This window comes from Papaver somniferum, unplaced genomic scaffold (assembly GCF_003573695.1).
Source record: "Papaver somniferum cultivar HN1 unplaced genomic scaffold, ASM357369v1 unplaced-scaffold_21, whole genome shotgun sequence".
Taxonomy (NCBI): Eukaryota; Viridiplantae; Streptophyta; class Magnoliopsida; order Ranunculales; family Papaveraceae; genus Papaver; species Papaver somniferum.
The window spans coordinates 5,274,176-5,329,449 of record NW_020631041.1 but is presented as its reverse complement, the minus strand read 5'-3'; the positions used below and the strand labels follow the sequence as shown (position 1 = coordinate 5,329,449).

At 38.0% G+C, this 55,274-nt stretch overlaps 2 protein-coding genes and 1 pseudogene across 2 annotated transcripts; all 3 read left to right on the top strand.

The window, feature by feature from the left end:
- Positions 1-17,364: 17,364 nt before the first annotated feature.
- On the top strand, positions 17,365-18,249 carry LOC113339479. The gene has a single exon (XM_026584742.1). The coding sequence runs from the start codon at positions 17,365-17,367 to the stop codon at positions 18,247-18,249; it is 885 nt and encodes a 294-aa protein (XP_026440527.1).
- Positions 18,250-21,813: 3,564 nt separating this feature from the next.
- On the top strand, positions 21,814-22,206 carry LOC113339478. Its single transcript, XM_026584741.1, has 2 exons — positions 21,814-22,009; positions 22,073-22,206. The coding sequence occupies exons 1-2, from the start codon at positions 21,814-21,816 to the stop codon at positions 22,204-22,206; spliced, it is 330 nt and encodes a 109-aa protein (XP_026440526.1).
- Positions 22,207-45,145: 22,939 nt separating this feature from the next.
- LOC113340052 lies at positions 45,146-55,044 on the top strand (annotated as a pseudogene).
- Positions 55,045-55,274: the final 230 nt, after the last annotated feature.

The following is a 55,274-nucleotide window of genomic DNA, read 5'->3' as shown; positions in this document are numbered from 1 at the left end:
ATCTTGTAATATCCACTGGATACTTCCTTGATGATTACATATGGTCCTTCCCATTTCGGAGAGAACTTGGGAGCAAACATATCTTGTTGAATGTGTTTTGTGTCTTTAATACCAAATCTCCTACTTGGAATGTTGGAGGTCTTACCATTTTGTTGTAAGCTTTGGAGATCCTTTGTTTGTATGCTTCCACGTATTTTTCTACCTTAGCCCTCCTTAACTCAAGCATGACCAGTTCGGCGATTCTTGATTTGGACACTTCTGCCTCATCCCATCGTACTCCACTGGATGTGGCGATCCTTGTTGAAGGAATCTTGATTTCTGCTGGGAGTATGGTGTCAGCTCCATAGACGAGAGAGTATGGTGAAGTTCCGATCGAACTCCTTGGTGGAGTCCGTTAGGCCCATAAAGCCATAGGAAAATGTTCGTGCCATGTTTTAGGGTTATCATGAAATGTTCGACTGAGAATTCGGATCAAAGTTTTGTTGGTACTCTCTGCATGTCCGTTTCCTTGGGGATAGTATGGTGTGGAGAAAATTTGTTTGATGCCGTATTCCTCGAGAAATTCTCTCACGTGTTTGTTAGCAAAATGAGTTCCATTATCAGAGATAATGTGTTTAGGAATGCCGAATTTGCATATTATGTGTTCTTTGATGAAGGCCGTAATCGTGACTCCAGTGGTACTTCGAATAGGAATAGGTTCAACCCATTTGGTAAAATATTCGGTTGCAGTGATGATGTATTCATGCTGCTTCGAAGATGCTGGATTGATTTTCCCGATGATATCCATTCCCCAACTATAGAAAGGTCATGGACTATTCACAGAATTCAATGGGAGACAAGGGGTGTGGATGAGATTACCATGGACTTGGCATTGATGAAACCTCTGAACGTGCGCAGCTACATCGTCTTCCATGGTCGGCCAATAATATTTCTCATGAATCTGGAGAAATAATTTAATTTTTCCTTGATGTTCTCTATCGTGCATTTCTTTTAAAATTGTTGGGATTTCATGCTCAACTAAGCATCTCAGTAAATTCCTACCAAAGCTTTTGCGGTATAAGATTCCATCAAGAAAAACAAATCTTTTGTCTCTCTGAATGAGTTTGATTGTCTCTTTTTTTCTCCAACGGCAGTTCATTGTCCCGAAGGTATTTGATGTAAGGTTCCCTCCAGTCCCCAGTGTCATGGATTGTCAAAGCTTCTAAATGATGAGGAGGCGTTTGAAAATTGGGGTAATATCTTTGCAGAGCTCTCGATTGAGATTCCATGGAAGGCCAATAGTATCACATCCTTTGAAGCTTTATGTAAAGTGTTACTACCAACATCTGTCCGCAAATTTCTTCATGTATGCGTTTGAGTTGCTCATCCGCTTCATCATTTCCGAGACATCGTGATAAAGACCCATCAGGATTTCGATAGTATAACGCCCCATGAAGTAAGAAATAATTCTTTAATTCTTTGAGACTGATTTTCCCTTCTGAAAGAGAACTGCTCAATTCGTGAATAATAGGCGTACGCCAATCGTTTGCTCGAATATCCTCAACTTGAGCAATCCAGGTAGATGACACAGCGCGCCTCTGTATCGTAATTGTTTTCTCTGCTCCTTCGAATTGCATCTTGGAAGCGAGAGTCGCTAGGCAGTCGGCATGCCTGTTGTTAGTTCGTCCAGTATGAACGATTGTTGTATCAACAAAATAAGTTAATATCCGTTGTGCTTCAGTTCTGAATGGGGCGAGTGTTATTTCTTTGAGGGAGTATGCTCCATTCATTTGATTGACCAGTAGTTTTGAATCTCCTTTTATCTCAAGGTGCATTGCTCCTGCCTGCTTGGTCAAAGACAATACCAGCAGGAAAGCTTCGTATTCTACTGAATTGTTGGTGCAGTGGAAATCCAACTTGAATGAGTGTGAGAAGACTTCGCCAGATGGAGACACTAGCACCAAGCCCGCTCCTCCAGTGTCGTTACTAGGGGTGGCGGATCCATAAAAGTATAAGAGCCATGTCTCTTCTCTGACAACTGAAATCCCTGGAAATTCACCGGGTACATCTTCATGTAACATTGTTGCATCTTCTCCTGTAAAAGCGGCGAGAAAGTCTTCAACTGCTTGGCTCTTGATTGCTTTAGGAGGTACGTAATCTATGTCAAATTCTGACATCTGAAGTAGACACTTTGCTGGTCTCCCTATCAAGGATGGTTTTGATAGCAAAAACTTTATAGGGTCAGCTTTGAAACGAGTACAACCCTGTTGGATAGCAATTAATGTCTGAATTTCTGGATTGCATGCACCAATGCTAGACATGTATTTTCAGCTTTTTGGTATCGGAGCTGAGCGTCTCTCATTGTGCGGCTGAAATAATAGATCGGACGTTCAATCCCTTCTTCGTCTTCTTGAGCAAGAAGTGCTCCGATTGCGACGCCGCTAGAGGTTGTGTAAAGTATCAGCGGTCGTCCTTGTACTGGAGACTTCATGACAGCAGGTGATAACAATATCTGTTGTATTTTCTGGAATGCTTCCTGTTGGACGGTTGTCCATGTAAAACTCGCTCATTTCTTTAGCAGAGGGGTGAACGAAGAAACGAGTTGAGCCAATCCAGGAATGAAATGTCGAATATAATTTACCTTTCCCATGAAACTCTGTAGTTCCTTCACAGTGCGTGGAGGAGGCATGGAATTAATGGATTGTGTCTTGTCTAGATCGACTTTAATTCCTTCTGCGGTGACCAGGAATCCTAGAAACTTTCCGTAAGAAACACCAAAAGCACATTTCAAAGGATTCATCTTTAATTTGTATTCTCTGCATCTTTTAAAAACTTGCCTCAGAACTTCAAGGTGGGATGCCCGAGTCTTCGATTTCACCACCACATCATCAACGTAGTGTTCCACTTGCTTGTGCATCATGTTGTAGAATATGGCAGTCATGGCTCGTTAATAGGTAGCACCGGCATTCTTTAATCCAAAAGGCATCACAGTGTAGTAAAAATTCCCAATAGGAGTACAAAATGCGGTCTTATTGGCATCATGCTCGTACATCTTGATCTGGTTGTATCTACTGTAACCATTCATGAATGAGAACATACCGTTACCACTGGTTACATCAACGAGCATATCAATGTTGGGTAAGGTAAAATCGTCCTTCGGACAACATTTATTCAGATTTCTGAAATCAACACAACATCTGATTTGGCCATTTTTCTTCTTGACAAGGAACAACATTTGCTAGCCATGTTGGGTGTTGGATAGGTTTGACGAATTCTGTTGCTAATAGCTTCTGAATCTCGGGTTTGATTTGTTCCTCGACTTCGTGTCTGAACTGCCTAGGCAGTTGTTTGACAACTTTGGAGCCAGGAGTGATGTGTAGATGATGAGTAACTAATTTGTCGTCTAGACCGGGAATTTTTTCGTACGTCCAAGCGAAGACATCTTGATACTCTTTCAGTAGATTTATCAGTTCCGCCATTTCCTCTGGTGATAGCATGGAACTAACTAAAATTTTCCTTGGATCATACCCCGTCCCGATGTTGATTGTTTCGAGACCATTAGTGGTCGCCGTCTTTCAATTGTCGTGGAGCATCTTGAACCTCTTCGTCATCGAGTGATGGTTCGCTCTGACATGATTCTTCGGGGCGGGGAGACTTTTCGTCGTTCTCCCATATTAATTTCTAATCTTTACGTCGGCGGTAAATGATCCTCCCCTCCGCATCATGACTGGCTATGAAATTAGATCCCGGAGTTGAGACCCGATCCTTACGACGTTTAATCGGTGTAGCAGATGACTTGATCGTCTTAGATCCCGAGGATGAGGGTTTGTTGGCAACTTCTTCAATGGACTTCCAACTTGGGAGCGGAGTACTGTAAATCTAGCTTGGAGGTTTAGGGATATCCTTTTGAGACTCAAGGAATTCAGCATCATAGACTGGAGCATAAGGAGATGATGAAGTCGCAATACGAACAATTTTTTTGTTCAGTAGAGCCTTCATGCATTGATGGTATGTCAATGGAACCACCTTGTTGTCATGGAGCCATGGTCATCCGGTTATCGTGTGATAATCAGGCTCTTGTTCGATCACATGAAATTTGGCCTTTGATTGAACATGCCCTACCTTCAAGTCTATGTATGCATATCCATATGTATGGATCTGTCTTCCTTAAAAACCTATCATCAAGATGGCATGGGGAACAATTTTACTCTGTGGGAATTTGGCCGCTTTAAGAGTCTTCATAGTAATAATATTTGTAGAAGCACCTGTATCGACAAGAGCTCTTTTGAATTCAAAGTCTTTGATAAAACCAGTCACATATAAGGATCGATTATGCGCTTCATATGCCATGCGGTCTTCTTCTCCGAATGTGATGTTGTTGATCGAATACTCAGATATCATGGATGTTTCTTCAACTGCTAGGCATGACGGAGTTAGTTGCACGTCTGATGATATTTGGTTAAGTGCAGCGAACGTGTTCGTACGTTGATCCCTTGAGAAGTGCAGGAGTTCACATAGATTTTCAATCAAGTGTGTGACTTCCTGATCCACCGGCTTCTCGTAAGTATTGAAACTGTTGGTTTGAGGAGCGTCAGTAGAGTTTGGACGTTCCACCATTTCTGCTCCCAAAAGCCTTGTCAATTCCACCATACATGTGAAGAGGTTATCGATCGCTTCTTTCAACCGATTGATGTTTCCGACCAATACTGCTTGCCTCCGCGCTAATTCTGCCAAGGACGGGATATCTCCATCGAATGCATTAATAGAGAGGAAAGGAGTAGTGAAGTAAGAATGATGAACATTACCAAAGTCATTCGAACGAGCATGAGGAGTGTTGCCATTTGAAAGGCTTTGGTGAGAATCTAGATATTCTGAAGTAGACCTAAGACCGACCATATTTGTGAGAACTGATATTGCAACCGAGAGAATGATCTCCCACTGTGGTCACCAATCTGTAGATGGGGAAAAACGATTTTCTTTTTATTACGGAATTGAGAAGATGACCGTGCGGAGGAGACTCCTTGAACCGCGCAAATGCTCAACCTCACACATATGCACTGAAAAAAGGGAGTGCTTTAAGTTCGAGAGATCAATTTGTAGGACTCCGGCCTAAACCAAGACAAGGATCGTTCCAGAGTCAATTCGGTCACAAGAGAGGATGGGTCGATCTGTAGGAGGAAAGCTGAGAAATGTGTGAGATCAATGGTGATCAAAGATTGTAGATGTGTTGTGTATTCTGCGTGAAGAAAATTAGATAAGTTATTATTGATTGAATGTTGAGTTCTTAATCTCTTGTTTTTCTGCTTGACGAGAGATTGTCATGTCTTTCAATCATGATTCAGAGACTTATTTATATTGCTAGAATTGTAAACACCTTGATCCCATGAAGTGTGACAGTTACTGGAGTCAAAGAGTGGGTAAGTGGAAATCGTGTTAAAACCAGTTGCTCATTGTGCGGAGACTTGGTTGATTTTCCATCCACTACTTTGCTAACTCCTCAAACTGATTGCACGAGTTGCTCACATTCTCATCGTGTGTATGAACACACATGCCGTAGACCTCCAGACCAAAACCCTAGTTAATATCCCTCATGTGACACGATTGATGTCTCGTGATTTCAGTTAGTTAGTTACTGACTTGATGAGACGATGAGTCTTTGTATTGCTGAGTCGAACGATGATTTGCAAATTTTCTGAGACTCATGAATTGAACATGTATGTTTAGACGAAGGTATCATTGTCGAATAAATGTTAATAACTTAAGGTGAGCAAATGCTGCTGAATTGTTGAATATTGACAGTTGGATCAATATTCCTTAGTCTGAGCAAATATTGCTCGTCTGAGCAAATTTTGCTCGTTTGATGAATTGATCAAATGAAAATTTTAATTTAAGATGCCGGCATCTGAGCCGAGCATAATAATTAAAGTGTTGATCACGGGATCAACGTAAAATTATTAATGTTTGAACCTGCTCAGAATTATGTTTTTGCAGAGCTCTGGATTCGAAACCGTAATTTTTGATCAATTGATGACTTATTGAAAATCAATCACGGAGTGAAGGAGAGACCGCCTACATGGGATGATGGGCCGTCCATGTAGTTCTTGTATGATCGAGTGAGCAAACACCAAAGTCTCTTGAAGACCAGGTAAAAGATGATTAAATGCAGGTTTAATCATTTATTAAAATAGTGCTCGTCTTAGCTTTAGGTGATGAAACCTAATTATGAAGAGATGAGGGACCGGCCAAGAGGGCATGAGACCGGCCCTTGGTGGTCGTGGGACCAGCTGATGGTCGTTTGAGCAAACTCCAAGTTGTTTGAGAAAGTTTGGACCCAATATGAGCAATTGAGCAAATTAGGTCAAAATTGTTAAAACATGTGGGTACGACTCTTTGCAAGATCTAGGGACGGCCTTGGTCGGTCAATGAGACATGCCAGTGTCATCATTATGTCCGTGTCTCAGTCCTAAGAGTTTCGGTATTTTCTGATGCTAGTTTGAGCAACATTTTGAGAAAATATGAAGGATTTAAGGTTTTGCTGAAACTGAGGAATCTTCATGAGATGATGAAAATAATTAATAAAATAGGGGATTGCAAGGTATGGGACCGGACATGGCTAGATCATGGCCGGCCATCTAGCAAGCTCGGTCTCGCAACGCTTTTCCCAATTTTATGTATTTTCCCTAATGTGAAGGAAATACCATGAAACTGAGTAATTTCCATGAGATTATGGAAATAACAAAATAGGGATTCATGAAGTGTGGGATCGGATATGTCCAAGGCATGGCCGTCCGGTCAATGATCACGGTCCCATGGCACTTTCCATAATTTTATATTATTTTCATGGTTTTAGGGAAATATCATGAAATCAAGGAGTTTGTTGAAACTAAGGAGTTTCCTTGAAGTGAAGGAGTTTCCATGAGATGAGGGAAACAAATAATATTAAAATATTAAGACAAGGGCGTGTGGGACCGGCCAGGGCTTGGCCGGCCGACCAATGAGCCCGGTCCCGTGAGCTTTTCCCTAATTTTATGTAATTTTCATGGGTTTTGGGAAATATCATGAAATCAGGGAATTTTCATGGGATGAGGGAAATAATAATAAAATAATGAGGAGTCCTAAGGTGTGGGACCGGCCACGGCTAGGGCATGGCCGGCCGGCTAGTAGGCCCGGTCCCGCAACACCTTTCCTAAAAAAAAATTTCTTTGGTGCGAGGAAACACCATGAAACTGGGGAGTTTCCTTGAGACGAAGGAGATTTGTCCAAATGAAGGGATTTTCATGAGATCAGGAAAAAATAATAAAATATAGAATTTGGCATGGGACTGGCCACGACGTGACTGGATGGTCGGTGAGCCCTGTCCCTAGCGCCTTTGCTAATATTTTTTTTTATTATTATTTTTCTTCCTATTTTGCATAGGTTCATCGTTCCTTCGTGTTTTGGAATGCTCGTTCGTCTACAGCTATTAATCAAGCTCGGTCTGGCACTCGCAAAAAGCTACAAATTGCAGCTATTAATCAAGCCCTTGTCAGATGGAACGATCCACAGGGCTGTCACCATTTAGTTCAATGTTTGCTTGACATTCCCAGACCATCAACAAGACGGCAAGGTACTACCAAGCAGCGGGAATACGACGCAAACATAGAGGCTTGCAGGCGTAAAATAAGCCAGGGTCATTTCTCTGCAGCAAATCGTATTCTGCGATCCAATGGAGTTGCGCCTGATACCCCTGCCACATTACAGGATCTGCAGCTCAAACACCCATCTGCAAAACCCCTTGTGATCCCTACAGAAAGCATCTCTGCAGAAGCGCTAGCGGTGGATAACATAGCTGTTAAGTCAGCCATCAGAAGCTTCCCCAAGGGTACCTCTTGTGGAAGAGATGGCCTCAGGGGGCAACACCTTCTCGACGCTTTGAGTGGTCCTGCGGCAGCCATTGCTGATGACCTGCTACATTCTATCGCTAATTTCATTAACCTGTGGATGGATGGCAAGTGTCCGGCACCTCTTGGAGCGTATGTTGCGAGTGATCCTCTAACTCCACTGATTAAACCAGGGGGTGGCTTACGGCCTATAGCCGTAGGAACAATCTGGCGTAAGCTTTGTTCAAAACTCGCAGCTGCTTCCGTTTGCAAGGATATGACCGCATATTTAGGCACTTTTCAGTTTGGTGTTGGCATTCCAAGCGGCAGCGAAGGAATACTTCATACAGCAAACAAATTACTGGAGTTGAAAGGACATGATACTAGCATGACGATGATGTTAATAGACTTCTCAAACTCCTTTAACTTGGTCGACAGATCTACATTGATTAGGGAAGTACGAGCTCACTGCCCCAGTATTTCGAAATGGGTCAAATTTTGTTACTCATCACCGGCAAAACTATACTACAATGAAAATGTCCTTTCGTCGGCGCAGGGTGTTCAACAGGGTGATCCCCTTGGCCCCTTATTGTTTGCTCTAGCCCTACAGCCTATAACTGAGTTGATTGCTTCCGAATGTACTCTAGCTTTTCAGGCCTGGTATTTAGATGACGGAACTATTGCATGGGACACCCTGGAGGTTGGTAAAGCCCTGAAAATACTGCAGGAAGAGGTACCACGAAGAGGTTTACACTTGAATTTGTCCAAAACGGAATTGTACTGGCCAACGTATGACCCTCGGAGGGATGACGTTGAGGTCTTCCCAGAAGAGATCAGCAAGCAAACGTTAGGGGTAAAACTGCTAGGGGGCCTGTCAGCCTTGACCTCCAGTTTTGTCGAAACATGGTCCAAGGAAGAGTTGATAAAACAGTGGATTTAATGAACAAAATCCAGCGATTGCAGGATCCGCAATCGGAGTTGCTACTTCTACGCAATTGTTGTGGTGTTTCGAAACTATACTTCACCTTACGCACCACATGTACTCCGTCCATTCATCCGGCAGCCTCCAACTTTGACATGCATCACTTACGCAGGTTGATTGTCGGCGACGGTTCAGGTTTTGGAGTTGTGCAGCAGCGTATTGCAACCCTACCCATCAAACTTGGTGTCCTGGGCATTCTAACGATGACTGATGCTGGTGCTTATTGTTACCTCTCGTCAAGCCTCCAAACCCGGCATCTTCAGAACACCATATTGTCATGCCCTGATGCCCTGGAACCGTGCACCAACTATCAGATTGCTTTGCAAGACTACGTAGAAGCTTGTAGGTTACCTTCTTATGAATGCAACATCGATGATGCTGCCCCTAAGTTCATGAAAAAACTGGCAGCAAAATACTTCGGAGTTGTGTCGGAAAACCTACCTACAGAATTTTCATTATCCGAGCGTGACATGTTCTTATGGCACAGTAACCGGCTTCCTTATGCCATGGACTTCCTCAAAGCTATTCCTATTAGTGGGCTTGGCCAAGCCGTTGGGCCTCAGCAATTTCGATTTGTCCTCCAATATCGCCTCGGGATACCGTTCTTCAATGACGATAGTCTCTGTTCCAGCTGCAACAAACCCATGGATGCTTTCGGCGATCACGCTCTATACTGTGCCAAGGATATAGGGATTAAATATCGACATGATATTGCGAGAGATGTTGTGTTTGATATATGCCACAAAGCCAATGTACCTGCCAGAAAAGAAGCCTCCTTAGGACTTCGATCTGACTCCGGCAAAGACTTAAAGCGGATATCCTTGTGCTCAATTGGGAAGAATGTTTGCTTCGATGTCACAGTAGTTTCTCCCTTTACCAATACTGGAACTCGACGCTTCACTCCTTGACACGCTATTTCCATGGCCATCAACCGAAAATGCAACAAATACCTCGAGAAGTGCTCCACACATGGTTACGGCTTCGGTGTGCTCGCATTTACTACTCTATGAGAATTAGGTGAAGATACAATTGCCTTTCTGAAAAGATTAGGGAAGTGCCTCACCAGTCACAATGCGAATTACAAAATTGGCGGTGCCCTTTTCCATAGATTAGGAATTATAATTCTAAAGGGGGTTGGCGCTCAGCTTGTATCCAGGCTTCCTTCCACCGACTTGTAACTGTTTGTTATATGATATGATAAAAATTAATACTAATATTATATTATATTACATTAATATTATATTATACTAATATTATACTAGAACACCGCTGCCACGGTGGGGAGGGCCGACCAAAGAAAAAACAAAACACTCTTGATTGCATAGCGCGTTATATATCCTTTTCTTGTCGGAATGTTATTTTTGAGGCATAAGTGAAAATATCATTTTTCTTGAAATAGAGTGAGTACGTCGTTTTATTAGTTGCAACGGAAAATTTGTTGATGCATAAACCAAAATAAGGCTAAATAATATATTACGTATCCTTTGTGGTGGTTTGTATAATGGATATACATTTAATTTTCAAAATTGTACCTAAAATGATAAACACCTACGAATTTTTCGTAAAAACTCTAAATTTGATATTGTTGTTTGTACTCATTTTTTTGTCTGAAGGAAACAGATAATTTATTGATATTAATCCTTATTAAAAATGAGGTGTTACATAATACAATAAGGAGGTTCATCATGAACCCACCATCTGTTTGTTACATTTGAAATTGCACTTTGAGCCAAGTCATGTGCAATAGAGTTGGTGTCTCTAGGAACTGCTGTAAATCTAATTTCACTAAATTCTTTAATGCGATTTTGAATTTATAAAATAATGGAATTAATATTCCATGAGATTTCATTCACATTCCCTGTAATTACTTTTGGAATGTCCGTAGCATCTCCTTCTACAATAATTTTGGAGACCCTTAATCTGTTAGCCAGTTGGATGCCAAATCCATAAGCCTTAGCTTCAGCTACAGCGGATTATAGTGTGTCAAAGCAAATTGAACCGCTCCCCAAATGATTGCCAGTAGAGTCTCTTGCCACAGCTGCTACCGTCGCTTTCCCATTGTTGAATGCAGCGTCTACATTGATCTTGACAAAGAAAGGAGGAGGAAATTCCCAGACTGCTCTATTATTTTGATTAATAGGCACATTAGAACAATAATTCAAGGCATGATAAAGATCGAACATCCTGAAATCCTGTAATGCTTTGTAAATACATTGTTGGATGGAAGGTTGAGTATTGTTGAAGATAAAATCGTTCCGAGACTTCCAGATGTTCCACAGTATACAAGAACCAAGAATAAACATTATTCCTTGGTCAGGATAAGAAATCCAAGTTTGCAGAATTTCCATAGGGTTTGGGCCGTTCTGAATGTTGATGAAGATCGGACTTATATGGAACACATCAGCTGAAAATTGACATATAAACAACAGGTGAAAGACAGTTTCCTCTTCCGAGTTGCAGAAAGGACATAAGTTCTGGATATGGTTATTGAATCTGCAAAGATTGTTGTAAACTGCCAAGCCGTTGTGAAGTGCTTTCCAGATGAAATTTTGTAATTTAGGTTGAATCTCTAGCATTTTCCAAAAGTGTTTCCATGGGAATTCGGAAATTGAAGAATTTGTCGCAACATTGTCAGCTAATATTTTGTAACAAGACTTTGTAGTGAAATTACTTGACGGTGTTTTCAACCAGACCAGTTTGTCTTTAAGCTCGAAATCCTGAAGAATATACATGTTACTAATAAATTCCACTTGATCTTGTGGGAAAACTTGATTTAGTAATTCCATCTTCCAAGATTTTTCACCCTCGATGAACAAGTTCGAAACTTTTGAGACTATTATCTTAGAGTCCTGTAATTTTGTTGGTCTGAATCCCGGAATGTTAGGGATCCACGTATCATTAAAAATATGAATAGAACACCAGAACCTAGAAACCAACAGCAATTATTGACGAAAATATCTCTGACACTAAGCATATCTTTCCAGGTATTTGAGTCACCTGGCTTTGGTTGACAATCCCAAAAAGAAACAAACTGCAGGTACTTAGAATTATAAATTTGAACCCAGACTACATCATTGTTGGTTAAGAAACGCCAAACCTGTTTTTATTCCAAAGATAAATTCACCATTTCCATATTCCTTATACCTAGTCCCCCATCCTCTTTAGCTCTGGAAAATTTATCCTAGTTAATGAAATGGGTCTTTTTTGTGTTGATGTTGTGGACCCACCAAAACGCCCTCTCGATATGAGAGATATGATTGGTTACACCTTTAGGAAGAATGCAAGTGCCCATGGTATAATTGGGAATTGTGGAAAGAACATTCTTTGATAGCACAGTTCTACTAGCTGAATTCACGAAAAAAAACCTATAACCTGACAGTTTCGAGTTGAATTTCGAGGTTAAAGGTTCAATAGTATCAATGCTGCGATCAGATTTTAGAGGATATGTGCCCAAATATTTTTCATCTATTGCCATTTCCCTGACTCCCAAGATTTGAATAGTCACCCATCTGTTGTATGAGTAAAAACCCTTGTTGAAGTGAATTGAAGACTTATTATAATTGATAATATGACCTGAGAAAGATGAATATGTGTCTAAGATACACTTCAGTTGTCCCACATTTTCTTTTGAATTTCTACCAAAGAAAAAGAGATCGTCAGAAAACATTAAATGGCTTATGGAATGAGTTGTACCGTTGATTTTATATCCACTATAAAGACTTGTTCTTTAAAACTTATCCATGAGAATAGATAAACCATGTGAGCAGGTGATGAATAAAGAGGGTTATAATGGACATCCTTGACGTAACCCTCTGCCACTTGGAAAATTTCCATAAGGAGCACCATTCAGTAATTAAGATAGAAAATGTTGAAGAAGAAACACAACTCATTATTAGATTGTGAGGATGATCATGAATACCCATTTGATAAAGCATTAAAACTCAGGAAAGACCAAGAAACACGATCATAAGCCTTCGACGTATCCAATTTAAGAGCAAAAAAACCTTTCTTAGACTTAGATTTGTTCATTGAATGAAAGAATTATTTTGCAATCACAACATTTTCTGTGATTTTCCTGTTTTTCACAAAGCCTTCGACACAAACGAGACTGGTTTTTCACTTTGGGAATCAAGCTGATAAAGGTATGGTTTAACTTACTCGGAATCTCACCATTGTTGAAGATCTTTTGAATAAAGGTTGTCGTGTCTTCTCCAATAATGGACCAACATTTCTTGTAAAAGACAACAGGGTATCCATCTGGCCCCGATGAACCTAGAGGATTCATTTGTTTTACAACCTTCTAGATGTCTTCACTAGTAGGAGTGGCAAATAAAGAGACATTGGTTGTTGTCTCTAGAGAATATGAAGATTCATCTAAAAATTTTGGAGCCTGAATATTTCGATCTTCTTGAAATAAATTCTTAAAGAAAGAAATTAATTCATTTGCAATATCATTTGGGTAGGTTAGGCACTTTTGACTGATGTTATGTAAACAAGTAATTTGGTTTTTCCTTCTTCTTTGTTGAACAAATAAGTGAAATTGTTTGGTGTTTTTATCTCCCGTCTTCAGCCAGATTTGCTTCATTCTCTGCTCCCAATAGGTAGCTTCCATGATTATGTATTCATTCAACTGAGCCGATATTGTTTTTTCCTGTTGAATAATGATTATCGTCGGATGTAAGCTTTGAAGATGAAGTAATCTTTCTTTCAGTTTTGATATTTTGTTCTTTATGCAGCCTATTTTTTTCTTACTCCAACTTTGAAGGAAGCTGCCCAGAGAAGAAACTTTATCAATTAAGTTACCCGAGAGGTTTATGTTCCAACTTTCCAAAACCACTTTAATAAAATCTGGATGAGAGCACCAAAAAGCTTCAAATTTATAAGATGGAGAATTTCTTGGAGTGTTTCTACAGGTGTTTAGAAGGATAGGAGAATGATCACTTGAGAGTCTTGGTAAATGCAATACTCACGCTTTTTCAAAAATAAGACACCAGTCAGGTGAAGCAATGACTCTGTCTAATCTCTAACGAATTAAACTTTGAAATTGCCTTCCATTACTCCATGTATATGCAGGACCAGAGAAACCCAAATCTAGAAGATGGTTTTCTCGAATGAAGTTGTTAAAATTAACTATTGTGCTGTTTAGATACTGATCACCACCAAATTTCTCTCTGACAGAAGATGATTTATTCATTGCGTAGATATTTTTATGACCTTTCCAACGAGATAAATTTGTAAAATTTTAAGGCACCGATTTTTAGATATGTTATATTAAAGTTTGCTTTCCAATTATACCTTAAAGAAATAGGATACATAAGGAGTTATAGTAATTTGATTAAAAGTGAGGGATATTTTGGTATTATCAAGTGTACACTACCAAAATCTTTTTATCAAATTGCAAATTTGTGTGAGGTTTCATTTTACAAAAAAGTGGCCATAAAGAGACTCCATCCCTCCGGGCCCTCCAGTCGGTCGGCCCAACTATATTACATTAATATTATATTATACTAATATTTTTAATTAATATTATACTATATTAATATTCTAATATATTTAATTAATATTATATTATATTTAATTAATATTATATTGAAGATTAATTTAAATTTAAAAAAAATGATAGGATCAATATTTATTGAATATAGCTTAACCTTGATTTACATTTCTTGGTCAAGATTCATACAAAGCTTTGCTTGGCAACCTAGCAACAAATAACACATTTATTAATTAAATATAATTTTAGTTTAAATAAAATTATATTTATTAAATTAATAATAACGCATTTATTAGTATTTTATGTAGTTATTTATTAAAATATACATTATTAATGAAAATTAAATTAAAAATTATTTAAAAAGAATTAAATATAATTTTTTTTAAAAATTAAGTGATTCATAAATAAATTTACCAGCAAATATAATAATAATAAATAAATATTTTGAAGAAATAAAAATTTGAAAAAACTGAATGATGCAAATATCAATTTCATCAATAATCATGCCTAACACATAAATTTAAAAGGATGAGATTCATTTTCTAGGTAGTTTGAATTCTAGATAGTTGGAACTCCCTAGCATTCAAACTCCTTCCATGCCAAACGCAACCTAAAAGATCTCGGAGCATTGTGTGCATTTGTGGCGGGTAGTGATAACTTTCTTATGAAGTATAAAATTCGACATATATACAAGCTAACTTCTTTTTCCGATGCAAATGAACATCTGATAAGTGCATAATTCACATGATTTCAGTGTCCATTCCATACTTGTTTTAGCTATTATTTTTTGCATGTTATCCTTGTATTACTCTTGTTTTGTGTTTTATTTTTTTCTTTAGGTGAATCATCCAAAGTCAATGGAATCGGGAATGAAATATCTAAAAAGAAGAAAGGACCAAGTTCTAGAAATACATACGGTGGGGAAACCCAACCGTACTCAAACTCAGGGACACTTACGGTAGGGAAGTGCTACAAAACCACACCGTATGCCTGGGAAGAATAGCAGATTTTCTGTCAGAGATACGGTTGGGAAATCATATCAACCCAACCATATATGAATCAGGTTCACAAGGAATTGTCAGAGTCAGAGTTACGGCGAGGAAACCAAGCCGTATGAAAATCCAGGGAAGGTTACGGTTTGGAAAGCATTCTCAACCAAACCGTAGACAAAAATAATAAGATATGAAGGATTTGAAGACACCATCTTGTAGAGGACGACAAGACAAAAATAACGCAAAAATAATGAGCTTAATCAGACGTCGGATGAAGAAGTTGTGGCCAAAATGGTGAAACAATGTAAAGGAGGGGATTCAGAAGTACATACGGTTGGGAAACCCGACCGTACGCAAACACAGATGAACTTACGGTTGGGAAACTCAAAATTCCAAACCGTACGTAATCTCAGGGGACATTACGGTAGGAAAACATATAAAAACCAAACCGTAGCCAGGTGCTGAAGGTGCGACTTTTGACTTCTAAAAAGTGTAAAACCCGGTCCTGGACGGATTCTAAACCCTATATTTCGTGGGTACTATATTAGGAGAGCCTCAATACATTAAGAAGATATATTTTGACATAACTTTGCAATCTTGGAGAGGAAGAGCAACAATGGATCTAGGGTTTCGAAGCGGTTCTCATTAATCGTAACGATTTTTTCTCTAGTTTATCAATTGTATAACATAGATGCTTCTACATCCATGAGTAGCTAAACCCATACTTGATTGAGGATGAATTCTAAGTTCTAGACTTGATTTGGTTTAATATATGCATCTAGTTTGATTTCTTCATATGATTATCATTTGCTTCTACTTTGATTAATGCTTATGATTGATAAATTGATTGCTCTAGGTGGCCGACTATAGTAGTTTATTAATTGATCTATTGCTAGTAAAGGGTTAGGATATCCGTGTAATTTTTGAATAATCCTTACACAAGTAGAAAACGTGAGACATTGCAGAGGGATTTTGTGGAGTAATCGCGTGTAGAACAACATTAAAAAGTGGACCTTGCGCTAAGAGTCTAACTACTAAGATTAACCTAAGTCTTAAAACTTAAAGCATTCGACCAAATTACACCTTGAGTGCGCTACTACTTGGTGGCTTGGCGAGTAGAATCTAATATTCGAGCGCTTAGGTATCCAGTGACCAAAGGACTTTAGGGGATAGCACTGCTCTAGTTGTTATCCCACGGTTGACAATAATCTATGATTAATGATGAACAGATGAATATATTAACTCATTAACAGTTTAGTAACGAAGAAGTTTTCCTCGATCATCTCTCTCCTTATTGCTTACAAATCAATTTCAATTGCTTTGTTTATTTACTTTGAAATCTAAAAACCAAAACCCCCCATTTGTGACCTTTTTGACAACTAAACTCCCTGCTCTTCGTGGGAACAATCCTTGCTTCCATTATATTACCAGTTAATTTTGTGAAAATAAGTGATTTAATTTGATTGCACTCACGACAAGCATCAAATTTTGGCGCCGCTGCCGGGGAGCAGTCGGTAGATTTAGTTGTTTCTGTTAGTTTTATTTTGTTTTTAAATTTTCTTTTTAGTTTTTAACTTTGTTTTGTAGTTTTTTGTTTCAGGTACTTAATATCTGGCATCGAAGGATTGGAATTACGAGAGGTCCGGAATTCAAACTCGCAAAGGAACGGTACTACAAGCACGTCCAAAGTTTCAAGAAGAACCTTCTACATAAACAATGGTAGGTGGTACAAATAATACTCCACCACCTCCACCTGAGAGGAAGTTAGGAGATTTGACATCTCCATGCTTAGATTCACAAACACTGTGCATTACAATCACTAACCCAGTGGAGCTGAAGTCGAATCTACTTCATCATCTGCCGAAGTTCAAGGGACATCCTGGTGAAGATCTGAACCGTCATCTTCAAGTATTTCAACAAAATATGACAAGTCTTAAGCAAAGTACCGAAGAAGATAGGGATACAACTTTGTTACAAGACTTTCCATTCTCCTTACAAGACTTAGCAGAAGAATGGTTGTATTATCTTCCTTCAGGGAGTGTTACAACATGGACTCAGATGAAAAAGCTATTTCTGGAAAAGTACTTTCCTGCTTCTAAGGCGGCTGCTACTCGTAAAGAGATTAGTGGTATTCTACAGATTACTGGAGAATCTCTTTATGAATACTGGGAGAGATACAAGAGGTTGCTGACGAGTTTACCTCACCACAATGTATCCTCAACACTTATCATTCAATACTTCTACGAAGGACTACTTCCAGAACCGAGGAATTTGATTGATGCAGCAGCCGGTGGTTCACTCACTGAGAAGACAATCTCGCAAACAACTAGTCTGATTGAGAGTATGGCCTCAAATGCACAACAGTTTTATACAAGACATGACTCAAATGTCAGAAGGGTTAGCGAGATGGGGGAGTCTCCAAATACAGAGCACCGGTTAAGTACAATTGAGAAGGCGATTCATCGTTTAGCTTCTGTAGTAGCTCCACCATATGAAGAAGAGGCTGAGGTTAATGCTCTATTTCCTAATCCAATACCAAGGTATGATCCATATTATAACACCTATAATTCAGGTTGGAAAGATCATCCTAATTTCAGTTATGCAAACAAGCAAGTTGCAGCTCCTAATCCTTATGCAAGGCAAGGTGGTTTTCAACAACAATTTCAATCACAACCGCAACCACAAGCACCAAAGGAGGACGCCTCTGAGAAGATGATTACCATGATGCAAGGTCTTTCATCTATGTTCCAACAAAGTCAACAGAAAGCCGAACAAAATCAACTAAAAACTGATAATGCTATTAGAGATCTACAAACTCAAATGGGGAAGTTGGCAACGGATGTGAATCTACTGAAATCACAAGCATCGACAAAGTTGCCATCCCAACCTTTTATGAATCCAAGAGAGTATCTCAATGCAGTGACTTTAAGAAGTGGGAAATAAACGGAAGAGGCAAAGCAACAAGAAGTGGTTAATAACGACATCGAAAATAAAGTAAAGGTGGAAACCATACAAAAGGAAAAGACAACCTCAACCGGACAACCTAAGGACACGGTTCCCACCTTTACCACACTACCTCCTTTCCCTAGTCGTTTTTCCAAATCAAAGAAGCAAGATCAAGATAAGGAGATCATGGATATTTTCAACAAGATACAAATCAACATTCCATTTATTGAAGCCATCAAAACCGTACCTAGGTATGCCAAGGTTTTGAAGGATTTGTGTACAAGGAAGGATAGGTTGATTGCTAATCAAATTACTCAGGTGGTAGAAAGTGCTACAACTATGTTACTAAAGAAAATGCCTACAAAATGTGAAGATCCGGGTGGCTTCACAGTGCCAATTACTATGGGTAAACGACGATTCGAGCGTTCTTTGCTTGATTTGGGAGCATCCATAAGTGTTATGCCAGCCGATGTTTATGATTCTTTCAATCTTGGACCTTTAAAGAGGCAAAGATTACTATTCAATTGGCAAACAAGTCCAATATATATCCTACGGGAGTCGTGGAGGACGTGTTAGTTCAAGTGAATCAGTTAATCTTTCCGGTTGATTTTTACATTGTGGACATGCAAAATGGAGATAATTATTCATCTACTTATTTACTTCTTGGGAGACCGTTTATAAAAACTGCAAAGACGAAGATTGATGTGGACAATAGTACACTCACTATGGAATTTGATAAGGAAATCATTCGCTTCAACATATTTGAGGCTATGTGTTATCCTAGTGATGTGCACTCCGCTTTCTCTATTGATGTTATTGATTTGTTAGCACAACAAATGTTTGATTTGAGGAATGAAGATGAACTTGGAGTTGTGTTGCGAAATAGCATTGATTTGGACGTTCATGGGAAGCCGAATTTGGATGTAGAATTAGTCAAAGAGATAGTGGAGACGTGTGGTGCTTTAACATCATTACAAGAAGCTAAAACGGGTAATCTCTTATATTTCTTTACCCGTGACTAATGAGGTTCCTTTACCTTCTATTGTGCAGGAACCTAAGATAGAATTGAAGACTCTTCCCGAGCACTTAAAGTATGCTTACTTGGGTGATAAAGAGGATCTTCCGGTGATTATTGCAAAGAATCTCACTGCCATACAAGAAGAACGTCTACTTAGGGTTCTGAAAGAGCACAAAATGGCCATTGGATGGACTATTGCTGACATCAAAGGCATTACTCCATCAATGTGCATGCATAGAATCCTTATGGAAGATGATAGTAAGCCAGTACATGATGCTCAGCGTAGGCTTAACCCCCCAATGATGGAGGTCGTGAAGAAAGAGATCCTCGAATTACTATATGTGGGGGTAATTTACCCAATTTCTGACAGCAAGTGGGTTAGTCCGGTACGAGTGGTGCCTAAGAAATCGGGCGTCACTGTTGTTAGAAATCAAGATGATGAACTTGTTCCTACAAAAGTTCAAACAGGATGGAGAGTGTGCATAGACTACCGAAAGCTTAATGCCGCAACAAGAAAGGATCACTTTCCTTTGCCTTTCATTGATCAACTGCTAGAAAGGTTAGCGGGACATTCACATTATTGCTTTTTGGACGGTTATTCGGGGTACAATCAGATTGTTATTGCACCGGAGGATCAAGAGAAGACCACTTTTACTTGTCCTTTTGGTACATTTGCCTATAGACGGATGCCGCTTGGTCTTTACAATGCGCCTGCCACTTTTCAGAGATGTATGGTTAATATATTTTCTGATTACGTGGAAAACATCATTGAGGTATTTATGGACGACTTTAGTGTTTATGTTGATTCATTTGATATTTGTTTAAATAATCTTGAACTTGTGCTAAAAAGAGATGCATAGACACTAATTTGGTTTTAAACTGGGAGAAATGCCATTTTATCGTAAACCATGGAATTGTACTTGGCCACATCGTGTCCTCTCAAGGGCTCGAGGTAGACAAGGCAAAGATAGACTTCATTGGGAACTTACAATACCCCACTTCGGTGAGGGAAATTCGCTCGTTTCTTGGTCATGTAGGTTTTTACAGGCGGTTTATCAAAGATTTCTCCAAAATCTCAATGCCGATGTGCAAATTGTTGCAAAAAGAGATTGCTTTTGACTTCAACAAGGAGTGTAAAGAAGCCTTTGACAAATTGAAAGAACAACTGCACCGATTATCAAGTCACCGAATTGGAGTTTGCCATTTGAATTGATGTGTGATGCAAGTGACTACGTGGTTGGAGTTGTTTTGGGTCAAAGAGTGGACAAGCTGTCCCATGTGATTTATTATGCATCTAGGACTCTAAATGATGCTCAAATTAACTATTCTACCACCGAGAAAGAGTTGTTGGCTATAGTGTTTGCACTAGAAAAATTTAGATCATATTTGGTGGGTGCAAAAGTGGTTGTGTATTCCGATCATGCAGCATTTAGGTACCTACTTAAGAAAAAGAAGCTAAGTCAAGACTTATACGGTGGATATTGTTATTGCAAAAGTTTGATTATGAAATCAAAGATAAGAGAGGTGTTGAAAATAATTTTGCGGATCATCTTAGCAGACTTGTTGTTTCCGAAGAAGAACTTCTTTTACAAGATCGTTTTCCAGACGAACAACTTTTCTCAATTGAAGATTCAACACCTTGATACGCGGATATAGTGAACTACTTGGTTACAAGGAAAGTACCTAGTACAATGTCTAATTTTCAAAAGCTTAAGCTTAAGAAGATAGCCAAGCAATATGTGTGAGATGAGCCATACTTGTGGAAATATGGTTCCGATCAAATAATCTGCAGGTGCGTATCTAACTCTGAATTTCAATCCATCCTTACTTTTTGCCATACTTATGCATGTGGTGGTAATTTTGGTTCTAAATGTACCACTCTCAAAGTCCTTGAGAGTGGATTTTATTGACCCACCTTATTTGAGGATGCGTATTTTTTGTAAATCTTGTGATATATGTCAACGAACGGGCAATCTAGGTTCTCAAAATAAAATTCCACTCACACGGATTCTTTATGTGGAAGTATTTGATGTGTGGGGAATTGATTTTATGGGTCCTTTTGTCAATTCGAATGAAAAATTCTATATACTTGTTGCTGTGGATTATGTTCCAAAATGGGTGGAAGCTAAAGCTCCACCCCTACTAATGATTCTCAAGTTGTTTGTGAGTTTGTGAAGGAATATATTTTTTCTAGACATGGTACACCAAGAGTGGTTATCAGTGATGGAGGTTCGCACTTCAAGAAATCCTTTCATGCTCTTCTCAAGAAGTACAACATAAATCACAAGGTCGGTACGCCATATCACCCACAAACTAGTGGGAAAGCTGAAATTTCAAATCGTGAGATCAAGTCCATCTTGGAGAAAACCGTTAACACAACACGGAAATATTGGAGTGATAGACTCAACGATACACTTTGTGCGTATAGAACGGCGTACAAAACACCGATTGGTATGTCTCCATATCGGTTGGTGTATGGAAAAGCTTGTCATCTTCCGGTTGAACTTGAACATAAGGCTTATTGGGCGATAAAGATGTGCAACATGGATTATGACAATGCAGGGAAACATAGAAAGTTACAACTTAATAAGCTAGAGGATATACGTAATGATGCTTATGAGAGTGCTCGAATTTACAAAGAGAAGACTAAACTTTTCCATGACAAGATGCTTTCTAGAAAGAGTTTTGTTGTGGGACAAAAAGTCCTTTTATTTAATTCTCGTTTTAAATCATTTCCTGGTAAGCTAAGGTCACGTTGGAGTGGACCTTTTGTTGTTACTAATGTTTTTCCTTGTGGTGCAGTTGAAGTTACTAGTCTCACAAAACGGACAATTTTCAAAGTAAACGGCCATAGATTAAAGCCATATTACGAAAACTTTCCTACGGAGAATGTGGACGTGATTGAGCTTCGTGATTTACTCCTTCTGGAGGAGTAGTTTGGAGAATTCCAAGTCTGTCCGAGGCGTTAAACTAAGCGCTAAATGGGAGGCACCCCGTCGGTTTTGTATCTCTATCTTTTGTACTTTATCTTTCTTAGCTTTTCATATCATATTTTGATTTCCCACCTTGATTTTACTTAGGATGAGTCAATTACATTGAGGCCAATGTAAAGTATAAGTGTGGGGGAGTATTTTGCATATATAGTTTTTGGTCTTTGATTTTTCAAAATTTTGCATAAAAAACCTTCAACTTTTAGATATTTTAGAGTCACTAGCATATTCTAGGTATGATTACATAGAGAATTCTTACCGGCATAACTGAATTTGGAAGTTTTGGGGAACTACGTTCGGATTTCTTACGAATTGGAGTGTTAAATAATGGATTTAATCATGCCGGTGACGCAAATTAGGAGCAGGGAGAAATGCATTATTAGAGTTGCTGATCAATCATTAGTGAAGATTACCTATTTTCATATCAACTGAGGCACCAGACCAGATTTCTTTGTATATGACTAAAGAGCTTTCTTTTGAGTGTGTGTCACCGTACGTTAATTCCGGGTAGAATGGTGAGCTACCCAACCTCCCACCAATAGAAGCACTACTCTTTGATCTCTTGAGTGCTAATTTTTCCAATCATGAGGGGGTCGTCTATAGATAAAAACCACCTTCTTGTAGTTTGATTTGCAGTTAGCACCATTCTCTCTCTCACCAACAACGGCTCCATAGAAACACACCATCATCATCAACAAGGGAGCGACATCAAAATCTACAAGGAAAGTTGAAGACGTTTGAGGTTTAGAAGCAACAATATGAGTAAGAGCAAATTTCATATCCAAGTAAAGCAACATACAATGAGAAGATTTTTATATACATGTTGAAGACTTATACATAAGGAGCATAATTTTTATATCCAAGTATGAAGACTTATTTATAAGAGCGAAGAAAATCAAAAGATGAGAGTTATTGAAGTTTATGATACGAAGACAATACAAGTTGTGAATATCAAAGTGGTAAAGTACTTCTTTTATGGCAATGTTAATTTTAATTTCATTATTATTTTTGTAGTTACAATGTTTTTGTCAATTAAAAAAAAATGAAAAATACAAAAAGATTCGCATTTAGGTTGTTATTTGTTCAATAAGGTCACGAGGAAGAAAAATTTATAAGGAAGTTTCAAGCAACAAGGAAATAGAGGGAAAAAGTTAAAAAATTGTCGAACTTATACGAAGTTCAAGAGTTTATCATCAATAGTTGAAGACCGAAGACGAAGACCAAGAAGTTGAAGAAGACGAGCTGAAGATTACGTTCCATTGGATGGTGTGAGAGTGGTGTTATCATCATTGCAATCAAATGTGAAGGTGGTAAGTACTCTGATCCTCTATTTTTAATAATAATGGTTGATTTCCTTTCTTAGAGATCATCAGAAATATTCTTATTTTTCACGATTTTGTGGAGTCTCCAGAAATAATTCGGAAGGTTTCCTTCCCACCATTCAATGTGTATAGGATTCTCTCTTCATTCCTACCTACACACATGTGATACCCATAAAAAGACGTCTTATTGAGTGCAATTATCATAAACTCATGTTAAATGAGGTAGAAGTCGAGGCGAAATGCTTATTGATCGCTCTCAAACACGCATTCTCTCATTATGGTGTGGTTATTTCTCACTCAAGATTTAAGAATGAATATTATTTCTTACTTCTTATTACTAGCATGCAGAAACTCTATGTCCTCATATCTCTTTGGATGCTTGGGAAGCTGGAACACTTTGAAGTTGGAGTAGGTTTTGTGGGTATATCTCTCGTAATCCCTCACGAAACTATAACTCGTCCACTAGGGACACCTAGGGGTATAAAGGCATGTTGCATTTGCTAAGTGCATCCGTATCCTCAACAACATGGAGTTGTTGTACTTTAGTTAGTTTGATCGAGGACTAGCAAAAGCTAAGTGTTGGGAATTTGATAAGTGCATAATTCACATGATTTTAGTGTCTATTACATACTTGTTTTAGCTATATTTCTTGCATGTTATCCTTGTATTACTCTTGTTTTGTGTTTTATTTGTTTCTTTAGGTGAATCATCCAAAGTCAATGGAATCGTAGTTGAAATAAATAAAAAGAAGAAAGGACCAAGTTCTGGAAATACATAAGGTGGGGAAACCCAACCGTACGCAAACTCAGGGCCACTTACGGTAGGGAAGTGCTACAAAACCACACCATATGCCTGGGAAGAAGAGCAGATTTTATGTCAGAGTTACGGTTGGTAAATCATATCAACCCAACCGTAGATGAATCAGGTTCACAAGGAATTGTCAGAGTCAGAGTTACGGCGAGGAAAGCAAGCCGTATGCAAATACAGGGAAGGTTACGGTTTGGAAAGCATTCTCAACCAAAACGTAGACAAAAATGAGAAGATATGAAGGATTTGAAGACACCATATTGTAGAGGACGACAAGACAAAATTAACGCAAAAAGAATGAGCTTAATCAGACGTCGGATGAAGAAGTTGTGGCCAAAATGGTGAAACAATGTAAAGGAGGGGATTCAGAACCCAACCGTATGCAAACACAGATGAACTTACGGTTGGGAAACTCAAAATTCCCAACAGTACGTAATCTCAGGGGACATTACGGTGGGAAAACATATAAAAACCCAACCGTAGCCAGGTGCTGAAGGTGCGACTTTTGACTTCTAAAACGTGTAAACCCGGTCCCGGACGGATTCTAAACCCTATATTTCGTGGGTACTATATAAGGAGAGCCTCAAGACATTAAGAAGATATCTTTTGACACAACTTTGCAAGCTTGGAGAGAAAGAATAACAATGGATCTAGGGTTTCGAAGCGGTTATCATTAATCGTAACGATTTCTTCTCTAGTTTATAAATTGTATAACATGCTTCTACATCCATGAGTAGCTAAACCCATACTTGATTGAGGATGAATTCTAAGTTCTCGACTTGATTTGGTTTAATATATGCATCTAGTTTGATTTCTTCATATGATTATCGTTTGCTTCTACTTTGATTAATGCTTATGATTGATAAATTGATTGCTCTAGGTGGCCAACTATAGTAGTTTATTAATTGATCTATTTCTAGTAAAGGGTTAGGATATCCGTGTAATTGTTGAATAATCCTTACACAAGTAGAAAACGTGAGACCGTGTAGAGGGATTCTGTGGAGAATCGCGTGTAGAACAATATTAGAAAGTGGACCTTGCCTAAGAGTCTAACTACTAAGATTAACCTAAGTCTTAAAACCTAAAGTATTCGACCAAGTTACACCTTGAGTGCGCTACTACTTGGTGGCTTGGCGAGTAGAATCTGATATTCGAGCGCTTCGGTATCCAGTGACCAAAGGACTTTAGAGGATAACACTGCACTAGTTGTTATCCCACGGTTGATGATAATCTATGATTAATGATGAACGGATGAATATATTAACTCATTGACGGTTTAGTAACAAAGAAGGATTCCTCGATCATCTCTCTCCTTATTGCTTACAACTCAATTTCAATTGCTTTGTTTATTTACTTTGAAATCTAAAAACCAAAACCCCCCATTTGTGACCTTTTTGACAACTAAACTCCCTTCTCTTCGTGGGAACGATCCTTTCTTCCATTATATTACCAGTTAATTGTGTGGAAATAAGTGATTTAATCTGATTGCACTCACGACACACATCAACATCCTTTGTTCTTGAGATTTTTAAATTTCAAATGGATGGACTAGTTAGTACACAAAATTAATTAATTAACTTGGATTTGAATTCCCAGATCTGTAGTGCTAGCAAAATATGACTATGGTTCAAATAACCAAGAATTTAAATTATATGGTTATAATATCCTTTAGGGATATTTCACCCAACATTTACAGCTGATTTTCATATCCTACTTACTAATTTTTTTTTCTTTTCTCTTTTTATCGGTAATCTTTATAATATTAAAATAACTTTGTTATCGTCTCTCCGTCAATACCAGCAACAACAATATATCTGCCACAGCGTAAACACCTCCACAGTCACGAGCATAGCCAACGCCACAACTAGCTAGTATCTCAAGGGACAGGTTAAGGCACATATACTTGGAGGGATTCAATTTTATATCACATGTCAGATATATAAGTTTACGGAGACAATTTCGAGTCTTTCACAAATTTGGGAGTTAGAATGTGCATTTTGGACCACGTGATACCATGTTGGGTAACTAAGCAAATTTTTGTAATCCTCCAATGAAGTTCAAATATAGACTCTCATTTCGCATGCAACTTCTTTTACCTGCCACAGGTACCCTGGAGACAGAAGTGAACCTAAAAATTCTGTTAGTTTATCATCAATAGTTGAAGACCGAAGACGAAGACCAAGAAGATGAAGAAGACGAGCTGAAGATTACGTTCCATTGGATGCTGTGAGAGTGGTGTTATCATCATTGCAATCAAATGTGAAGGTGGTAAGTACTCTGATCCTCTATTTTTAATAATAATGGTTGATTTCCTTTCTTAGAGATCATCAGAAATATTCTTATTTTTCACGATTTTGTGGAGTCTCCAGAAATAATTCGGAAGGTTTCCTTCCCACCATTCAATGTGTATAGGATTCTCTCTTCATTCCTACCTACACACATGTGATACCCATAAAAAGACGTCTTATTGAGTGCAATTATCATAAAATCATGTTAAGTGAGGTAGAAGTCGAGGCGAAATGCTTATTGATCGCTCTCAAACACGCATTCTCTCATTATGGTGTGGTTATTTCTCACTCAAGATTTAAGAATGAATATTTTCTTTGGTATTTCTTACTTCTTATTACTAGCATGCAGAAACTCTATGTCCTCATATCTCTTTGGATGCTTGGGAAGCTGGAACACTTTGAAGTTGGAGTAGGTTTTGTGGGTATATCTCTCGTAATCCCTCACGAAACTATAACTCGTCCACTAGGGACACCTAGGGGTATAAAGGCATGTTGCATTTGCTAAGTGCATCCGTATCCTCAACAACATGGAGTTGTTGTACTTTAGTTAGTTTGATCTAGGACTAGCAAAATCTAAGTGTGGGGAATTTGATAAGTGCATAATTCACATGATTTTAGTGTCCATTCCATACTTGTTTTAGCTATATTTCTTGCATGTTATCCTTGTATTACTCTTGTTTTGTGTTTTATTTGTTTCTTTAGGTGAATCATCCAAAGTCAATGGAATCGTAGTTGAAATAAATAAAAAGAAGAAAGGACCAAGTTCTGGAAATACATAAGGTGGGGAAACCCAACCGTACGCAAACTCAGGGCCACTTACGGTAGGGAAGTGCTACAAAACCACACCATATGCCTGGGAAGAAGAGCAGATTTTATGTCAGAGTTACGGTTGGTAAATCATATCAACCCAACCGTAGATGAATCAGGTTCACAAGGAATTGTCAGAGTCAGAGTTACGGCGAGGAAAGCAAGCCGTATGCAAATACAGGGAAGGTTACGGTTTGGAAAGCATTCTCAACCAAAACCCCCCATTTGTGACCTTTTTGACAACTAAACTCCCTTCTCTTCGTGGGAACGATCCTTTCTTCCATTATATTACCAGTTAATTGTGTGGAAATAAGTGATTTAATCTAATTGCACTCACGACACACATCAACATCCTTTGTTCTTGAGATTTTTAAATTTCAAATGGATGGACTAGTTAGTACACAAAATTAATTAATTAACTTGGATTTGAATTCCCAGATCTGTAGGGCTAGCAAAATATGACTATGGTTCAAATAACCAAGAATTTAAATTATATGGTCATAATATCCTTGAGGGATATTTCACTCAACATTTACAGCTGATTTTCATATCCTACTTACTAATTTTTTTTTCTTTTCTCTTTTTATCGGTAATCTTTATAATATTAAAATAAACTTTGTTATCGTCTCTCCGTCAATACCAGCAACAACAATATATCTACCACAGCGCAAACACCTCCACAGTCACGAGCATAGCCAACGCCATAACTAGCTAGTATCTCAAGGGACAGGTTAAGGCACATATACTTGGAGGGATTCAATTTTATATCACATGTCAGATATATAAGTTTACGGAGACAATTTCGAGTCTTTCACAAATTTGGGAGTTAGAATGTGCATTTTGGACCACGTGATACCATGTTGGGTAACTAAGCAAATTTTTGTAATCCTCCAATGAAGTTCAAATATAGACTCTCATTTCGCATGCAACTTCTTTTACCTGCCACAGGTACCCTGGAAACAGAAGTGAACCTAAAAATTATGTTAGTCTAGTCATATTTTTTGTGTCCATCATTTGATTGGGGCGCACTAGTTCATTGGCATTTATGGCTCCTTTACATCTATATTGTGTCTTTATACCTACAAATAGGATATATATACAAGTCCAAAATGTTTTTATGATTATGCTGAGATTTTTATAATTAAATTTGCAGTAACTTTTTCCAATATCAACTGAGATTTCGGATTTGAGGTGGAGGAAACTAAGAATACATTAAAGTAAACATTTCAGGCTCATAATATCTATGAGTATCGTTACTGTCCAGTTATATCCAATGCAGAACTTTTACTTCAAACTAGTTCATGTAGTGGAATAATTATGTTTATTAGAATTTTGTTGATAAACTGTGGTTTGCTTTTACCCATTTAGATTTAGATGTGATGGTATCCAAACTCACAGAGATTCAACATCCTTATAACAGAGTTGCAGATGATAATTATTAATCATCTGCCATTTTATTTTAAAATTTCATTTTTCCAAAAGTTGAACTATTGCCATTTTATTTTAAACAAAAATTTTGTTTCCCCCCCACCCCCCGTTGTGACAGGAGTTCAATCATCAATTTGTTAAATATGCCAGTTAAGTAATCACTCACCGTTAAATTCGGCCATTGTTGATTTTTTTAATTTATATATTCCCGTTAATTTTTTGATAATTACCTATTTAAACGGTATTGTTTGACGGTGGTGCTATTTGGTAGCGGTGGTGTCGCTTCTTGACGTCGCAGCGGTATTTTAGCCCAGTTCATGATCGTCATATGCCACTCATCCAAAAGGTTCAATGTTTCTCCTTTAAGTTTAGCAAAGCATCTTAAGTATGGCCACCACCATTTCAATCAATTCAATTAAATGAGGGAGGGTTATTTTGTGAGTGGGTGTTTTGGGAAAAGATAAAGAAAATGTTAAATCGAATAGAAAATAATCATTTTATAATGAAAATTAAAAAATATGACCAAATTTGCAAACACATATTAAGAAGTATGACTACTTTGTAACCGACACTTTTATTAAATAAGTATCATTTCTAATATCACTCTTTTTATTGATTAATATTAGTATAAAAAATAATTATAATTTGACAGTCATTTTATGTTTATTATGTAAGTGCTTAAAAATATTTTCCAACAAGTATTATGTAACACATATCAGGTTAGTTTTCCAAATGAATCTTTCCAATGCGAAGAATTATCGATAAGGTTTTTATGTTTGTTATATATGTAATGTATTGCCATTACTAATACATTACTTCCATTTAAATGTACTTTTTTTTCCAGGTTTGCTGCACTTTTGGGTTTGTTAACTATTCCAGAACGTGCTAACATGTATAACAACATGATTGCACACTTCTAAGAGCTTCTCCAGTGCAATATGTGTCAAACTAAATGTCTAAATCCACATAGAATACACATAAAATATTATTAAAATTCTTCTCTAATCATAACTTTTTAGATAAATGAGTAAAGATGCGGCTTAATTATATGAAGGTATTCTCAAGGTAAATGTCTTAATTCTGGGAAGACATTCACCTTGAGGATACCTTCCCACTTTAGTTATTTTTATGTCAATGAAATAAGTTAGAAAATAAAAATAGAAAAATTGTTGATTATTAAATGACACTCTTAATGGACAAGAGATTAAAATTGATCTGGGTTGGAGATGATTCTTTTTTTTGGTTTCCAACACTTACCATATTATATCTACATAAGGGAACTTTTACCAAAAGAAAGTGAACACAATATTGACACGTATGAAACAAGTAAATCAACCGTTGGAGAAGCTTTAAATTCGAGCCGTCATATTTCACATCCCTTTACCGTATTTTTTGAATAAATAACATAACATATACAAATGAGAGGGAATTATGCATAACAGGTTATACAGACTTTAAAAAGTATGCATAATAGGTTATGCAGTCAAATGTAGGTTGTATAATAATTTATGTGAAAGTACTAGTATTTCATAAAAACCCATAACACGTACAACTGAGCAGAAAGTATACATAACAGGTTATGCAGTATTTCAAAAGTGCGCATAACAGGTTATACAGTCGTTCAAAAGTACGCATAACGGTTTATATACAATCTTTCAAAGTATGCATAACAGGTTATACAGTCGTTCAAAAGTACGCATAACTAGTTATGCAGTCTTTGAAAGTATGCTTAATATATGTTACACAATCAATTTTAGGTTGAATAATAATTCATACATGAAAAAACACACGAAATATAAATGTACATGTCCTAAAAACCCACGACACTTAAAAATGAGCGGAAATTATGCATAACATGCTATGGAGTCTTTCAAAAGTATGGATAGTTGTAATGTAGTCAATTTTAGACTGCATAATAATTTATATACAAAAATTTTTTGTTCATAAAAACTCATAACATGTTAAAAATAAGCAGAATGTATGTATAACGGGTTATGCAGTTTTTCAAACATATGCATAACGAGTTATGCAGTCTTTCAAAGTAAGCATCAAAAATTATGTAGTCGTTCAAAATTACGCATAAGTAGTCATGCAGACTTTCAAAATATGTATAACATGTTATGTGGTTAATTGTAGGCCGCATAACAATTTGTTTACGTAAAAACACACATAATTTATAAGAACGCCCTGAAACATCAGAATCTGGCTTGATAAATTTAATAGATGGTGTGGAAATTTTGCATAGGTACTTATTTAACATACCAATTACCAATTCTTTCTTGTTGTTTTCGAATTGGATTAGTGATGAGTGCCAAATAATGTATATATTTATCCCTTTTTGTTGGCATTTAACTCATCTTTTGTGCATTAATTCTACATTTTATCCCATATTCTGTATTTTCATTGTTTTCAAGAATAAATATTTTTCTTACTTAATTGTATATTTTTAGGTAATAAATAAAGTCTGGATGAATTGCGGAGCGGAATAGAGCAGAAAAGTAGTGAAAAGCCAGGAGGAATTACGCAAGGAAGCCGTGAAGAATGATGTGCGGAAGACCAAAAAGGGTAGAAATGGGCTTGAAGAATAGATTTGTTCTTAAAGAAGAAGTGGGCTCAAGATTTTCCAAGCCCAAACTCATTTCCCAAACCCATATTCTATACCCAAAAGCCTAAAACCCAAATCCATACCCGCTTGCGTCTTCAGCCGTCAGATTGATCTCAGAGTCATCCTACGGTCGCTGCAACTGCCCAACACCCTAACATCCGAGCCATATACCCCTACCAAACACCCCCTTCTCCTTCTTCCATCGACCTCTCCCCCTCCATGCCTGTTGCAGACCACCACCATCTTCTCCACCTGCTCTGCCTTCGCAACCACCACCTCACCTGCCTCAACTACCCAAACCAACCACACCCATCCTTCTCCCATCAACCCCCTACCCCTCTACCTATCTAATTCACTAATTTCTCTTCTCATCTTTCTCTGAAAACCTAGAAGAAAAATTGATGAATTAGGTTGAGTTAGTAGAGTAATTGGAGCGTGAGAAAGCAGCAGTAGAGTCAGAAGAAGATTGGGTTAGCATGCATGCGATCAATTCCAACGAATTAGGTGAGTTTCACCAAACCCTAGTTCTACTGTTTTGGGGGAAAATTGGGGGAAAACCCTAAATGTGTAATTGGGTATAAATTGATGTCTCTAGTGATGTAAGGGGGGAGGATCTCTGGACTAGCCAGGAGAGAATTGAAACAAATTTTATGCAATTCCAATTTCTGTTCTTTTTATGCAATTAACAGTTGAATGTTATGTGTATGTTGTGTTTGAATTATTTTGTATAATGAATGCTTGTGTTTGTAACATGTTTAGCATGAGCTAAGTAGCACTAAGCTAAGGCTCAGTTGAAGCCTTGTGCACTGTCAATTGACAAGTTGCTAGGATAGTTCTCCTGATGTGTGTTTTGATTGAGCAATGGGAAGAGGTTAATGCTCATAGTGCCTGTGATTGATTGTTCTGTCAAAAGACAGTCAATGCTAGGGGCAAACTAGTGAGCAAATTAGTCTTCCTCCCATTCTAGATGTATGCATAGGATTTTTAACTCAACCTAGAAACATGTTGTTTGATTAGGACACAAGGTGGATCCTAAGCCTTGGCTTAATCACAAATCCTTTTACAGTCACTTTATTTCAGTTCTATTTTGCTTCCTGTTCAGTTTATTTCATTTACTGTTTTTCTTACCTGTTTTCCTTGCAATTTGTAGCTGTTGTGCACTGAAATCAGTGCACAATCTCACCCCTGCCCTTGGCTTACAGCCTTGGTTCCTTGCTGTTTTTATTACATGTCATTTGCTTGCTTGGTTAACTGTTTTCCCATCTTTCCCATCTGCCATATTGTTTGCTTCCCTCATTGACAGCTTAGGTTAAACTTTTAAGCACTCCTACTCCCTGTGGACTGATCCCTTTCTTATCCCTATATTATAAAGCTTGACCTTGTATACTTGCAAGTTTTGTGTGCAACCCCATTTCCACACCAAGTTTTTGGCGCCGCTGCCGGGGAGTGGTGCTGTGTGTTGAATTTCTTCTCCTTGCTGTCTTTCATCTACCATTGCATCTCTGTCAAGATCATTGCAGAGTTGTCTAAGTTGCTGCAGAGCTGTGTTGCTGAGTTGCTGCAGAACTGTGTTGCTAGGCCACCTGAGCTGCTGCTGCTGCTGTTGCTGCTGCTGCCAAGCCAAAGCCTGCTGCTGCCAAGCCAAAGCAACTGGGCTGCTGCATCTCAACAAGTTGCTGGGCTCATCCAACTGAGGTGGGCTTGTGCCACCATTACTGCTGGGCTTCACCACTTCAATGAGCTGGGCTCTGTTGCTGCTGGGTTTGTGCACCTTCTGCTGCTGGGCTCTGTTCCAACCGTTGTTGCTGGGCTTGAGCGTGAGCTGCTTAGGACGATCCTAAAGCCCAACTGGGCTGTGCAACTAAAAGGGGACTAAAAGCCTATTTTTGGGCTTCCCTCCAAAAATCAAGTAAGCCTAACCCATGAGTTAACCCACTTGGGCCTCATTTAAATTCAAATTCGGGCTTGTAATAATTAATTTAATTATTTATTGGGATTGTAATAATTTATTTTTATTTTCTTTTTTTCTTTTTTTTTTATTTGGGACTGTAATTATTTTTTTTTTTTTTTTTATTTTTCTTTTTTTCTTTTTCTTTTCTTTTATGGGCTTGTCTTAATTATTATTATTTTTTTATTTTCTTTTATGAGTTGTGCTAATTTATGCTAGGTTTAGTTCAAAAATTTTCCAAAGCCCAATTTTAAACCAAAAACAAAATCCCTTTACCAAACCCATTCAAAACCAAATCTTCATAACCCTTGTGGGCCAAATTGTTTCCGATTGCTCTGTCTGACCAACATGTTAGTTAAGGTACCTACTAGGACATGATTGTGACCTACAGAGACCAAACAAACAGACTTGTTAGAATTAACCCAGACGAACCTATCGAAATTCTAAGTTCTGAGGGAGACAGTCCAGATCAACCAGAAACAATGGGAGAACCCCGTACCCTCAAGGATTATATGTACCCAACTAGAGCCAGTCAACCTTCTTGTATTGTGCTACCCGAGGCTAATGGCCATTATGAGCTGAAATCAAGCACAATACAGATGCTTCCTATTTTTAGAGGTGTTGAGAATGAAAACCCGTACCACCACGTGAGAGAATTCGAGGAAATTTGTGGAACTCTGCGTTTCACTCAAATGTCCGACGAAACCCTAAAGTTAAGGCTTTTCCTTTCTCCCTGAAAGATAAGGCAAAGGCCTGGCTTATGCTTTACAGCCTCAATCCATCATGACATGGGATGACCTCATAAAGGAGTTTTTCAAAAAGTTTTTCCCGAACCACAAGACTGCGACAATTCGTCAAAGTCTGAATAGCTTTGTGCAATTAGAAGGTGAGACCTTAGCTAGATACTGGAGAGATTCAATGAATTATTGCTCCAATGTCCCCATCATGGTTTTGAAAAATGGAGACTTGTGCAAATTTTGTATGAAGGTCTAGATGTGTCCACCCGAACAACGGTTGAGTCGATGTGTAATGGTCTATTCGTAGAAAACTGCTGATGCGTCTTGGGACTTCTTGATTGAAGTAGCTGAAAAGACGCAACAGTGGGAATCCATCCGTGAACCAGAAAGACTACATCCGAAGCAAAGGCTTTTAGGATTGAAGCGGATTTGAGGGAAGAGCAAACATGGCATCAATAGTTAGGAGATTAGAAGAGTTAGAACTACATAAAAATTCAAAACCTTCCACCACTACTCTCCGAGAACATGTCGCTTCGCTTTGTGCGCTTGTAACGACCCCAACCATCAATTCCAAAATTGTCCCGATTTGCTTGCAGTCCAGGAATCTAGGCTTGAACAGGCACATGCCATGTTTCAAAAACAGAGCATAACCCTTATTCACAGACCTACAATCCAGGATGGAGAAACCACCCTAACTTTTCATGGTCAAAAGGACCCACTCAGGAGGACCATCTCAACCCAATCAGAGCTATCAAAACAATCAGGGATATCAGAACAATCAAGGTTATCAACACCCGAGAAACCCTCAACAACAATCAAACTCTCAACAACAATCATATCCTCAACACAATACCGACAAGAGATTATCCACCCTAGAGGAAATGTTCCAGAGTTTGATGCAAAGTCAGAAAAATCTAGATCAAAAGATGGATCAAATGTGTGAGAGAGAAAAGGGTAAACTTCCGAGCCAACCCCAACAAAATCCAAAGAGGATATTTCAAACAGGCACAACATCCTGCACTGAAACCTCACCCGATCAATCCATGCCATTACCACCCTCCGAAGTGGTAAAGTCATCGAGAACAACGTGGGCGAACCTAATGAATCTGATACAAATTCCACGCTGTCTCCACAACCCCAGAAAACCAAAGAACCTGAGCAAGTTGGAAAATCTGACAATTCTACTGCTGTGAATGTCCCTTTGCCAACTCATTCTCCTGTTGCCCCATTTCCTCAAAGATTGATCTATCAACAGAAAAGTACCCATTACAATGAGATGTTAGATCTGTTCAAGAGAGTCAACATCAACATTCCTTTTCTTGAAGCAATCAAGCAAATCCCTGCTTATGCCAAATTCCTCAAAGACTTGTGTACTCAAAAGCGCAAGCTCAATGTGCAAAAACGTGCTTTCTTAGCTGAGCAGGTGAGTTCCATCATTCTGAACAAAACTCCACCCAAGTTTAGGGATCCAGGATGTCCAACAATTTCTTGCACTATAGGAGAACACACGGTCAATAAAGCGTTATTAGACCTAGGTGCAAGTGTTAACCTACTGCCATATTCTGTTTATGAGCAGTTAGGTCTTGGGGAGTTGAAACCAACATCTATCACTCTACAACTGGCAGACCGATCTGTCAAGATTCCTCGTGGAGTGGTCGAAGACGTTTTGATCAAGGTTGACAAATTCTATTTTCCCGTAGACTTCATTGTCTTAGACACTCAACCTGTACAAAACCCAGACTGTCACATTCCTGTCATCTTAGGACGTCCTTTCTTGGCTACGTCCAACGCGATCATTAATTGTCGTAATGGAGTGTTGAAACTGTCTTTTGGTAACATGACGGTAGAATTGAATGTGTTCGATATTAGTCAACAACCTGTGAATCTTGATGATGATGATGTGCATGAAGTTAATATGATTGAAGGATTAATGCAAGATTCGTTGACTAACATTCTATCCGTCGACCCCTTTCAAGCATGTATGGAGAACTTTAACCAGATTCCTATGATGATGCATACTGTAGTGACGTCCTATCTCTGCTCGAATCTGTACCTCAAATGGACATCACTGAAAGGAAATATGAAGTGGAACCACCCTTACTCTCTGATTCCAAGCTTATTCCATCCATTGTTGAGCCACCCAAGCTTGAATTGAAAACATTGCCTAGTACGTTGAAGTACGCATTCCTAGGTTCTTCTGATACTTTACCGTCATTATTTCATCATGTTTAGACACGGAACAGGAAAGTAAGCTTTTAGAAGTACTTAAGGAACACAAAGAGGCCTTAGGATGGACCATCTCAGATCTCAAAGGAATTAGTCCCACCATTTGCATGCACCACATTAACCTTGAAGAGAATGCCAAACCATCGAGGGAAATGCAAAGGAGACTTAATCCTAACATGAGAGATGTAGTCAAAGGAGAGATCCTGAAACTACTTGATGCGGGTATCATATACCCAATTCCCGATAGCAAATGGGTTAGTCCCATTCAAGTTGTGCCTAAGAAGTCAGGCATTACTGTAGTTCAGAACGACAAGAATGAATTAGTCCCTACTCGTACAACCACAGGATGGCGAGTATGCATCGACTACAGGAAGTTGAACACAGTAACAAGGAAGGATCACTTCCCGCTCCCTTTCATTGACCAAATGCTAGAACGTGTGTCTGGACACAGTCACTACTGTTTTCTAGATGGCTTTTCCGGTTATAACCAAATTCACATTGCTCCAGAAGATCAGGAAAAAACTACATTCACGTGTCCATTTGGGACGTTTGCTTATAGACGTATGCCCTTCGGGTTGTGTAATGCACCTGCTACTTTTCAGCGTTGCATGATGAGCATTTTTTCTGACATGATAGATAGTTTTCTCGAGATCTTTATGGATGATTTCTCTGTTTTTGGTTCCTCGTTTGACGAATGTTTGAAGCATCTTTCCCTCTTGATATCCAGATGTAAAGAAAAGAACCTTGTTCTAAATTGGGAAAAATGCCATTTTATGGTGAATTCAGGAATAGTTCTAGGACACATCATCTCAGAAAAAGGAATTGAAGTGGATAAAGCTAAAGTTGACCTCATTCAACATCTACCACAACCTGCTCTGTGAAGGAGATCAGATCATTTCTAGGTCATGCTGGTTTTTACCGGCGATTCATCAAAGATTTCAGCAAAATCTCCAGACCTCTGTGCAGTCTTCTCTCCAAAGATGTTGCCTTCAATTTCGATGCTGCTTGTGTGAAGGCATGGGAGGAATTAAAAACCCTTCTCACCACCGCTCCTATAGTCCGACCACCCGATTGGAAGCTTCCGTTCGAACTTATGTGTGATGCCTCTGATTATGCTGTTGGTGCTGTTTTAGGACAGCGAGTTGATAGACTACCATATGTGATATACTATGCTAGCAAAACCCTTAATGATGCCCAACTCAATTATTCAACTACCGAGAAGGAATTGCTTGCCGTCGTTTTCGCATTAGACAAGTTTAGATCTTATCTGATAGGGTCTAAGATCATCATATACACAGACCATGCGGCTTTGAAGTATCTTCTTTCCAAGAAGGATGCTAAAGCTCGCCTTATTCGATGGATACTCTTATTACAGGAATTCGATCTCGAAATCCGTGATAAGAAAGGTTGTGAGAATGTGGTTGCTGATCATTTGTCTAGATTAACTTTAGAGTCTATTGATGAATTTGAGCTGATTAGAGAATCATTCCCAGATGAACAGCTGATGTCTATCTCAGACCTTCCTTGGTTTGCTGATATTGTTAACTACCTCGCTACAGGTAGGATGCCCTCACGTTGGTCGAGACAAGACCGCTCTAAATTCCTGGCTGAAGTTAAACATTTCCTTTGGGATGACCCATATTTGTTTAAGTACTGCCCAGACCAAATCATTAGGAGATGTGTCCCCAACACTGAACAGAAAGATGTGATATCTTTCTGTCATGACCAAGCATGTGGAGGCCATTTCAGTGCCAAGAAAACCGCTGCAAAGATCTTGCAGTGTAGATTCTATTGGCCATCATTGTTCAAGGATTGCCATGATTATTGTGTTGCTTGTGAACGCTGTCAAAAGCTAGGAAGCATTTCGAGGAGAAACATGATGCCATTGAACCCCATTTTGATTGTGGAGATTTTTGATGTTTGGGGGATAGACTTCATGGGTCCATTTCCCATGTCTGACAGCAAGTTGTACATCTTAGTCGCCGTTGACTACGTCTCCAAGTGGGTAGAAGCCATCGCAACCAGAACAAATGACCACAAGGTGGTACTTTCCTTTTTAAAGGAAAACATATTTTCACGTTTTGGTACCCCGAGAGCTATCATCAGTGACGGTGGCTCACATTTCTGCAATAGGCACTTCGAGTCTTTAGTACGCAAGTATGGAATAACTCACAAGGTTGCTACTCCGTACCACCCTCAGACCAGTGGACAAGTGGAAGTGTCTAATAGGGAAATCAAGCACATTCTAGAAAAGACGGTTAACCCGTCTAGGAAAGATTGGTCAATAAGATTGAATGATGCTTTGTGGGCCTATAGAACAGCGTATAAGACACCAATTGGCATGTCCCCTTATCGTCTGGTGTATGGAAAGCCATGTCATCTACCTGTGGAATTAGAACATCGAGCTTATTGGGCAATCAAGCAACTGAACTTTTCTCTGGACGAAGCTGGAATTCAAAGGAAACTTCAACTCAACGAGTTGGAAGAATTGAGAAATGAGGCTTATGATAGTGCCAGGTTATATAAGCATAAGATGAAGATATTTCATGACAAGCGTATTCTACGCAAATCCTTCACTTCTGGTCAGAAAGTCTTGCTGTATGACTCCCAATTACATCTTTTTCCAGGAAAACTGCGTTCCAGATGGAAGGGTCCGTACCTAGTACGCACAGTTTTTCCTCATGGAGCTGTAGAGCTGGAGGATGTTTCCAACAAGAACGTTTTCAAAGTCAACGTGCAGAGATTAAAACCATTCCTTGATCCATTCCCACCCTACATTGAAACAACCAACCTGGAGGACCCAGTCTATGTGGACTAAACTGGTCCACTCTTTCCCTAAATAACCAAAAAGTTTTCCAAATCTTTCCCTAAAAACCAAAATTTGTCTTTTTCCCAACAAAACCAAATTTTTTCCAAAAAGTCCAATCCCATTAAAAACCAAATTTTCTTGTAGATAATGTGTTAGTTAAATTTCCTTTTGTATATATTTTGTGCTCATCCATTGTGACTCCTAATATGATGGATTTTTGCCTTGAAATAACGGAGCTTTCGCCGTACAATCGGGTATTCTCTCTCCTTTTACTCTACTCAGCATGTTCCTCTTCATATATTGTTTTATAATTCTTTCCATATTTTGAAACATTGAGGACAATGTTTAGTTTAGGTTTGGGGGTATAGAGTAGATACCATGATAATATGCTATAATTGAAAACGAACTCCTTCTTCTTTTGAAAAAATCGAAAAAATTCAAAAAAATTAAAAAAATTAAAAATCATAAAAATGGAGCTCATTTACCTTGAAATGTTGACTCTTGTGCAAATATGTAATTATTAGGAGTCTTAGTCTAAATATTTAGGCACCCTGATTCTAGCACAATTCACATAGTGATAATTGAAATTTGCACGCGCACGATCTACCAATACATGTATGGCCTCGATCTTCAAGGTGTTTGATAGGAAGTTACGATTGCCAATCACTTTAGAATACTGAACGAAACTTGACTAGCTTGTTCTTTGGTTGGTTGGGATAGAAGGTGGAGGTTACATTAAGAAAGACAACCATCGAATTTAACTGGGTGCATCAAAAAGGGCTACCTCTTGCAAAGTGTCATGTAATTTTTGTTTCCTTTTGTATTTGTATCAAAATTTGTTTCTTTTCAAAAAAAAAAAAAAAAAACGATGTATATATTCAAAAAAAAAAAATATCAGAAAAATACAAAAAAATCAAGTATTTATCAATTCCATCATCTCTTGTTCCAAAAATAAAAAGAGAATAGTCAATGTAAATAAGAGTCATGTAAATAGTCATTTTGTTGTTTCATTGTAATAAGCAAGGAGGGTGTATGCCATTGATGTACAACGCGAGTAATTGTGAAATACCTCCAACTCATTCACAATTCTCGTAAAGTCCGGACAGCTAGCTAGATTTCGACCTTGGTTCTTAGCCTGAGAAACTATCTCTTGGTGATTAGTAGTCATAACTTCAGATCTTTCTTTACACATGTGTAGATACACTTTACACTCTTATCACATGTCTTTTTTTGTTATCAGTGCTAGGATTGTGCCTTTGATAGCTAGATTGACATCTCCATTTTGCTGTGAGCTTAAACTGTCTTGCACATGTCACATTTGATGGAATATGAGCTTATATTTTGACCTAGAACTTTGTAGGTACGTTCTAAGAAAACCTTCACGAGACTTCAACTCGTCCGCTAGGGACACTTAGTGGTTTAAAAGGCTTAGTGCATATGCTAAATGCATTCGAGAGACCAGCGACAGTGGTATAGGTAGGATTTCCTTAGTTTTGTTTTACTTGAGGACAAGTAAAATTCAGGTTTGGGGGTATTTGATGAGTGCCAAATAATGTATATATTTATCCCTTTTTGTTGGCATTTAACTCATCTTTTGTGCATTAATTCTACATTTTATCCCATATTCTGTATTTTCATTGTTTTCAAGAATAAATATTTTTCTTACTTAATTGTATATTTTTAGGTAATAAATAAAGTCTGGATGAATTGCGGAGCGGAATAGAGCAGAAAAGTAGTGAAAAGCCAGGAGGAATTACGCAAGGAAGCCGTGAAGAATGATGTGCGGAAGACCAAAAAGGGTAGAAATGGGCTTGAAGAAGAGATTTGTTCTTAAAGAAGAAGTGGGCTCAAGATTTTCCAAGCCCAAACTCATTTCCCAAACCCATATTCTATACCCAAAAGCCTAAAACCCAAATCCATACCCGCTTGCGTCTTCAGCCGTCAGATTGATCTCAGAGTCATCCTACGGTCGCCCCTTGTTGTGCATCAAAGTTTGATACATCCGCTTTTCACTACAGTTCCTAACTCCATCAAGTGCCGTTAGTTTTGTTGTATCACTTCATCCGACGGTCGCTCCTCGCTTACCTCCGCATCGCCGTCAGATCTACCTACCATCTTCACATCCTACGGCCCAGATCGCATAACATCTTCACTCGCTGAAACTGCCCAACACCCTAACATCCGAGCCATATACCCCTACCAAACACCCCCTTCTCCTTCTTCCATCGACCTCTCCCCCTCCATGCCTGTTGCAGACCACCACCATCTTCTCCACCTGCTCTGCCTTCGCAACCACCACCTCACCTGCCTCAACTACCCAAACCACCCACACCCATCCTTCTCCCATCAATCCCCTACCCCTCTACCTATCTAATTCACTAATTTCTCTTCTCATCTTTCTCTGAAAACCTAGAAGAAAAATTGATGAATTAGGTTGAGTTAGTAGAGTAATTGGAGCGTGAGAAAGCAGCAGTAGAGTCAGAAGAAGATTGGGTTAGCATGCATGCGATCAATTCCAACGAATTAGGTGAGTTTCACCAAACCCTAGTTCTACTGTTTTGGGGGAAAATTGGGGGAAAACCCTAAATGTGTAATTGGGTATAAATTGATGTCTCTAGTGATGTAAGGGGGGAGGATCTCTGGACTAGCCAGGAGAGAATTGAAACAAATTTTATGCAATTCCAATTTCTGTTCTTTTTATGCAATTAACAGTTGAATGTTATGTGTATGTTGTGTTTGAATTATTTTGTATAATGAATGCTTGTGTTTGTAACATGTTTAGCATGAGCTAAGTAGCACTAAGCTAAGGCTCAGTTGAAGCCTTGTGCACTGTCAATTGACAAGTTGCTAGGATAGTTCTCCTGATGTGTGTTTTGATTGAGCAATGGGAAGAGGTTAATGCTCATAGTGCCTGTGATTGATTGTTCTGTCAAAAGACAGTCAATGCTAGGGGCAAACTAGTGAGCAAATTAGTCTTCCTCCAATTCTAGATGTATGCATAGGATTTTTAACTCAACCTAGAAACATGTTGTTTGATTAGGACACAAGGTGGATCCTAAGCCTTAGCTTAACCACAAATCCTTTTACAGTCACTCCATTTCAGTTCTATTTTGCTTCCTGTTCAGTTTATTTCCTTTACTATTTTTTCTTACCTGTTTTCCTTGCAATTTGTAGCTGTTGTGCACTGAAATCAGTGCACAATCTCACCCCTGCCCTTGGCTTACAGCCTTGGTTCCTTGCTGTTTTTATTACATGTCATTTGCTTGCTTGGTTAACTGTTTTCCCATCTTTCCCATCTGCCATATTGTTTGCTTCCCTCATTGACAGCTTAGGTTAAACTTTTAAGCACTCCTACTCCCTGTGGACTGATCCCTTTCTTATCCCTATATTATAAAGCTTGACCTTGTATACTTGCAAGTTTTGTGTGCAACCCCATTTCCACACCAATTAGGTCAAATGACCTCGGCATTTCTGCTAGGCTAGACACTAATAACTGAAAAACCACTAGCTCTCTCCCGAAGGAGAAAAGAATTGATTACCAAGGAAACTATATATAACCCTCTTTTTCTCAGATATGCTCCATGGAGTATATATATAAGCAAATCATCTTCATCACCATCCTTCTAGCTAAATATTCTCCACACTCTTTCAAGTTTTTCCCCCGTTTTTTAGGTCTTAGTTTTCTATTTTGTTGTAATTGTTTTAATGGGTGTCGATATCCTTTAGCATGAACAACATCTTCAACACCAACATACTATTCAACATCATCTACAACAATATCTGCAAATACCAGTTTCAAGACCGAGTTATGATACCTATCCAGACCGCCTCGAACAGTTTCAGATTGATTTCAGTTACATGTTTGGCCTTTGCTACTATTGTATTGATATAAACCTTGATAAATCGTTGGATCTTTTAATGATCCTAGATAACATCTCTGCTAAATTCAGATTAATAAATAGTTATAACTTTGTTTCCAAACCATAAATGACCATTTATGATTCATGGAATCATTAGAAACTAGTTAATAGAAACTTTAATATAACTCCTTAATTTTCTTTGATGTTTATAAGATCGATGAATTGTTATATTCAACTCACTGTTGTAATCGATTCTATCTAGGATTTTATGTTTCCCTCCATTTCTGGGAAAAGAATTACATTCATTTTGCAATTTGACCTATTTTTAAGCTAAGGTGAAAAAATGATAGTGTTCTTATTCAGAAAAGGAGGAATTATAATTAGTTTTTTTTTTCCTTTTTCTGGGGGGAGTGGGGGGAGGACCAAGGGTTTGTATCTGGTCCACACTTGGCTTAGGCCGGTTCCTAAGGGTATAGCAAACTGGTCAGTTTGCCAGTTTTGCACCTACTATGGAATTGACAAACAAGCAAACTGGCCTGGATAAGTGGCAAATTTGCCACTTAGCCAGTCCAGGTCGAGTTTCCATCGAGAATTTGCCACTTAGCCAGGCCAGGTCGAGTTTCCTTCGAGAGGTCGAGTCTCGACCGCTCGACCTAAATAACACTGGTAGGTCAAGTCACGACCGCTAGCGGTCTACACTCGACCGCTTGTATCGTTCCATCCAACGGTCATCATTTTATTATCCTATAAATACACCATCAAATTTCATTTCAACTCACACCATTTCTTAAATCTCTATTTTTCACTCCACAAATCCAAAATGTCAGTTCGGAAAATTAGTATAGCTGAAGATGAATGCATTTGCATGCATTATGTTTTTGTTGTACAAAATATGGTTACTGCTGCGCAAGAACAACAAGGAGATCTTTTATGGAGTCTCATATTTCAGAGATTTCAAGAAGAAACATTGAACCCCAATAATCGAAATCAGAATGGGTTGTGTCGTCGCTTCAGAATAATCAGCAGGGAAGTGAAGTTGTTTGATGCAGCACTTACTGAAGGCTATCAAAACCGACAAAATGGCCAAAATGCAGTTGATGCGGAGCAAATTTGTCGGCACCAATGGCGCAACCGAGTGGGAAAAGATTTTCAATTCAATGGTTCTTATCTTATCTTGAGGGTGTTGCCCCAATATGATCAGTTTAAAATATTAGCCCAAATATGATGCATCTTTCATTTATATCAAATTTTAATTTTAAGATATTATTAATATATAAAACTAGTGCATCTTTCATTAAGTTTAGAATTTTAATTTACATTAGTGCCTCTTTCATTCATCTTGATAATATAAACTAGACATAACTTTACAATGAAGACTTTAAAAGTAAAAATTTGGGACAATGTTCTTCATCTTGTTAATCTTCTTCATTTCACCAAACTTCCAATCAATGCGCTCATGAACGAAATTTCCTTTGTTAATCTTCTTTTTTGCCTTCAAATTTTCCTTTCCTCGAACTTTTCTTTGTTTCTTCTTAGTTGGAGGTTTGATGTGGTTAATATCCAAAACTTGTAGACTTCTTTGGTTTTTACCTATTTCTTTATAACCTTCACATATCTTACTAACGGCGACTTCAAGCACCGCTCTGGAAAAATCAAGTTGGGTAGCCAAGTCAAGTTGGGATTCAAACATTTCCATATTGAAAGATTAGTTAGATATAAAGATAGAAATTTTTTGAGTAACAAATTTGGTGTAATTTTTGGTTTGAAATGGGTTATTTTTATAGCGGTGGAGAAAAAGCCGTTGGAGGTTTAAAATAAACCGAACGGTGGAAACTACACCGCTAGCGATGCAATAGAGACCGGTAACGGTCTAGTCTACATCGTTCGGTGGAGACTCAGTCGCTTAACGTTTTTAACATAGTAGCGCGGCTGGTTTGACAGGACAGCTGGCATGGCAAATGGGTGGGTTAGCCACCCCATAGGAACCGGCCTTAGGCGTGTATCTCTATTTCTCAGCCAGGCAGCAAAAACAGCACCATAGGGCTCACTGCAAATCACAAAAAAAAATGTTCTTTCCATTTTCGTCCTCACTCCTCTCCCCTTCTTCCCGCCACTCAATTCCACGAAACCCTAGTTTTCGAATATCGATTCCAGATCACCGAAAACTCCATGGAAGTATTCCACCTCCCTCTTTTCTTCCCCTAACTCTAATCATTCAAAACCCTGACTGAAACCCTAGTTAAAAGATGCCATCATCACATAAAGATTGTTATCAACAAGGAAAGATAGTTAGATTAGAGTTAGAAAACTTCAAATCGTATAAAGGATACCAAGTAATTGGTCCTTTTAATGATTTTACAGCAATAATAGGTCCAAATGGAGCAGGAAAATCAAACCTAATGGATGCAATAAGTTTTGTACTCGGTGTTAAATCATCTCAGTTACGCGGTGCTCAATTGAAAGATCTGATTTGTGCATTTGGTGATCAAAGAAAAGCTTTTGTTAAACTCGTTTATCAATTGGGTAATGGAATTGAACTTGAATTTACAAGAAGTATTTCTAGTGCTGGTGGTGGTTCTGAATATCGACTTGATGACAAAGTTGTTACTTGGGATGAGTATAATTATAAGTTGAAATCATTGGGGATTTTGGTTAAAGCCAGAAATTTTCTTGTTTTTTAGGTATAATCATCTCCAAATCTTACCCTTCGTTTGTTATTTAATGAAATTGTATTTGCTTTTGTTCAGAATTTGAAAATGTGAGCGAAGGATTGATTAATAGTGGCTTGTGTATCCATTCTGGCAATTGTTTTGTGTCCTTATGATGTATATAATCCTGACTTGGTATGTGGCGTGAGGCGCACTATATAATTTTTTGGTTAATTACATCATTCTTAATGAAACTATAGGAGTCTTAAGCCTTTTTTTCTTCATAATTTAAGAAGACTACTGATGGAACTTGGATGTTGGCATTTTAGTGTATTGGTATTGCTGCTGTGAGTATAATGGTAATTCAGAAAAGGTTCAGTTAGGTTTCTTAAGTGTGTAAGGCCGGCCGTTTGGTAGGCTTAAACATAGTGGACTTGGTTAATTGAAGGATGAGGATGATGGCGAGGTTTACTACTTTGAGCCTCTTGCATACGCTCGAGTCAGTTTTTGGATGTGACTAGGAGGACCATTAGCTTTATCTTAACTGTTCCAGGCAAGTTAAGAAGCTACATGTTGCGTTGATGGTTGAAGTCGAAATAGAATATGATAACTTTGGAGACTTGTGCCCGATCTTGTATACCTGAATTTAGAATTATATGTTGGGAATGCTGTGTGATTCTATTCTGGTAAGTATATTTTAGTGATGTTTTTTTTTTCGATTTTGCATAAGCAATTAATGCTCTTAACTTTTGGAGCTCATGACTTGACCAACTTTGTACTGTAGGGTGATGTGGAGTCAATTGCATCGAAGAATCCAAAAGAATTAACAGCGATTTTGGAGCATATTTCTGGTTCTGATGAGCTAAAGAAAGAATACGAGGCGCTGGAGGAGCAGAAAGGCAGAGCTGAAGAAAAATCAGCACTTGTCTATAACAAAAAACGGACAGTTGTTATGGAAAGGAAGCAGAAAGAAGTACAGAAAGAAGAGGCATAAAAACATAACCGCCTACAAGATCAACTGGTATCTATTCCCAAGATTATCACTAGACCTTGTTTTGTCTTTGTACTGTTGTGATTCTTATACTTTCATAGGTGCACTTTGTCGTTTATGTGGAGTTCAGTTACAATATTTTTCTTGACTGTAGCTTTTTCAATTATTTTGGGAATATAGAATATAGTTTAGCAGTAATCGGTAACAGGCTGTTGCATCCTATTTTTATCGTCTGCTTTGTTATGTTGTTATGCTCATTTGTGAACTTTAAATCATTAATGAATAACAAGTTTTCGTCTTTGTGATCATCGAATTTGTTGGTGCCATATGTCTGCAGAAATCTTTGAAGAAGGATCACTTTTTATGGCAATTATTTAATATTCAAAGTGATACAGAGAAGGCAAACATCGAACTCGAAGAAGAAAAGAAGATCCTTGAAGAAATTATGATGGAGCAAGAGAAGTATGAACTTGAAGATACCGAAAAACGGAAAGAACAATCTGAATACTCAAAGGCGATTATGTTATGTGAAATAAAGATTGCTGAAAAAAAAGTTAAACTTGATAAGATGGTGAGTTCCTAGAGAAGCATAGCATCCTTGGTATTTAACTTGTTTTCCCGCAATAGTGTTTAGATAGCTGTTTACAAACTTTACATATAATTGTTGTTTACCCAAGTATCATTTTTTGATTTTTTGCTTCAAGTTTGTGCATTTTATTGTTTATAGGCCACGAAAAGCATGATAAGTTAAAGTCTAGTATATACTATAGAGAAGCTCTTGCAAACAGAAGCTTTCCGCACTGATTTGTTTTTGTTGTTGTCACATTTGTCCTAATTACCTGATGCGGATATTCTCCGCCACCATCAGTTTGTCTGGGAGATAATGTTGTCCTTCACTCTTATAAATTACTTATGATTCATCAGGCAAAACTAAGTTCTCTTCGATATTCTTTGAAATACATAGGAGTAATTTACCATCCAAACATACTGTTGCATAAATGTTCTGTGGCAATTTTGCATATGTACAATTTCTTAGCTATCTGTGTTTCTGCTGCATACTAGCTAATGAGTTACCAGTATTCAGCAGCACTCTGTCTATCTCAATGTTTGTTAACTGCAAAATTTGTCAAAATATAATTGCTGTAAATGGAGTACTCATTTTTCTGCTGATAATTAGCTGCTTTTAACCTGCTTCATTCATATGTATTCCTCAATGGAAGGCTTTTTCAACCTTTTCATCTTAATGTTCCTGTCCACAGCAACCCGAGCTTCTAAAATCAAAGGAGGAATCGTCTCGAATTAGTTCAAAAATGAAAAGTAAGAAGAAGGAGCTAGAGAAAAAGACAAAAGAACGGATGAAGCATGGAGAAGAAATCAAAAGGCTAGAAAGCGACTTCCACCAGATCTCAAAAAAGCTAAACGACCTACTTGAAAAGAGTCAACATGGGTTTGAGAAACTTCAGCGAGAGGATATTAAAGTTCTGGAGTATCACACGATGTAAGTGGGTGTTTTACATGTCTCGAGAGTTGACAGTTGCTCATTTGTTGCAGCCACATTGATGTATCCACTTCTACGTTTTATATAGACATGTATGTGCGATACTGCAGTCATTTGTAACGCCGGCATAGACCAACCTTTTGGTTAGGTTGTCTAAATGGAACTCGATGACCTTCATAACTAGGCTTGCTGATGGTTTCCTTTTTATTCTAGAAAATGTCATAGTTCAACATGAGCATGTAGATAATTTCCTAATTCATAAATGTGGCTTGGAAGTGAAACCTATTATTTTGTAGTAAGGAGGAAGCTGGAATAAAGACTGCAAAACTGATAGAAGAGAAAGAGGTTCAGGATAGGCAACTGCATGCTGATATGGAAGCGCAGAAATATCAGGAAGAAAATCTTCAACAGTTAATAACCCGCGAGCAAGAGCTGGAGTCACAGGTGCAACAGATGCAAGCAAGGCAAGAGAAGATCGTCGAATATATTCAGAAGCACAAGGAAGAGCGTGCCAGTGTAAAAACGGATTTAAACAAGATGCAAGATGAACATCAGGAATCTAAGTTAGTTAACATCATCACTCTCCTTTCTTTATTTTAGATGATCTAGTATTAGTTATACTACTCGTACTCTGTGAACCTTCTTCAGGTGAATGCACATACTTGATACTTCCCACTATCCTGGCCTCTGTGTCCCTTGGTTTAGGGATGGTGTAGTTTGGTCATACAGCTTTCCATGGTTGCATGACCAGATAAGCTGCTTGAACATTGGTGGAGTAGATTCCTTTCTATTCTTAGGCACTATAGATTTGCCTGGACTTCTGTTATAGTAAGATTCTCTCTTCACCCAGGCACTCAAAGAGTGAAAACTTCATGTTGCAGGAATAAATATGAATCTTTGAAGGTAAAGATTAGTGAAGTAGAAAAAAAGTTGCGTGATCTAAAGGCCGATAAGCATGAAAATGAACGTGATGTAAGATTGTCTCAGGCAGTTGGGAATCTCAAGATCCTTTTTCCTGGAGTCCATGGCTGCCTAACAGATCTCTGCAGGCCTACCCAAGTCAAGTATAACCTTGCTCTTACTGTCGCCATGGGTTGATTTATGGATGCTGTAGTGGTTGAGGATGAACATACAGGAAAAGAATGTATTAAGGTATGCTGTATGTGTGTTAGTTTGTATTGGCCTTTTTACTTTTATCTGCTGCTTCAATCACGATTCTTCCTCTTTTATTGATAAATCTCCTCGTGGGTTTAGCTTAAAAAAACAAAATCACGATTCTGGCTCTATGGACCAACATTAGTTCTTTAGTCTGTATTCGGAAACTAGGGAATAAACTTCCTTGTATGGTTACTAGTTTTTATTTCTAGTTTTATAGACTCTCTGGCCACATACTGTTTGTCCTCTTCGCCTAGAGTCTAGGTTACTCTATGTATGACAGTATGACTTGGAGTTCCCTTTGAGTTAAAGTTTCATCTGTGTAGTCAAATGTAACTGTTCCTATTTCACATATAAGATGGCACATTCAAATGGAGGTTGCAGATGTAGTCGTCCGTGTTGGATCTCTATAGATTAAGCAATTAATTGTTATTAGGTCATCATATATTGCATTTGATATTCATTTGGATATTACAATATATTTCGTTCTTGCAGTACCTGAAGCAACAACAGCTCCCCCCTCAGACGTTTATACCTCTACAGTCAGTTCGTGTGAAACCAGTCAGTGAGAAATTGAGAACGTTGGGTGGAACTGCAAAGCTGATCTTTGATGTTATTCAATATTCTTTTTGCATTGCGTGTGCCAACGCTTATTATGGCACTGTTCTCTTGGCGGCATGATTTTTTTTCTTTTTTTTTTTCAATGCTCCCTCAGTCTGTTCACTTATCTGTCGACTGTATGTAAATGTAAGTTGAAATGGCTGTCCTTCGTATTGTGCCATAAATTTTTTATGTTTACAAACTTAACTGTCATACATTCGATCCATCCTTGGAGAGGGCTATATTATATGCAGTGGGAAATACGCTGGTTTGTGACAAGCTTGTAGAAGCGAAGGATCTTAGCTGGAGCAGGGAGGGGTACAAGGGTAGAGCATATTTGTCTGCTTAATAAATTCCGGTTGAAGTTTTTATTTGCTTACAGACTAATTGTTGTTGATTGTGCTTAGCAGTGGTGACTGTCGATGGGATTCTTCTAACAAAATCGGGTACAATAACTGGTGGGATTAGTGGCGGGATGGAGGCTAGGTCAAAACAGTGGGATGATAAAGCAATTCGAGGTTTGCATTTCATTCTTGGCGACTTTGAAATTATTTTTCTAAATGAGCATATAAGTTCTAGTTTTAACTTATTGACTGCACAGATATTAAGAAAACCAAAGAACGGTATGAGTTGGAAATGGAAAGCGTTGGATCTATCAGAGAAATGCAGATGAAAGAGTCTGAAGCGTCTGGAAAAATCTCTGGTCTAGATAAGAAGATCCAATATTCAGAAATCGAAAAGGTAACTGAATTCTTAGAATTAAACAATCCTACTGGACAATAGGTGAACACAATGATTCTCTTTGCTTTTAGTTTGGCCCATGAAAATTTGAAGCATTAGATTAATATAAATTGCGTATGAGTTGATCAAACATCCGAGCTTAGGTGTACTGCACTTTTGTCAACCAGCTAGCATGTTAAGTTGCTACTGTTAGAAAATCAGGTAAATGATACTAGCTTTACTGCATTCCAATAAATATCATCACGTATATCATCATGAGAACAAGTACAAAGATCATCAGTTGGCAGCACAAACAACTTGTTCTACATCTTGAATAACACCACTTATAGAACAAATAGTTCATATTCTACAACTGACAAACACTATAAGCAACAGTTCGTACTATACTGAATAAGAAGGAAATTAAAAGATAATCTTTAACAGGTTTAATGATCTGGACTTCTACTTCTATATCCAATAAATGGATAAAGAAGAATTTCTTTTATATAATGAGGCTAGAAGAGAGTCCTAGCGACTTGGCATATATCTCTCATTATATAATCTTGATTAACCTAATCTAGCATTACCCATACACAAGAATGAAAATATGATTAGAACTATCAATCATGTAGTAATCCGGATTATTACTAGCTAATCCGACTTCACTTCAACTAATCCTGACTTGATAAACCATAAAAAACCAACAGTTATTTCTTCAATTGATTGTTTTGTATTCTTTTATCCTCTTGTAGTGTTCTTCTGAATATGTGATAACAAACGGAGTTCCTGATGTGCGTGTTTAATGGAATGTACTGCTGCAGGTGAATATTAAGGATAAGCTTGCAAAGCTCAAGCAGGAAAAGGTTAATATTAAAGGAGAAATTAGTAGGGTTGAGCCTGAACTTCGAAAGGTGGTTTACTGATGCTCGTTTTATCGTATTTTTATTTTTTAGCTCTTAACATTGATTACTTAGAGATCCAACTGACTTGGATTGTTTTGCTTCTCCAACTGCAGTTACAAAATCAAACTGAGAGAAGGAAGAAAGAGATCGAGAAGCTTGAAAACAGTATTAATGAGATTGTGGATCACAGTTATGATGAATTTAGTAAATCTGTTGGAATGACCAATATCCGCGAATATGAAGAGCTCCAGCTGCAAATGGCTGAAGAAAGGATCAGCATGAGCAACCAGATGTCGAAGTTGAAGTACCAGTAAGTTCATGTTATTCTTACCATGTTTAATCACAATTTCTGTTATATTTTATATAGGTCGTTGTCAGTGGTGAATTGGTCTAGTTTCTAGTTTGAAAAACTTTTCAAATGGTCCAATAGCTTATAATCTTTCTTGCGCATGTCATTTATGAACCGGTAACTTTATGCTCTACTGCTTCTAAGTAGAGGAGGGAGACTTCTGTTTCCTCTTGAGGAACTCATTATACTCAGTTGAAGAACCACCTACTGCCACGTTGAAGAGCTTTTATTTAAGGAGGATAGATCCTTAACCCGTAAAAAAGGCTTTACAAGCAGTTAGGACACTGTGGTGCTATAAAATGTTACTGTTTACTGTAGGCTTATGCTGACAGTCAACTTCAATTTTTACCAGATTAGAGTACGAGCAAAAGAGGGACATGGACTCACGGATCAAGGAGATAGAATCTAATCTTGATTCTTTGGACAAAGAGCTAAAACAGGTTCAGACAAAAGAGGAGGACAAACAAGGCACCGAGAGATATACCAGTGAGATAGATCAATTGAATACAGAAGTTCAAGGTAATATTTATGATTCATATTCACAATGTTATCAGTTCTAGGAGTCCAAAAGGTTTACGTTGTATTAATGGTTCTAGTTTTAAATGACAGACTTAACAATGGGGGACAATAAGTCTCTCACTCTTCTACCTATTGTTTTGATAGTCAGACAGACATTGTCCTCTTCACTTTGTATTCCTCGTGTGTACAAATTTCCTTGGTATTTAGGAAAAAAATTCACAGTTTCTTCTTGCTTCTTTTTTTTCTTAATGTTGACTTGAAATTTTGGTTTATTTCAATCTAGAGCTGAAATCCCAGTTGGATGTGTGTGAGAAGGCCATGCAAAAAATGAAGAAGCAACGGTCTAGCATTTTGACAAGAACAGGAGAATCTAAATCTCGGATAAATTTGAAGGTTATATTTTATGGACTTTTTATTTATCTCTCTGAAATTTTTCTAGGAAAAATAAAATATATATGAATTTCATATTTTTGGTAATACAGGACACACAGATTGAACAGTTACATTCACTGAGGCAAGATATAGTAGAAAAGTGTGAATTAGAGCAGATAGAACTTCCCATCGTGGATGACCCTATGGAAAAAGGATCATCTATGCAGTTACCTGTTTTTGACTATAGCCAGCTAAGCAGATCACATCAGCAAGAGATGCTCCCATCCGAGAGGAGAAGCTTGATTTAGAATTTAAACACAAAATGGATAACTTAGTCTCAGAAATTGAAAGAACAGCTCCTAATTTAAAGGCACTGGACCAATATGTAGCTCTTCAAGAAAAGGAAAGAGAAGTGATTGAAGAGTTTGAAGCTGTTAGGAAAGAAGAAATGGAGATTACTGATAAGTACAATGCAATCAAACAAAGAAGGTATATTTCTTTCTCTTGTACCATTAATCCAGTGGAGTCTTTTTGCTTTTTACAGGGTATTATGCTGATGTCTGTCTATTTTGATTGCCACCAGTTTGTGTTGTAAATTTGAACTGTATTATGTATGTATGGATACCTTAATAGAAAATACACGTTCGTAAATGTATCAGTTTACTTGATACTTTTTTAAAAGAAGTAATACCTCAGAAATGTACTTGACGGCTACGTGTGTCATGCAGGTATGAGCTTTTTACAGAAGCTTTCAACCACATCTCCAGTAACATTGACAAGATTTACAAACAACTCACAAAGAGCAGCACACACCAGCTCGGTGGAACTGCATATCTAAATCTGGAAAACGAGGATGATCCTTTCTTACATGGCATCAAGTACACAGCCATGCCCCCAACAAAGCGTTTCCGTGACATGGAACAACTCTCTGGTGGGGAGAAGACTGTTGCAGCACTCGCATTGCTTTTCTCCATCCACAGGTAATGTTTTATGTTTAAATTATATAACACTTGTGGTCTTCCACGTTTTCTTTTTAATAAAGTAAACTGACCAGTCAGCTACTTGATTGACCAAAGCATCTCACAAATACATAGAAGACTCAGAAAATATGCTACCCCCCAAAATTTTGGTGGGATTAGCAGCAGTCTATACTATTGACAGATACCCTGTCAAAACACCAAAATGATTATACTTATAGTTGTAAACTTAAAATCAATTATCCCATCCCAATCAAATAATACATAGATATTTTTGCTTATCTGAATTTTCTCTGTATTGTTTCAGCTACAAGCCTTCTCCATTTTTCATCTTGGATGAGGTTGATGCTGCATTGGATAATTTGAACGTCGCCAAGATTGCTGGCTTCATCAGTTCTAAATCATTCGAGAGTAGCGAGGACTCTAAAGGTGGGAATGGATTCCAGAGTATTGTCATCTCTCTCAAGGATACCTTTTATGATAAGGCTCAAGCATTGGTTGGGGTTTACAGGGACCACAAAAGAGGGTAAAAGATTACATATTTCTGCACTACATGTATACTCATCAAAATTCTTCTCCCTGCCATTCTGTTTCCTTAACTGATATCTTGGCCTGCTGTGCATATTTACTTATCTGATAATAGGTTTTTTTTGCAGTTGCTCGAGGACGCTAACGTTCGACCTCACCAAATATCGGGAGTAGGTATGACCAGTTGCCTTGTCTAACTGATTAGCTTGATTAGTTGTTGATTATTGCTGGTTTTCTCTTGCTGATACAAATACCACTCAACTATGTTCTGATGAAAAACGTCTGTTTCTGAAACGCTTTTTATTTGGGGTTTCAAGAGGCAATCCTGGTCTCTCTGGTTATGGTTCTGTAGTTAGAGCAATGGACTAGGCTGTCTTCTCATTATAGATTTATTATTATTCTTTTATTCTTTTTTTGTTTGTTCAGTCCTATTGTATAGTGACTTCTAGTTGAGTCTGTTTTTGGGTCCTTGGCCCTGGATTTGGTCTGTAAAATGACTTTTTGGGGTGTTAACTTGTCAATTAAGTTGCTCTCTTTTGGGGGAAAAAAAGAACTACCTTGGGCAAGGACCCAAACCAGTCTCTCAATTTTATTCAATTCGGAGCCATATCTTCTAACAAAGTCATCCATCTGGGAGCAATTTCAGTGGCCATACATAATTTTATATTTTCTGATTACATTTACAAATAAAATATGATCGGGTTTAACTTGCATAGAAGCGTAAACTGATTATGATGAGATTTACTAATTTCTTTTTTTTTTTGATTTTTACATACAGTTTTTCTTTTCTTTTTTCTGTTTCTCTGGTCAACTTAAAACAATCTTAATCAGTGGTTTAACAACATTAGTTAAAAACGAAGGTCTCAATCAGCCGGGCAACTCCTCAAGGTTGATTTTGGGCTCAGTAATGATAAATAT

Excerpts from the sequence above, each read along its gene's own strand:
- LOC113339479 (XM_026584742.1), top strand. The coding sequence starts at position 17,365 with ATGAAAAAGCTATTTCTGGAAAAGTACTTTCCTGCTTCTAAGGCGGCT.
- LOC113339478 (XM_026584741.1), top strand. The coding sequence starts at position 21,814 with ATGGATTATGACAATGCAGGGAAACATAGAAAGTTACAACTTAATAAG. Across the intron at positions 22,010-22,072 it reads TCGTTTTAAATCATTTCCTG|TTGAAGTTACTAGTCTCACA; the intron begins GTAAGCTAAGGT and ends CTTGTGGTGCAG.